This window comes from Chanodichthys erythropterus, chromosome 13 (assembly GCF_024489055.1).
Source record: "Chanodichthys erythropterus isolate Z2021 chromosome 13, ASM2448905v1, whole genome shotgun sequence".
Classification (NCBI taxonomy): domain Eukaryota; kingdom Metazoa; phylum Chordata; class Actinopteri; order Cypriniformes; family Xenocyprididae; genus Chanodichthys; species Chanodichthys erythropterus.
In genome coordinates, this window is record NC_090233.1 from 19,855,224 (window position 1) to 19,927,312 (window position 72,089).

The following is a 72,089-nucleotide window of genomic DNA, read 5'->3' on the forward strand; positions in this document are numbered from 1 at the left end:
TTTATTGTAGGAGCCATACAATTTACCGGTGACTTAATTTAAAAAAAAAAAAAAGTTCTATTGCGCTTCAGATTTGGCTGTGAAATTCGCCGATTTTGGGTGCGTAAGATGTGAAGGATTCTTTGGGCCAGTTAGTATTTTCACCCCATAATGGCAGCCGCGCTACCGGAGCGCCATCTAGTGGCTGTTAGCCAAAAAGTATCAAAGTGTCGCCTCTTGGGTTCTAAGGTCTTTGACTGAACGTGACAAACCGACCGTTGCAAAGCACTTGGACTAGGTTATGTCAAAAACAGAATGGGGAATCTGTTTACTGTCGGGAATGTGTTGTGTCGCATCCAGTGTATGGGTTCTATTATCTTTTGACGCTGCGCGTTAAGTCTGACGTCACGCGGCAGCTCTTCCGGGTCCTAACGCTCTATCTCATACCACAAGAAAACAACAAATGGTGCTAATATACATACACGATGTGGTGTAATACTACAAAAAATATATATAATTATAACCTTTATCTCCATACCAAAATTCCAGATGGCCAGACAATGATTCATCTTTTATAAATCGTTAAAATATTAATATGTGACGCTGTGACCACGGAGACTGTTGTGTAGACTGTAAGTATTTAAAATGTTTAACTTTTTTAAATGATTGATGTTTAATATGAATAAATAGCGCTCAATGGCATTCTCAAGTGAAACGAGTCGAGGCTTGGACCCGGAAATGGCGTTCTTTACATAACAAGCGGATAGGTCTATTCTTTGAAAACGGCAACAACTTCATTGCAGATATCACACCAGCTTTGCATTCACAAAACTAGGTAAGAACGCATCTTGATCCAATCTTCTTTGTATGCCCTATTTTCGCCTTCAACTCTCCTCTTTAGACTCTTTGATAGTACCATTTTAACATCAGTCTGCACATAACATAATAGCGTACCTCCAGCACACAAACAATTTAAATAAATGCAGTTTAGTACGTGAGGGTGCCAAGGAATAATTCTGAGTGTAAAAGTAGGCTACATCAAATAATTATTACAATAAGCTAAGCTCCATTATGTAACAAGCAAATTAAAATACACATTTATAATTCACAATATGGAAAGAGGAAATAAAACATAGTTCATTAAGAGCATGACTCAAACATGCCATTAATGGGCTTATTCAAGTCCTCTTTTATTTTTTGAGTTATTTTTATCCATTTCGCATCTCCCACGTGTGTGTTTTAGCAAGGCGGTCTGTTTTGCAAGTTCGCATGCGTTTGAATGGAAGTCAATGGAACGAAAAGTGCAGTGTGACCGCCCCTTAACAGCTCAACACCAGTTACAAAAGACACTGCAATAGTCTGTCACAGGCAATTCTAGTTGCATTTTTCATTAATTAATTCAAATTATCATTTGAATAAATTCTGGCCCGTTGGTGAAATTTGTTTTTGGCCCAATGCCAAACTTAATTGCCGACCCCTGACTTAAGACAGGAACACACCAAGCCGACAGTCAGCCGTCAGGCAGTTTTTGTTTCTCAGTGTGTTCCACACCGTCGGCTGAAGTTGGTCCTCATCTGCTTTTTTTCGGCCGATTCGACATGTTGAATCGCCATCAGAGCTTGTTGGTCTGTCGGGCCATCTGATCATTCTGATTGGCTGTTCAGCTACTACCACCTGCTGGTACGGAAAGGCATTTCATCTTATGCAGGCGCAGAACGGACGTGCTACTTGGCTGTCGGTTTGGTGTGTCAGGGCAACTTTGGACCCAGACACTGCCAGCATGAGCCAACCCCGCAGTCTGCCTTTCATCACCACTAGTTCGTCGGCGTCGGTTTGGTATGTTCCTGCCTTTAGACTTTCATGTCAGTATAAGTCAAGTATACTTAAGTGCAATTTTAAGTGTATTTCTGAGAAGTACATAAAAAGAAAAAAACAGAAAACTTTCTATGTGTTTTTCTGTCAGTTTGTAGAAGGAAGCCAAAATAAGCAAGTGTCGACACTGAGGATGAGACCATGAACAAAACAATCCAATGCGAAGGTAAATATTGCATTAATGCTGCAATAAATACAGGTTATGTTTGGCTGCTACTTGATGTCCAATGTAAAATCTCAAGTCCTGAAGCAAAACCAGTTGAGAACCCAGTTTAATAATCATATTTCTCCCAAGGCTGACACAAATGAAGATATGCGCCCTTCTATTACAGAAAAGCCACAGAAAGAAAACCCGAGCCCTGAGGTAATCAGCCAGCTCCTATTTGAAAGTTTATTGTAAAAAGTTTCATCATCTTGATTTATACAAGAGCAAAAACAAAAGCTTTTTTGGTAAACTGTCAATGTCATGATATGCATTTTATTTTTATTTTTTTTTTAAATGTAAGATGACATTAGATCAATTCACTGTGGTGTTGACATTGGCTTCTTCCACCTAACAATCCCAATTTCTTTGTAAGGACAGAGCAAGGTCAGACTGGATCAAACCAGAAAGATATCCATTAAGAGAATCCTCATCAATATGCTAGACACCAGTGAAAGAAAAAAAACATCACTGACCACTTCCTTCCAACTACAGCCCTTTAAAACCATTCATACATACTGTAATTAAAAGAGGAAGTGAACATTTTAGAGATTATCCAGTACCATGTTACAGTAAAGTCTTATTTGCTAACATTAGTTAATGCAAACATGATATTTTTCACAGCATTTATTAATGTTTGTTTACAACATTAGTAAAAATTGTAACGAATGTGTAGCGGTTATTAATCAATTTATGGATGAAATATGAATATAATAATTCATAAGGTTATGAATAAATTATGATTCATATATCGACCCAATGGGGAATTAAACATATATTGTGAATCAATTACAACGAATTATAATCAATTACATATATGATTAGTTCTGGTTTAATAATTATTTAGAGAAACTGTTCGTTTGTCCAGCAAACTAAGTCCCTCACAGAATATTATAAACGGAGTTATTCTCTGGCCATGAAAATAACTAAAGCATAAAGCGATCGAAAAAACGTTAAAGTGACTTGGTCTTCAGTTGGAAGAACAACAGAACAATCGAGCATGAATTAAGTGTTTTAATATATGCAGCTACGAATACAGAGGTTATACATCTAAATATATATACAAGAAAATACATATATATACACGAGAATGAAAATGAAGAAAAGACAGGGAAAGAAAGATGATCAAAGAATGGCAAATTACACAGTTAAACCCTTTTGAGAGAGCCAGCACAGAAATCAGTTTAGACAAATTTAAGGTAAATGATAATACTTGCTTATTGGTTCAAGTCCGTGAGTAGCAGTTTCAACGCGCTTGGCTTGGTCCTTTCCGAGAGGGTTTCTCCGGCGGGGTTTTCAAAAGAGGTTTAAACTTAAGTAACTTAACCGAAGAGAGAGAGAGAGAAAGGAAGTGGTCCTCCCGAGCTGCGCGCGTGGTTGGGAAGCGCGGTCACCTGAGGCGTCCGGGGAGACGTGCACGAGACGATCGGGAGGTCACCGGGAGAACACAGAAAAGGTGTGTGTTGTTGTTTTTATGGAAACCCAAACTAACACACCTCCTGAATTGTAGCGGCCAATAGATGCGCAGCACTATTTGGCGGGCAAAGTTCCTTGGTTTGGTCTCCTAGATGAATTTGCATACTTAGTGGCCATCAGACCGGATTTCGAGATCGAGTGCTTTCTTCACAGTATCATTAAACACATAGAAAAATGCATATGTCAGCCATGTGACCCACCTCAGTAAATAGCTCGAGTCCGGAGCTTTACGGAGAGACCAAACTCGCCAGATTAGAAAGGCATAGACAAGAAGTTATGGTTTACAGACAAAATTATATCGTTAAAATGCACACTAGCACAAATACACTAATTTAAACACTAGGAAACATGCATAGGCCCTAAAATATATGAAATATATATTTCAGCATAGTGGTAGGATATATATACAGTTAAAAATTTATGTTTGTGTGTTTCTGTATGTGTGTCTGTGTGTGTGTTTTTGTGTGTGCCAGTGTGTGTGGGTGCTGGAATGTGGATCTGGCCCATAGTCCACATGAGGGGCCCCTTTGATGTCCTAAGAGCAAGGAAATTGGGCCTGCTGTGTTACCTCGGAGGGCAACAAAGGTGTCAAGTGGGCTCATCTTTAGTAGACTGTTCGGAGCCGATTTAGTGATTAAGAAACAAAGTTCATCAGGTTAAAAGCATTCTGAAAACTCCAAAGTTTATTGACTCTGAACGGATCCATCCAGACGTTACAGATTCCCTTCGGCCAACGAAGTTCCTGCGCGGACTTCGTTGGACGGTAACCAAGTTCGATGGCACATGGATCCGGATGGTCATGCAGCAGGTGGTTCCTACTGGTCCTTGAGGGAGAGCAGATAAGCACCTGTCCATGGATTCTTGCATCCCTTTGATCCCTTGGGATAGGATGAAGGCCAGGCCCAGGGCGAGTGAGTACTTGATTGCCATGGAGAGGCAACGGGTTGTGTTGGCAGGAGTCCAAGCTTGGGCTTTAGGTGGGCTGGTCAGGACAGGCAGTCGTGAGAGTGCTTGGAGGGGTGCATCAATAGGAGTACTGTCACTTAGCTGGGACCCCCTTTGTCAATCCTCAGTTCCATTCCTGGATCTAAGGTGTGATGGTGATCCCTGGGGGAAGATGGGATTTCCAGTTCTGACTGGTCCTCTTTGCTTGAGAGACAGTGCACCGCCAGATGGCTGCGGTGAAGGATGGAACCCAGGGGTACCTGGATCCACTTACTTGGATTGGGCAGGCTGACACGAGTGGCGGTGTTGTGCTGATTGTAGATTAGGATGGCAGCATGAGTAGGGGTTTGGATGAAAGCAGTCGATCACCCACAGTCTCGGCTTGTGTTCCGATAACTGGGGTGCGAGGCTTGGCCGGGCAGCGTGTGTCGCTGGTCATGGGCTGCAACCGGCCCATTCCTTCAGTGTGGTTTCTGAGGAAGAGCTGGTTTGGGCAGAAGTACTGAAAGTCTTTGGTGAAACTACACCTGCGAAAGTGGGGAGCCGGGCACAGCCGTGGGTTGCTGTTGTGGTAGGCTACCGCAACTGAGGTGTGTTTCTTGGCATGGGTGTTACGTTGCCGCCACCTGACATTGACCATGTCTTTGGGTCTGCCAGTAGCAAAGTCCAGCACAGTTTGTGTAGGATACTGAGGACTCCTATTCATAGCCACTCTGTCCATAGAGAAGCTAATTTCTCGCAGCAGGTCTGTCAACAGAGCTATAACCAGCTGATTTTGGGCAAAGTCATTCTGGAGGACTGTAAACAGTTGCTTCCTTGAGTTCGCAGTTTGGATCAGCAGGAAACTGTGAGTGCGGAGAACCACCGCAATACCTTTCCAGGATTTGCAGGTGGTTTGCAGGGTTTGGCTCTGTGTTGCGAGTTGCTTTCTCAGTTGTAGGCGGAGCTTGTTGTGCTGCTGATGAGGGGAGCAGGCTGTGATGAGACTCAAGTCTCCTGGTTGGTACAGATGTAACGGCAGTGGCACCTGCCGTGCCATCAGTAGTTCTGTGGGGAACACCTGAGTTGACTCCTGTACGGTGTCTGTGATGGCCATGAGCATCAGAGGAGGTTTTACCGTCCAGTCTTTCTGGTCGACTGACCGTGGAAATGTGATTCCTCGGTTTTGCAGTGAAGCTCGGTGCTTTGCGTTTGCAGTCTGGACATGACGGTAAACTTGACATCCTCTGGCGTGCTCTGCCACATCTTGCTGCATGCTGGGCCAGTGCGCCACTTGTTTTAATGTCTCGTCCCTAGTTCTGGTGCCATGGTGTTTGGCACATGGTGTGTCGTGGTGTATATCAGTTCACCCCCTTTTGGCCCTGTGGCAGTACAGGCTTTGGCGCTGTGAGGACATCAGGGACATACTTTAGAAAGTTTATTCCCACACGCAGCATGTGGTCGGTCTCGTGCAGTCGTTTGTTGCTAGGGGCCGCCGTGGGACCAGATGCCGGGAACGGGAGGTTGGAGGGGTCTGAGTGGTGGTACAAAACATGTCGAATGGAAATGTTGGAAAGTTTGGTTGTCAGTGGCAGTGGCAGTAAGGTGGGAAATGTTGCAGGAACAGTCCGCTGGCTGCGGGTTGTTGTTGCCACACTAAGGGTGGGTGAATGGGGTGGGTGTGACCATAGCTTGTTATGCAGTGTGCCAGTCTTGGCAAGGGCATTAGTTTGGTCGTTCACACCTTTGTCACGCCCTGGTTGCTTCAAGCATCTTTTCACCTTTTCCCAGTAAATGATCATGTCGTGTGCTTGGGTGAGGTGATCACGTGTCTGGAACATGTGTTGATGTTTCACCTGCTTGTTGCATTCAGTCTTGAAACCAGTTTGTTTCCAGCCCAGAAGATGGCATGTGAAACAAGGTCTGGCAACGTGTGAGTCTGTGCACATGAGTTCCCTGATGTTATGAGCTGAGGAGACGTGAAGGGTTTTGAGGGTAGCTGCTGCTTCACCATATTGACATGACTGGGGACCCCACCTGCTGTTCTGTGGTTGGCAGGGTTGGTTTCTTAACCATCGTACCCCTGCATTTGCCTGTGGGATGCCCTCATGGTTGTAGGAACGTCCATCGACGTAGGCCGTGGGCATTCCTTGGCACGCATTCTCTTTGAGGTATCTGTGACAGGCTGGTCGCTGTTGTTGGGGTACCAGTATCTGAAGTGTCAACGCTGGTGTGCTGTTATAGCAGTTTTGACAGGCAGCTGAATCTCCGCTCCGTGCAGACTTGTGCTTTCTGGCACGTTGTGGCAGTGGCACCTGCTGGTTCAGCCTCCTGAAGTCGCTGGTGGGTCGCCATTTGCTGTCTGGTTTGACAATGGACCAGGTAGGGGCTGAATAGGTGCTGTTGCATGGGCAGATAACACCTTTTCCTTCTGTTGAATGAACAACCTCCTGTACTGGTTCATGTGGGGGCGATGTGACCTTCGTACTGCCTGATTAAGGTGGGAGGAGCATTTGGGTGTGTTGCACTATGCACTGTGTGAAGTTTAGTGAGACCACAGCATAAAAGGTCTTTGTCAAATGTCACTTTGAGTTTGTGCAAGACGTTTCTGAGTTTTTGACAGTCTGCATCATTCTTTAGCGCACTTGCATCTTTCTGGATCTGTTGGCCTTTAGGCTCAAACCTTGGGAAGGGCTCCTCTGTTGTGGTGTTAGCTGTCAGGTTGGCTGTCAGAGGTGCAGCGCTTTCCTGAGTTTCCCAGGCAGGCTGGTTAGCGACTGTGGGTACTGCAAGGTGTTTGTCCTCCATCAGCTCCGTTCTGTGCACCTGTTCTGTGGGTACCAGTTTGATGGAAGTGATGGAGATGCTCTTGAAGGATGCTGTGAAACTTGTGTTGCTTAAGCTTCCTTCTGGGACCATGGCAGCTGGTATTAAGTTAATGACTGTTAACTTGCGTTCAAAGTCATAGGGGCCGTGGTCCATTATCCATTCTAGATGGTGGGCTTTGGGAATGCTGATGTCTGTGACCATGCATTCGTTGAGCCAGCTGTGAACTACGTAGGGTGACACTTCAGTTAGCGGTGTGGCTTTTAGAGCAAGTCCAAGTTCCACGCCTTCAGGTGACAGTGTGAAGGAGCCCAGCATGTGGCTTAGGGTTTGACCACATTGCCTGTTGAGCCAACCAGCACCCCCTTTGGTGTAAGGTGGTACTACAATTTCCTGTATGTTGATCCAAACAGCACCCCCTTTGGTGTAAGGTGGTACTACAAGTTCCTGTATGTTGATCAGGATGCAGACCTGTTGGATAGTCTGGCCTGACAGGAAGTTGGCAGTGTTGACAGGAACAACAGGAAGCTGTACAGTCATTGGGGCCCACAACAACTCATTTGCACTGTCCGTATGAGCATTAGAGTGCATCAGGATGTCTGGAAGGACCAGGAAGTGATGGGTTAAATGCCGGTTGTTCCATTTGAAGTTCACAACGCAGATGTCCTTGACGGTCATCATGGTTGACAGACGAAAGTCCAATGGGAAGCGTATTTGCATGTTGACAAATGGGAGGTCCGGTGTTCCTTCAATGAGGGCACTTAACAGCGTGTGGCTGAAGGCTGAGTTGTCTGCCCACAGTGTGAGAATAATGTCTGTTGTAGTTACATCATTCAGCTGTGAGTCTGTCATGACCTTGGAGCAGAGGGAGCTACAGTCTATGGTGGGTTGAAGTGTGCCGGGTAGCGAACTTGAACTGTGCTCTAAGACCGGGTTCCCGCGGTTAGCTGGGAGATTTCCCGCGACCTCTGTGACCTGACCGTCTGGCTCAGGTGGCCTGGGTGACTGGGAAGGCAGAAGTTCACACACTTGAGCCCAGATTTTCAGTGGTCTGGCGTTCAATAAGGGCTCAAAACACTCTAGCAGGTCTTTGTGAGTGGAACACAGAAACGTGTCCATTTGCGCTACGCACACAGGAGGTACCAGGCTCACTCGACCAATGGTGTGGTGTGTGGGAGCTGTGTGTTCAAGGTGGACCTCATTTGGACTGTGCGACTGCACATTCAGCTCACATCTTTGTGACTTGAGAGTCTGAGTTTGTCTTTCAGCTTCATTTCTCAGTCTTTCAAAAAGGTAAGGACAGGTTTCTGGACAGTGATCGGAGTCTGGGTAACTGGTTGGAATTTCTACAGTCTTTTTAGACGCAGTTCTCTGCTTGGCTTGAGCTTCGTCGACCAAGTCTCGCGGCTGCTGAATAGACATGCTGCTTGAGCAGGCCAAGGCTGCCAGATGATCACTCACCGCAGGGTGCAGCTCTCGGAGAAGCAGAGGGTTGAAGATGAAATCTTCCTCCGTTGCTGGCTGGTTACGTGCTCCGTAGTACCCTCTTTGCATTCGGCTGTAGAAAGTGTATGGGTTATTCAGTCTGCCCCGTTTTAGGTCCATGGCAGCAGGGAGCCCTTGATCTGATGCAGGGTCAGAAAGCTTTGGATCAGAACCTGTCCGCAGGTGCTGGCAGTTGGATGTGACAGCTGCTGGCGAAGGTTCTTGGCCGTTGGACGTTTTGGGCAGTGGACTTTTAACCCCATTTGGAATTAGGGCTTCTTGACTGGTTAGGGGAAACTCGGTGATGTGTGTTTCCCCTCCCATGCCACTTTTCAGTACTCTGTAACCAGTGTCAAGTTCATTCACATAGTCTCTTTGTTGTTTCGGAGCCATAACTCCTTTCTGGGCCTGTTTGAGATGATTTTCACAGGTCAGGGCTTTAGTGTGTCTGTCTTTCAGTGTAGTCTCTGCTTTGGCTAGGGGAGCTTCGCTGTGTTGGAGTTTTCCAGTCAGTTTTCTACGCTCCACCTCCAGGTGGAGCTCTGCAAGGGCTTTTTGAAGTCTTTGCAGCTCCTCCTGCAGCTCGGGTTTGGATTCGTCCGCTGTCCAACGCTGGTCCTGGGTCTCGACGAGTCGCTGATCGTGGTGACGATGAATCTGGGCCTGATTCCTCCGGGCGTCCTCCTCCTGGAGCTTGAGGTTGTGGGCGATGGCTCGGATGACTCTCGCCCACTCTTTGTAGCTCGGCATTGGATCGTGGGCCATTAGTCGATTCAGGTTGTCGTCCAGCTGCTCGTTGCTTAGGTGCTGGGGATCCACAGCGTCGTTGGGCAGGATCGTGCTGGTCAGGGAGCCCAACCCGGTCTTGAGTCCGTCCCCATGGGTGCTGGGGCTGGCTGCTCTGAACACGTTAGCTTGCTGTTGGCGAGAGAAAGACAGCACAAACAGAACCAATGCAAGCACGCGCAGGGCTAACGACTTATAATAATGCATGATTATATAATTCTTTGGTTTGGTTCCAGTTAACTGGTGCAGACAGTTAGTGGAATGTAGGCTAGACACTTAATTGTCGATAGCCAAAAGGACCACGCGGGTCAATTTGTGTGGGTGAGTGCCGGATTTGAATAAAGATTTTGACAGGCGGTAGCCCTAAGAGTCCTTTGATGACTCTCGCTGCTCGGTCGTCTATCTATTACTCAGTTTTCCGTGATGGCTCTCACAGGCTCTGCTTTTACATGAACTGAAAGAAACAAACACAGTAGAGAAGCAAAACAGAACAGGGAGGATGCAATTAAATGAGAAATAGAGCAGTAAACAAATAGAAAGGAATAAAAATAGAATCGCAATAAACTAAAACAGAAGGGCTAGAGGGGAGAAGTGAAACTTAAACTTCCTATTCCAGCTGGGTTTATGACGGTGTCAGGCGAGTGCACGGTTGCGTCATAAAACCTAGAGGGATGGTATGGATCGAGAGCCTAAGGGTTGGCCCGCACCTGAGTAATTGAAGAATATGTAATATTCTGTGGCTTTCAATTAGGTGAAGTGACTGTATGTCGTAGGCCTGGGTGAATCGTGGGTGCTCAGATAAGAACTCAATGGCAGGCCACCTTTCCTCGACGATCAAACACTCTACTGCGGTGTCCGTGGCCACCTGTCCCCTTTGTACCACGGTGCAACCTCTCAAACAGGGAACACCAGCACAATTGCGCACTTTGGCAAGGTATTTGCGCCAACGGCCCGAGTGACCAGTCAAGATTGAGTTTTCCCTGAACTCAGAGTCTGTCCCCTTTACGGGCAGTTACTCCAAACGGGCGGTTCTGTCATGCAGAAGCCTGAGCAGGGAAATTAAACAAAATTGCCGCTTGTTGTCACCCCGGGTCTCGTTGCCTCCCTGTACCTGATACACAACTCGCTGATGTCCTTGCGTGTTGCTCCGTGATACGAGGTCAGAATGTCCACGATTCACACACGGTTAGTGTAAGAAGCGCCAGGCCAGGTAGCTCCACTCACTGGAACTCACTGGAGCAACCGTCACAGCTCACCCCAGGGCGCTAAAGGGCCTTATCTGCAAGTGCACAAACAGTCAGGTAAACACGACTTAATTGTAAAATTTAAACTCAATTTAAATCTTGTTTAAATAGAATTTAACTAAATTAAGTGTGTAGGATAAAAGAGTAGGGGTATAAAAGGAACTAGCTAGAAGCAGAACAAAAGTAAAAATAACATAAAACAAAAACAAATCAGATGCACTTGATTCAAATTTGAATTAAACTCTGTTCAATTAAATTTAAATGAGTGCATAGAATAACAGGATGGGAAAAAGCGAGAAGATGATAATTCAGAGGCACTTGATTCAAATTTGAATTAAACTTGTTCAATTAAATTTAAATGAGTGCATAGAATAACAGAATGGGAGAAAGAAAAGAGAAAGCCTTCCCTATTTGCAGATTTTTCCTAAAGAGAATTGCTTGTTGATAGCAAAATGCCAACTGATTGACACTACTTAATTTTAAAATTGAATTAAATGTTATTTAATTAAATTCAAAAATAAGTGTATGAAATAAGGGAGGCTTGGGTGTGCGTGAATATTATTGCCAGCCAATAACACACAGGACCCAGAACTAAGAGTGAATAAAATAAAACATTAAGTAATAAAGGGAATGAATTTCCAAAGTAAACTAAAGAAATAACTTGAGAGAGAGAAAAGACAAAAAGGGAATGGATGAAATAACACAAAGTGGAATAAAAATAAAATAAATAAACTGAAATAAAATAAAATAAAGTAGATCTGTGAATACAGGAAAAAGAATACAAGGGAAAAGAGAATTGACTTATCTGACAGTGTCCACCAGGGGGCGCACTCTCAGAAAGTGAATTCCCTTGTTGGAAGGGAAACAATTTAAATTAAAAATTTAAACGTGTTTAAATTAAATTTAAATCAGTAAACCACATTCCAACAATGATTGGAAAGCATAACCACTAAAAGCAAATTACTTTTACAACTCCCCGCAGTATAGAGAAGCAAAAGATAACTTGGAGATAATTTCAGTTCAAAGTATGGAGCGGCTTTAACTCAGAACGTCCACGCGGTGGCGTCACTGAGTCCACACAACCAATAAGTAGGGAGGGGTGGCACACCTGAGCAGACTGCCCTCTGGCGTCTGGTCAGAGTTACTGCATCCCCTTTCTTTAATTCGTGATACAAAAACGAGCGCGCTTGTGGGTTTCTGACCCTTACGCTGTTTTAACTGCACGGTCACGATTACAACTATAGAACCTCAGCGGATTCTTTCATAAATATATGTGTACCGTTTTACTCACGGGTACACAACTCTGGGAATCAGTCCCTTTGGTGCAAACTTTAATGCACGCGAATATGTAACTTTTGCGGGATTGCTTCGCCGCTGTTACTAATCAACATTGGATCAGAATGCTGATACGAGCTCCAAATTATTACACATCAATCGATAAACCAGACGGACTGCTTTTCCGATTAGATCTGTAACGGGGATCACGTGGTTTTGGGTAGCTAGTCCAAACGACGTAACCCAGGAGCAAACCGGCTGAATTTTTGGACGACACAAGAAATTCAGATTCAGTAGCGGGTAAATATAATGAGGCCTCGAAAGAGTGGTCGCAGGAATCTCGCCACGACCCTCTAAACTCGCTGAACACGATTCAATTCGTTTATTCAAGCGGAAATTAATATTCAAAACTGTAACTTACTGCAAAGATTGTCGTCCTTCACAGATACGAGCTTGAGATATCAATGGACTGCAGTGTATTTCACGGTCAACCAAGGCTATGCCTGCAGTGTTTCTAGACACAAACAGCAGCTTGTTAACGGTGCGTAGTGAGGACCCGTGCGTCTTCTCACTGAATAAAACGCGCATGTAAGTTAAATCATACAAAATTATTCTACATTGCTCTTTTACCGAAAACCAAGTTTAAAACGTTGCTCGCGAATCCTCCACCAAATAATATATGTAACGAATGTGTAGCGGTTATTAATCAATTTATGGATGAAATATGAATATAATAATTCATAAGGTTATGAATAAATTATGATTCATATATCGACCCAATGGGGAATTAAACATATATTGTGAATCAATTACAACGAATTATAATCAATTACATATATGATTAGTTCTGGTTTAATAATTATTTAGAGAAACTGTTCGTTTGTCCAGCAAACTAAGTCCCTCACAGAATATTATAAACGGAGTTATTCTCTGGCCATGAAAATAACTAAAGCATAAAGCGATCGAAAAAACGTTAAAGTGACTTGGTCTTCAGTTGGAAGAACAACAGAACAATCGAGCATGAATTAAGTGTTTTAATATATGCAGCTACGAATACAGAGGTTATACATGTAAATATATATACAAGAAAATACATATATATACACGAGAATGAAAATGAAGAAAAGACAGGGAAAGAAAGATGATCAAAGAATGGCAAATTACACAGTTAAACCCTTTTGAGAGAGCCAGCACAGAAATCAGTTTAGACAAATTTAAGGTAAATGATAATACTTGCTTATTGGTTCAAGTCCGTGAGTAGCAGTTTCAACGCGCTTGGCTTGGTCCTTTCCGAGAGGGTTTCTCCGGCGGGGTTTTCAAAAGAGGTTTAAACTTAAGTAACTTAACCGAAGAGAGAGAGAGAGAAAGGAAGTGGTCCTCCCGAGCTGCGCGCGTGGTTGGGAAGCGCGGTCACCTGAGGCGTCCGGGGAGACGTGCACGAGACGATCGGGAGGTCACCGGGAGAACACAGAAAAGGTGTGTGTTGTTGTTTTTATGGAAACCCAAACTAACACACCTCCTGAATTGTAGCGGCCAATAGATGCGCAGCACTATCTGGCGGGCAAAGTTCCTTGGTTTGGTCTCCTAGATGAATTTGCATACTTAGTGGCCATCAGACCGGATTTCGAGATCGAGTGCTTTCTTCACAGTATCATTAAACACATAGAAAAATGCATATGTCAGCCATGTGACCCACCTCAGTAAATAGCTCGAGTCCGGAGCTTTACGGAGAGACCAAACTCGCCAGATTAGAAAGGCATAGACAAGAAGTTATGGTTTACAGACAAAATTATATCGTTAAAATGCACACTAGCACAAATACACTAATTTAAACACTAGGAAACATGCATAGGCCCTAAAATATATGAAATATATATTTCAGCATAGTGGTAGGATATATATACAGTTAAAAATTTATGTTTGTGTGTTTCTGTATGTGTGTCTGTGTGTGTGTTTTTGTGTGTGCCAGTGTGTGTGGGTGCTGGAATGTGGATCTGGCCCATAGTCCACATGAGGGGCCCCTTTGATGTCCTAAGAGCAAGGAAATTGGGCCTGCTGTGTTACCTCGGAGGGCAACAAAGGTGTCAAGTGGGCTCATCTTTAGTAGACTGTTCGGAGCCGATTTAGTGATTAAGAAACAAAGTTCATCAGGTTAAAAGCATTCTGAAAACTCCAAAGTTTATTGACTCTGAACGGATCCATCCAGACGTTACAAAATCTAATAGTTAATTGATTGTTCTTGTTAGTTCACAGTGCATTAACAAATGTTAACAAATGCAACTGTATTAGTAAATGTTAAAAACTAACATTGACTAAGATTAATAAATGCTGTAGAATTGTTTCATTGTCAAAAGAAACCTTGTTGTAAAGTGTTACCAAATATCCTTTCAAACATTGATTCATGTAGGTGTTTTTCCAGTAATGAACCCTCCATAATTGTTTGCATTTGGTTTATCATTTTAGCAGAGAAACTTTTTTTTTTTCTCCAAACAGATTGTTAGCAGCCAGTCCTAAAAATGACATTTCAACTGAAATTATATACATATATAGCCACCTGGGTCTTGGTTCAGTAATTTTGGACATTCACAGTTTTGTACATTATTATTGCCCCTTGACCTTATGAACACTGATCTCATGTTTTAATGAGTGCTAATGTCCACTCCATTGTACGTGGTGTGAATGCGAGTCTCTGGTAGTGTTGTGATTCTACCCAAAGGTAGTCAATAACTTAAAATGAATAAATGGAAGACTTTGGCTTCTGCTTGCCACATTGGTCTTACACATCTTTGATTGTTGTTTGTTTTTCCAGCCTATTGGAAGACAGAGACTGTGCCTTGAGGAGAATCAAGATCTTCAACATCACCAATAGAGAGATGTTTCTCCTTCAAGCACTGGCACTCAATTCTCAGAAGAGAAAAGAAATCCCCAAAAGAAAAGGTAAAATCAAAATCTGCACGACAACAATGTACTAAACATGGAAAAGTTTTTCCTTTAAGTTTTTCAAATAGGGGCAACAACATTGTCAAAATGACCCCCTTTCATATACAAATCCACGAAATTGACAAAAAATGCTGTATTATTCATGCCAGGCCAGTAGTAGTTGGCAATGTCACTAAATATGCACCTATGGACTGAACATGTTATACACATGCACATGCGTCACAGTTTTCACAAATTCATGTTTTTGTACTTTACAAGGATAACAGTATCATTTTTAAAAACTTGCAATTTGAACATTTTCAAACGTGTCTGTTTTCATGCCCCCAAAGCATTGTTGTCATGTAAATGAACAGCCAAAATGCATAGAAAGTTTACTGGTTTTATTTGAAAAGGGTGTCATGTAAACACCCCCTTAATATGCCATTTTGCTTATATATTCTCATTTCTGTGTGTTTTGTTGTTGTTGTTTTGAGCCAGTCTTAACCCATCAGCCCTACTGGAAGATGTTGTAAATACAAAGTTCTGGCATGAAACTCTAATGGGCAGGCTAATAGGTCCTTTAACTCACCTGCTTGTAATCACATCATTATCTATAGGACACAGATGATTGGTTCCTGCTGTATTAGTAGCCAATGAGCTTGCGTGCTCAATTTTCAAATACATGAGTAGCATTTGCCTAGCAGTGCAGCACACTTCAGAATCCCTCCACCTCCCCCAGCTCCACCTGGTAGCAGCATGTCTTACTTGCTCACAGCAGCGTGTCGTGTACAGCAGCAATAATCAACAGCAGCAGCAGCGTAGCAGATCTATTCAGATCTAACATATCAACATTCTCATACCCCTTACCATGCCAAACACTCCAACAGTTGTCATGACAGAACTACCACAAAAATATGTATTTATTAAGTTAGGTATTTTTTAAATATTTATTAATATTAAATAATATTATATTTAATATTATTGTCACAGTCAGATAACAGGCATATGGCCTGGACTAGTAGCCCTATCTACTAACTGGGCCATGCTAACCAGCCAAATTTGACCCCTTTGTTGTACATATCAATTTAATGAATAGAAACAAGCTTAAACAATTGCATTGAGTATGATAAACAGTTATAGTAACTAATATTACTAATATTACAAATACAGTTTTTCCCCTCCATTATCTGTATGTCAAGGTTTATCAAGGTCCAATAGCAATAGGTCCAAGAACCAATAGCAATAAATATTTTTAATGTGTTGTGAAAGGACTTTGAGAACAAGATAAGATGAAAACTTTACTGATCCCACAAGGGAAATTGAGATTTTACTCAGACTACAGCCATAAAAGACAAACAGCATTTTCAGAAAGCATTTGGACACTTTAGCAGCTCTTAAAAACATGTGAATGTCACTGCGTTGGATAAAATATCAAAGCAAGTGGAATTTATTTTAAAGACAAGCACAATTTTGTTTGTTAGATTTCATATTATAAAACAACCACTATATGGTTCAAAACTAAGACAATCGTGGGATAATTTTATCTGCATAAATACTGTATATTTGCATAGGACGATAACTATACTATATAGCAAATCTCAACTATTTGATTGCTTGTATCATCGCAAAGTGTAAATTAGCCTGTATTATCTCCCAGCTCTAATCAGCTAAAAGTGACTATTAAGTATTAAGATATTACAACCATTAAAGTGACCATATGCTTTTTCAGATATTATGTTTCATGTAGTGTGTATAGCTATTTGTGAATGTAAAAGAACTGCAAAATTTTAAACTTTCCAACATCTACTTTGACCCAGCCTCAAACACTGTAGTTGTAGATGAGGCATGGAAAAGTTTGGTTCATGTTGTCGACATGTCGAGAAGACGCTGTTTTTGACCTTGGATGCATGTAAACCTCTTGTAGGAGTCTCCAAAGCTAGCATTATAGGGACATTTTGCTTTGAAGCAATGTGTATTTTGAAAAGCACTATATATACATTCGACTTGACCTGACATGTCCATATTTAATGTAGAATTACTGGATCAGTAGGATGCTTGTTGCCTGATTTTTTTTTTTCTTCAGGCAACAAGCAAGATAAAGGGACAAGCCTTCTGTTCCCAAAAACCCATTACTTGAGGCTTCAATTACATAAGCAAAGAAATGGAGGTGGAGGTCCTGGAAACAAACAGGCACTGAGGTCTCAATGGCATTTAAGTTATTTTTTGCATCTACAGAGATAATTTATTGAAATTACAGTGCGATGGCTAGAATGGAATACTCATCTGCTCGCAGCCACATCTCTCATTACAGAAAACAGATACAATCGAGAGTTTGCCATCCCTAAAACTGGCTATAGCAGATTTTTATTTGTGCCTCTCGGCATTGTAATTAATGGTTCAATTTCCCAGGCCTTTGTTAGAGAGTGTAATTACTTTAGGAAATGTCTCTATGGCAAAGGCAGTCCCTTATGATTGTCCGTCTCTCTGTCTGTCTCACAAGCGCTGAAACTTTTCAGGCACAAATTTTGCTGCACTAAACAATCAGATTAAAATACAGCAGTTTCCAAATAAAAGCTCTAAAAGGAAAAAGACAAATCCTTCTCGGGACGCTCACGCCACTGTTTTGCTGATCACTTGCACGGCACGTCTATTTGAAGCGTGAACGGCAGAGAAAACAGTATTTGCACGCCATTTCTAAGCTGTATTTGGCTTGCTGGCTGTTTGCATTCGAAGACACTTTCTCGTGCTGCCTGTGGTGCTATAGCGGGACCCCAGAGAATCTGACGGCGGTCACATGAGCAGCTTCTCTCCTCCCTGGAGGTCCAATTACTGTTGGCTTTAGAGCACTGGTCAGGCTGGAGAGAGTCTGAGTGCTCCGGGTCTTCTGCGCCTCTGATTAGTCAAACACTGCCTGAGAATTAGAACATGATCTAGAACACAGTGATCTTTCAGACCGTCTTTGGTGTCTTCAAGGATGAACATTTAAAAAGAAATAAGCAAACTTTGAATAGTAAATGGAGCAGTCTGACTTGTACATGTCTGTTTGAATTATTAAAGATATAATATATGTGAAAATATGATATTAACATCACCATTACTGTGAATTTTATATGATTTTGATAATTGAATGTGGCAAGTTCTTCAAACAGCTTGTCTTACCATAACGAATTATGGATTATGGATTCATTTATTTTTTTGCTGAAAAAAACAAACAAGCACTTATCACCAGTGGCCCCAAAAGTCACTTAAAAAGAAAATGTCCATTGATCTGTTACCTGAAACCAAAGATACACAAGCTCAATTTCTCAAATCTAATGTTACTTCTTTTCAGAGCCATTTTTGCAATTACTTTCAACCAGTTTTGTTTTAGTAATATTTAATTAAAAAATGTACATATATCTTCTGTTGAAGACTCAGGACAAAAAATGGGTGCACTGGGTGCGTGGAGGTATGGAAATATATAGCTTGACAGGCAGGTAGGACATCCTGTCATTGCATTCAGACAAACATTATTTGGTTCCGACACTTTCACATACTGTAAGATGTACATGTATATATATTTATTTATTTATTTTATATTTAGACCAATTATATTATTGATTGCTATTGCTAAGTGTTTATGAAAAACATTGCCTACTCTGCTTTTAAAGGGTTAGTTCACCCAAAAATGACAATTCTGTCATTAATTACTCACCCTCATGTCGTTCCACACCCGTAAGACCTTCATTCATCTTCAGAACACAAACTAAGATATTTTTGATAAAAAAGTTAATTAACACTTTCAGATGCCCAGAAAGCTACTAAACACATATTTAAAACAGTTCATGTGACTACAGTGGTTCAACCTTAATGTTATGAAGTGACAAGAATACTTTTTGTGTGCCAAAAAACAAACAAAATAAAGACTTTATTAAACAATATCTAGTTATGGTTCAAAACACTGCTTCATGAAGCGTCGAAGCTTTACAAATCTTTTGTTTTGAATGCCCCCAGTGGTGAACCACTGAAATTTCAAAACACTTATGATGTTACAAAGCCTTGTGACTTTGGCAGTTTGATACATGCTCCGAACCAATGATTCGAAACAAAAGATTCGTTAAAGCTTCGAAGCTTCATAAAGCAGTGTTTTGAAATCTCCCATTACTAGATATCGATGAATAAAGTGGTTTTTTTTGTTTGTTTTTGGCACACAAAAATTATTCTCATCGCTTCATAACATTAAGTTTGAACCACTGTAGTCACATGAACTGTTTTAAATATGTCTTTAGTACCTTTCTGGGCATCTGAAAGTGTCAATTATCTTGCTGGCAATGGAGGCCTCACTGAGCCATCGGATTTTATTAAAAATATATGTTTTCCGAAGATGAACAAAGGTCTTACAGGTGTGGAAGGACATGAGGGTGAGTAATTAATGACAGAAATTTTGAAAGTGTCACTTTTAATTGTTTGTATATGTTTTGTCTTGCTTTAAAGCATGATTATACTGGTTCACCATCTTGACCAGCACTTGAAGAAGTCCTATCCAACCAAGACAAATTCATTCTGTTCTATGCTGGTTCTGTTTTAATGTGTGAACTGATGTGAACTGATGCCTTCTTTCATGCTGCTCTATATCCGTACATTTGTCTAGTCTCTGAGAGACTCACATGTGTTCATATATTACATTGTGAACGTCAGGTGTAAAGGTCAGTACCTGAAAGCAGTGGATCTCTGAATGCGGTCCATCAGCTTTTCTGTCATTCTGGCATAGCTCATAACATCCATCAAAGCAGCTCCAAAGGCCACCGCACAAGATCTCACAGACTCCTAATGTCCTCAAAAAGGGCAGGACGAGGCTTTCTGCTCAGCATCACAGTGGAAAAGGCTGAATAGTCTCACGGATCCAGACATTTGACTATCATACAGTCTGGTTCACGTTACAGCTTATTTTGGCTCGGATAGACAAAGGTATCGCTTGGATGCCACTGACCCGAGTTCTTTTTTTATGTGATGTTAGGAGGAGTGAATCTGAAACTGATGATCCTACAATAATAGACCGCATACAGCAGAGTGCTAACTCGTTCAAATAATGACACAGCAGTCTCTGCAAACAGTTACACAGACAATACGGGAGACAATGATTAAGTCAGTATTAAATCCAAAACTAGCAATCTTTGTAGAATTCAGTGGTTTTGTAAATATCACACTTTGTCATAAAATCTCTGAATATCACTTAAAGGATTAGTTCACTTTTAAATAAACTTTTGCTTATAATTTACTCACCCCCATGTCATCCAAGATGTCCATGTCTTTCTTTCTTCAGTCGAAAATAAATTAAGGTTTTTGATGAAAACATTCCAGGATTTTTCTCCATACAATGGGCTTGAATGGGCACCAGACGGTTCAAGGTCCTAAAGACAGTTTCAGTGCCGCTTCAAAGGGCTTAACTATATCAGACGATACCAGACGATGAATAAGGTTCTTATCTAGCGAAACGATCAGTCATTTTTTAAAAATAAAAAAAAAATTAAGTTTTATAAGCACAAATGTTCTCCTTGCTCTGTTCTCGGATGCGCGTTCGTGACGTCACGTAATACGCAGTTACGTTGAAAAGGTAGGCGGATGTACAGATTCGGTGTTTACAACTTCAACGTGCAAATACTAAGTCAAACGCCGTTTACAAAAAAAAGGTAACGTTAAAACAACAATGTCGGAAGAGGAGAAGATGAGTTTTTCGCCTGCCCTCCCTTTTGAACCGGAATACACAGAGGAAGAAATTAGGCAGATGGAAGAGACTGCTGCAGCGACACACACCTCTCAAGCATCGGGCAGACGAAGATCTAACGAGACGTGGTGGTGCACATGTGGCAAATGCCAAACATAGTCAACAGAGGAAGAATCTAGATGCTGCACGATTGGACCATTTCAATCCCGCCATTAGAATCAGTCGGTGAGTCCCTGTTTCCATCTCGCTGCATTACTGGACAAAATTTCCGCCGTTACTGAGCAACAGCATTTTAAGGGGGTCGCACAACGGACGCGAAGCATAGCGCGGAGCCACGTCTTTAAAATTCGAACGCATTGTTTCCTATGAGTGTACACACTGGCGGCGACATTCGGTGTCTGTCCGCGGCGCCCAGGAAGTTGTTCAAAATCCTGCTGCACCACAGAGCGCCATGTACATTGTTTACATTAAATGTATATTATATTTCTCTCAAATCGTCGTTAATGTACATACTGACTTCACCCTGTGCTGCAAGATACATCAGTTTTACATTCTTAGTTTAACAGCTTGAATAAAGTCTAAAAATGTATAATAAACTTAGCCTTTTCTTTCTTTTTGCTTTGTTGTGCCATTTTTCCATGTACACTAACCTCAGTGCGAAATATTAAAGCATATGTAACGTTTCCCTGTTGATGTTAAACACTCCCATTGTGCAGCTCTTCTATCAGGAGTCGAGTCAAAATTGAGCTCGCGCGTATATAATGTGCGCGTCCGGTGTGCGACCCCATTTAGAGGTGTTTTTGTTCTGATGGAGAAGGTTATGACAGTCTGATGGTACTGACAACACAAGATGGAAGAACCATTAGTTGTTTTACCTTGTTTTTGTAAACGGCGTGTGTCTCAATCAGCTCCCTAGTTCAGTAGTCAGGGCACTGATCAGGGAATCAGCCACATTCACTTTCATACTGATTCACGACCTAGGGAACTAGGGAAAACTGATCGAGACGCAGGGTTAGTATTTGCACGTTCAAGTTGTAAACACTGAATCTGTACTTCCGCCTACCTTCAACGTAATTGCGTGTTATGTGACGTCACGGACGCTCATCCGAGAACAGAGCAAGGAGAACATTTGTGCTTATAAAACTTAAACTTTTTTTATTTTTTTTTTAAAATGACTAATTGTTTCGCTACATAAGACCCTTATTCACCGTCTGATATAGTTTAAAGCCCTTTGAAGCTGCACTGAAACTGTCTGGTGCCCATTTAAGCCCATTGTATGGAGAAAAATCCTGAAATGTTTTCATCAAAAACCTTAATTTCTTTTCGACTGAAGAAAGAAGGACATGGACATCTTGGATGACATGGGGGTGAGTAAATTATAAGCAAAAGTTTATTTAAAAGTGAACTTATCCTTTAAGTGATTATTGGAGTTGGACATACAAAAATAAATAACTGAAAATCCAACAGTTAATTTTGTCTAAAATGTACATCTATTATTTATGTTTTATTCATAAAAAGAAATTAGTAGTTGACTAACAAATTAAATAAATATACTTATTATTTATGTTAAATTTCCAGATATTTGAGAAATAATACTAACCACAGTTATTACTTATTTCAAATCAATATTATTCATCTGTAACAAATACGTAGGAAAATGAGTATGTTGGACACAATTAAAGGGATAGTTCACCCAAAAATGAAAATTATCCCATGATTTACTCACCCTCAAGCCATTGTAGGTGTATATGACTTTCTTGAGTAATCTTCTGATGCAATGTATGACAGAGGATGTAGGAGTATTGTGAGCTTAAACACCTCTCGCGGTTCAAACAAGGGCTGTGCAACAAATTTAAGCTCCTCTTATCTTATATCGAAATCCTCTGAAATGTCACTTTAAAAGTGATCGTTTTAGACTTATAATCCATGACCGGTGATTTGTTTTGCTCTATCCTCCGTGCCTCTGCGTTCGTCATTACGTTGTGCTTCAGGTCAAAGGATACTTTTCTGCTGCAAATCGACTTGCGCATTCTGCGTACGGTCGTCTGCCGGAAGCTAGTTATTTGAATTTATAAAGTTTTAGATATAGATATTTTTCTAACAAAAAAACATATTCATCGCTTCTCTTCAGAAGGCCTTTATTAACCCACTGGAGTCATATGGATTACTTTTTTTTATGGATGGATGCATTATTTTTTACTTCAACACAGTCCAAAAAAAAAAAAAGAAGAAAAAAGAAAAGAAAAAAAGATCTGAGTAGCACTATGCATTTTGCCACATTCTCCTGTGTCGTCATTACCATGCAACAGGGGTAAACAGCTGCTGCTTTGATGACACAAGTGTACTGCGGTTCAGATATAAATAATATAATGTGAAAACAAACACTCCAGTGGGGGCAGGAGGATGAGGAAAAATTTGAGTTAATACAATGGAGATTAGTTTAATCAACATAAACTCAAAATATTATATTATCTGAACCACATTAATTATAGTTAATTTGACAAGAAAAAAAGTTGTGATAACAAATCATGAAAATAATTTTTAGTGGATTTGAATTAAAAAATATATATATAATTTATTATAGACATTTCTCTTGCTTTCATTAAAATCTCTTGTATATTATTATTTATTATTATTATTATTATTATTATTTATTTATTTATTTATTTTATTTTTTTTTAGAGCTTTTTGCAGTGCATCCTTATCTATGAAAAATATATGCAAGGTATACTATTGCATAACATATTGGAACATTTCTTAGGAAGGAAAAGCTTATCAAAACCTACCGTTCGATCTAAGAATAACCAAAGCAAGAATTGCCCTGTAATTTCAAATGAATAGCTTATTGGATATTAGTTTCCAGGTCACATCTCACTTTTCTTTCGTACTCTTCAGTCTGCAGGTCTTCACTCAGGTTTGTTGTTGTTTTTCTATGTTATTTTTGCTTTCAATCTGAAGAAGTGGGATGACATTAACAGCAAGGCTTTTGAATTATTTAGAGTGAAATGGTTTTTATGCTCAAAGGTACGTTTTATTTTTCCCTAGAGTCATCCATCTTGCTTCCAAATGGCTTTTGCCCGAACCACAGAGGGTAGCCAGCCATACATCCAGCAGGAACCATCTTCTCAAGGGAAGCTCACAGTCACTTAGTCCTTTCACGTGTGCATGCTTGTAAATAACATTATACAAGCCTGGTATCCAACAAACACAACAACACATGCATGACCTATCATGCAGGCACTTAAAAACAGTATAAAATATTAATGTATTAAAATGATTACTACTGCTTTTCAAATTCAAATTTGCAATGAAAGATGGCAGTTGACTCTGTAGTTCTTTAGACATCTGATAGGGGAATTCACTAAGAATGAAATGCACCCACTGTTATTTAGTACCTGATTCACTAAAGAAATTATGTAAAAACACTGCATCAAAATCTGAGCTGAACTGGTTTGGATGGCACAATTCCTCATGTTACAGGTTGATGTTGCTTGGTTGAGTACCTTCTTTGCACTGTCATGAAGAGCGCAATACTGTTTGCATCATGCAGATACACCTTTATTAAAAATAAAGGTTCCAAAAGTGTGTTTTAGAAGAACCTTTTGTTTCCCAAAAGAACTTTTAAGTGAACAGTTCTTGAAAGAACCTTTTTTTTTTTTTGCTTAGTAAAGAAAATTTTAATATTCTGAGGAACCTTACTGAGCCCTTAAAGGGACATGGTGTTGAAAGAAAAAAGGAAAAAATGGGAGGAAACATTATGATCTACTGCTGACGTGCAAATTAAAGAACTCAGACGCAGTCAAATCATTTACATAATGACCAACGCAATCTACCAAGAGCAGCGCAAATTAGTGTTGGGTCGCAAATAAGCATTAAGTGCAGGTCGACACAGACACAACTTGTTACATGTAATCTGACAAACATGTACACATATGACGATATGTTCCGATAACGTCTTCATCTGGCATTCCAAAGAAATTAATACGAGTGGAAAATATTTTCTCCCTTCTACCATGCGCTCTCTGTTTTCTGCAGTGTCTCATCCTAGCAGCAACAATTGCAGCCATGTTGCAAAATGGGTTAAGACATGCTTTTTTGGGCGTTAAATAATGGCACAAATACCAGTAAATTGACTAGCGCAAACATTAGTAAATCACGTTACGTGATTCATTTAAATACATTTCTCCCATACATTTTGCGTCTGAAAGGGAAACTCCTACAAATGCATATTCAATAAGGTCTGCCGCAAAACAACTCAGTCCACACCTTTTCAATGCAAATTTTGCACTGTGTGTCTTTAGTAAATCCAGACATGCCAAAAGAGGGTTTGCGCTGGTGTAAACTGTAAATGGCTTTACATGTTAATGCTTTTGCGTTCTCTCGAAAACATTTTGCGTTCCCCTGAGAAACCATTCAAAAAGCCATTTTCTTGCATATGCGTGCATATGCATATTGCATAGTTGCACATGAACCACTACAGTGGACTCTACTGCATCAGCTGCTATCAAGTGGCAAGCCATTGTATATGTGGATTTTTTATTTTTTTTGGCTGACAGCCAAGTTGCCCCAGAATATCCATTCCTTCTGTCCTAGGAGACTCTTGCAGGTAAAAAGAAAAATGTTGTAACATCAAATAACATCTAAGGAGTCATATCATTGTTAAATTTTCCAAGTATTGATTTGAAATATGTCCACTAAATTGGACATCAAACATCAGTAGCTATATTTCAGCTACAATATTACTCTAACTGTTGTTCTTGAAAATACTTCAGCTGCAGTAACTTTTTTTTTGGCTGTAAATGAATGTATTTGTGAATGTAATTTGCAGTTACGTCAAAAAGTAATCTGATTACATAATGTTTGTTACTTGCAATGCGTTACTTTACTCATTACATCAAAAAACTGATAACAATGCATGTTACTAGTAAGAGCCTGGTCTCATTAGCAAAACGTGCCTGTGGGAACGTTTTCGCGAGTCACAAAATGCGTACCAATACATACATATTACTGCAGTTCCAATGTGAAATGTCCACTGAGTGGCGTTAAAAGCGTGTTCTTTTTTTTCCCTTTTTTGCCGGAACAGATGAACGTGAATATGGTACATTTTTATCACATTGATTTTTTATACGAATCACCCCAGTTCTGATTTGAAATTTGTCCAGTGAGTGGTGCTGAAAGTGTAATGCTCTATTACATTTTAAAATAATGTACCACCAACACTACACCTAAATCTACCCTATAGTATTAACAAAAGCAAATGTGACATAAAAAGCATCCGTAATCATACCGTTTTAGCTTGTTTTGATCTCTCATCTTTGAGCTCTTTTACCGTGACTCGTTTTTCCCTGGATTCGTACCCAAGGCTTCCTCATCCTAAGTCCAACTCCGTATCAGCTGAGCTACCAAGCAGACTTGTTATATCAGAAAAGCAAAACATATAGAGTTTAAGCAATGCAAAGTCCAAAATATATTTGTTTACAAATCGTGCACTTTGGTAAAAAGCATTTTGAAGTCATAACATAATATTGTGCAAGAAGACGTGAAGACAAGTCTTTGTTAATCAATAATCTGACCCTGTAATCATAACTGTGTATGAAAACGATTAAAAGCGCTTGCTGTTTTACTGCCTCTAATGTTCATTTCTGTTGGAAACTGCAGTGAAATGTACATATTGGTACGTATTTTTGCTACTTATTTTTGCGAAAACATTCCCACAAGTATGTCTTTCCATGAGACCAGGTTGACTATTAATGTGTTACCCCCAACACTGCTCATTTCAGATGAGATTGAAAACAACTGATTGCTACGTATCAACATACTCTGGTACATTCTCTGTCCACTCAGTTGGACATCTGAAAATCTCTTTGAAAAATATGTGTGAAAAACAAAAACAAATCTTGTTCAAATCGTGTTTTCCAAGGCCTAAGAGCAATAAAAACACATAGTATAAAAACCTGATAAAAACCTTGTCATAATTCATGCATGAAAGTTGTGTTTTTTAGTGAATTTCCCCTTTTTTAATGTGCTTAAAAGTTTGTTTAAAAATACAAAAACCTAGATATAAAACTTGTATGGGTCTATACACAGCAAGATCCTGAATATATTATACAATATTGATTTAGTTTCGATTGAATATAAGAAGGAAATTTAGACAAAAGAAGAGCTCTCTCTCCATCTCTCTCACATAACCAACATAACCAAATTTAGCTGGTTTGATACAATAACGTCATCTCGTCAGGCAGTTCTCCTCCTTCCAATGGCAGCACGTAAATGCTCTGACATAAAATATCTGTCTGCTGCAATTTCATCCTGCCATTTGCAGCAATTAAGAAGGAATATCACAATGCCAGTAGACAATCAATTGAACAGATTCACTCCCCTCCACTTTTCCTTTCTGATACAATGAGCAATTTCATTCCTTTTCTTTTCAACAGGTGTGTGTTGTTTCCATCTGTAGCCAGTTGGATGTTTACTGTTAGTCATTAGGGAATCACATTATAATTGGTTCTTGTTGAAGTCAACATGAAACAACATTTGCAGCAGAAGTGGGAAACAATTAGAATTTAAGAGCTGGCTCACTTTCAGATCATGAGTTGGGATGACAAGAAAAGCAGTTTACTGAATTATATTAAAATAAATTCAACACAGTCTCAAAGCAGAGGAGTAAATCAGTCCAAAAGAACAAAACTACTGTTTAAAGATTTAGGGTTGGTAAGATTGTTTAAAGAGTTTGAAAGATGCTCACCAAGGCTACATTTATTTGATTAAAAATACACTAAAACAGTAATATTGTGAAATATTTATACAGTTTAAAATAACTGTTTTTTTATTTGAATATATTTTAAAATGTAATTTATTTCTGTGATGCAAAGCTAAATTTTCTGCAACATTACTCCAGTCTTCAGTGTCACATGATCCTTCAGAAATCATTCTAATATGCTGATAAACATTTCTTATTATCAGTGTTGAAAACAGTTGTATTGCTTAATATTGTTGTGGAAACTGATCAATTTTTTAGGGTCCTCTGATGAAGAGAGAGTTCAAAAGAACAGCATTTATCAGCCAAAACGTTAATACATTTTGATGAAAGATTACGAAGACAAACTTTTCTTTAGAATAACATGTACTGATGAAGTGTGCACAAAAAGACCAGGAATGTGTGTTAATGTAAAAGCAATTTCAATTTCATGTTGATTTTAAAATTATATTTTTAACTTCTCCAGCATGAGGTAAGTGCATTTCCATCTCTCTCTATCTCTCTCCTTTTTACTTTTTCTCTTTGTAACGATCCTAAAATAATTTTAACACCCTTTATCTCTGGTGTCCCCAGAATGTGTCAGTGAAGTTTCAGCTCATAATACCCCACACATAATTTATTATAGCTTGTCAAATTTGCCCCTATTTGGGTGTGAGCAAAAACTCAACATTTTTGTGTGTGTCCCTTTAAATGCAAATGAGCTGCTGCTCCCGGCCGCTTTCCAGAAGAGGGCGGAGCTTTAAGAGCTCATGCTTTACTTACTCAACAACAAAGCTGGAGAATCTCACGCAGCCAAAATGAGGATTGTCAGTAACAGTGTTCAGCTTACATTGTTCAAACCGGAGTCAGACACTGATGGAGAGACTCAGGAAGAAGTTTTAGAATGAAATTGGACAGTTCTGAATGGTTAGTGGGTTATGTAGTTGCTGTGGGGTTGATTCAACTCATCAACTAGCATGTGCCGTCATGTTAATCTTTTGTGCAAAACCCATATTGGCGTCCACTATACATAGCGTACCTGTTTGCCAAACAGAGACAGACACACCAGGCTAACGTTTATGATTGATATCAAATTCTGTGAATTACCACTTGGACACATGCTCATTTTTTAGCAATTAAGCTTGCCAGTGTCAACTTGCAGGCTATCGAAGCTAACGAGACTGTAAATAGTGTTCTGTTCTCATCTGTGAAACCAATGACAAAACAGTTAGCATGCTTTGCTCAAACCTTTGTCATGGCCTTAGAACTGGTACACCGTAATGACGGCGCTGTGGGTGGAAACGTGCAGATTAAGGGTTGGTAATATTATAATAAGATCCCCTTCCTATGTCTCAAGTGGAGCGAAATCTGAGTGGCTCATTTCTTTTACATGCTTGCAGAGCAAGGCTTACCAAAACAAAATTACTGGGTTGTCCTTTTTCATGTTTTCTGGGTTGGTAGATATGCGCTGGGGACTCGATTATAGCACTTTAACATGGAAAAAGTCAGATGTTCATGATCTGTCCCCTTTAACAGAAACATTACACATATTTTACACATTAGGGTTTAACAGGTGTAACATTTGCAATGTTTGATCCTGTATCATTATGGCATCATTAATATACTCTAATGCCACCCTTGGCATCACATTATAAATTTGTTCTCTCTTTGCGGCCTATGGTGGACTGTCACCATCTAAAAAAAATCATCTGCACCACCCAAATAGATAAAACCTCTCCTCAATCATCTGAGACCTGTCAGAGACTAAAACGGCTCATTAATAGCTAAATGAATCACATAATAAAGCCCCTGGCATACTGCCTCATGCACCGCTATGCGTTCACGTCATCTTTATTGATCCAGCTCCTGAGGGTTGATATACAGCACCGATCTAATTGTGTTCAGTGAAAAGTTTATGGTGTTTGCAAGGAGAAGCATCTATTAAAGGCTGCTTGGCTAGAAAACCACACGACGACCTGTCAGCAAAGCCCTGAGATGAAATTGTGCCTCTGTCATTAAAAATAATAGCAACAGAAAAAAAAAAAACAGCCTTTTATATTCTATGAAAATCTAGCTTGTAAGTAAAGAGACAGAGCCTATACGGTGATAGACAGAAGGGGGGCAGGGATAAGAAAAAAATATAACACCAGAAAACACAGCCACAAAGTGCTAATTAGAGAAGTTGAACCCTTTTTCAGAAGCCATATTTAAGCATGAGACTATTAAATGGGATCCTTCATTCCCACTTTCTCACTCCCAGAATGCATTGCTGATACGAATGCATGGCAATGCATTTTTGACAGAAGGTATTTACCAACTTTATGAACAATATCAGTATTGCAAGGTGGTGAAGGAGCCACACTTCAGCTCACATTGCTGATATTCCTGTTCAAGTTTCACTGTAATTTCATTAATGATTCTTTTATTGTACTTTTGTGGAAAAACATTTAGAAATAATGAATATAATTCTTATGCCAAATGATGAGATCAATTTGACAATACAGTAAATCATTCTAGTAAATTCTACATTCAATCCATTCTAGTAAAAATTTAGTTTTTACAGTAGTAGATTTTTTTTTTAAAGTAAAATACTCTCAGAAAAAAAAAAAGTATAAAAGCTGTCACAAGGATGGCTATCTTTTAGGTAGTAATATGTACACTTTTGGTACCAATATGTACCTTTTAAGGTACTATTATGCACTCTTTGGGCCATATTCGTGGTCTGAGGTGCATGACACAGGTGCACTTAGAGCATGGCCGAATCCACTTTTGCTGTTTTAATGATGGAAAAAATGGTCCAAAAGGGTTATACCTAGTCTCTTAATGAACCAATCAAAGTGTCATCTCCCATTCCCTTTAAAAGCCAGTTGCACTTATACCATGGCGAATTCGCTATTTACATGGCAGAATTTGCAATCGGAAAGACTTAACGCTTCTCCAGAGTGGAATCCTTTTATTTTTATATAGTGTACATGCATTGTGCACTGGCATATAGGTGCATATTACTAACACACCCTTTAAATAACAAAAAATAAATAAAAAATAGGTGCATTGTTGGCATGTTGCTATTTTGAGGCAACTGAAAATAACTGCACCAGTGACCAACAAAAACCTGGTCTAAAGTCAATGACACATTCATTTTCAGTTGCCTCAAAATAGCAACACGCCAACAATGCACCTAAACACACTTTGTTTTCAGAACAGCACGCCCATAGGTGAACAGATGGTTGCCTATTTAAACAATGTGGGCGCTGGACGTGAAAAACTAAAACGGTCAAAAAACACTTGCGTTGTGCGTATGATAGGGCCCCAGGGCTATTTAGTCCCCACAATACCAAAACAAAATCAGGAAATGTATATTACACACCTAAGTGTTTTGTATGAATTAAAAGATCCCTATGGATTTTCACAAACCACTGAGCTTGAATCACCAGGAGAAAGAATGAAAGATAATAAAAGATAATAATATATAAGTGTCTCATTACAGCAAATGCGAACTTTGCTAATGCTGGGTACACACTAAAAGATTTTTGAAAACTTTTAAGATTGAAAATTGTGAGAAACCACAAACATGAGGACAAACAAATTCTAGATTTAACAATTTTGCTCCTATGGTGTGCTATGATGTGACAAAGAAAGCACACCTCCCTCAAACTGATTTTCAACCAGAGTCCCGGACTGTGAACACAGGAAAATCTCGCAAAACCTCTCGAGACTTCAGAATAAACATGACGGACGATAGGTAGGAAGAAATTGTCTTGATAGCATTTGGAATGATTTTGGTATGTTTTACAGGACACGTTGTATAAACACTGGCGCTGTTGCCACAAATCCACAAGCTGATCCTCCATCTCTGCTGTCCAAATCCATTTAACTTTGTGCTGCACCATGATTGTGTTGGTAATGCTTCTATCTGCTGTCAGCTTGCTTTCTGATTGGATATTGTTTTGTTTCATGTGATAATCTCCAGAGGTGATGCCCTCGGGGTTCCCCCCACACATCAGGATTTCTGATCGTAAATATTAAACATGTTGATGTTCAGCATGTTAATGATTCGCGATCGCGATTCTTCCGAGCAGATTCAGTCACTCTTAACACACCTCACAACACAGGAAAATCTGATAAGATAATCTGTAGATCCATCAAGATAATCGGCACATTACCTAGGATTGTCAGAAGGGGAGAAATCAGCCCAAAATCACACAGATTTTCTTGTAGTGTGTACCCAGCATAAAACCGGAAGGGTATGAACAGAAGTAAACATGCACACGCTCGCATCGCCGAAGTTCACAGGCACCATCTTGCGCACCTAGCCCATACACAACCTGGATGCTGCCATATTTGCATTATGAGCCAATCACCTGACTTTAGCACAAATGCCATGTGAACTCTTTGGAGCAGACAGGGAAAATGAATCCTTAGGCCCCTGGATATCAGTAGAAAGAAGACAAGTCAATGTAAACCTCACACATGTCCACATGAGCTTCATGGCAAAGTAAACAAAAAGTCCCTGAAAATATAAACAATGGTACATTACAATGGAACCGGGGTTTAAAAAAAAAAATCTTGAAAGCTCATAATTGCAAGTAGTTCTTTTCATGAATTATTCATGAATTAATTACATTTGAACTTTGTCAGTGTAGCAATTAATGTAAACTACTGGCCTAATACATAAATATTTCGAGTATACATATTATAAAAGCTCTGCATATACTGTGTAGGCCTATTTATGCATGATTATTAAAAGTGTCTCTGTGGAGGTCATCAGAGAGGCAATTAGAAGTTTCCCTGAGGGAAGTCAGCAGGAGGGACAGAGACATACGGAGAAAGTTAGAAAGATCCAGCCGCTTTTGTGCTTTATTCACCATGGTGACCTGGAAGAGAAATTGTTTACTTAGTTAAACTTGTTAAAACCTTCCCCTGCCTGCCAGTATTCATGTCATAATGCCACTGAAATGATGTCAAGTGTAAGGGAGGTTTGGATGACCTTGAATTTTCCTGGAAATATACTGACTGGTAAGGTAATGGAGCATCTTATTTAATTGGAGTAGAATCAGAACCGACATTGTAGACTTGCACTGAAAAGAAAATCTAACTAAATCTGCCACAGCAAAATTTCCCCTAAAGCACGTCAGCACATCTATGGCGACATTAACCATGAAATTCAAGTCAATTTGGTCAACGCCAGCAGATGGGTGGCTGAAGGTGGTAATTATCTTTCATGACAAGTTTGCATATTTCCCGGCAAGCTCTAACAAGATGCTAAAGCTCTTTTGCTCAGGGACCCACTGATGCGAGTTCACACTAACGTCACATTAATTGGACATTACATTGGCTCATCATCACTGACCACTCAGGGTGTGTGCTTTATTTCACACATCCATTGTGCTGATGAAACTTGCAGTAGCCAGGCAAACCCTGGAGTATATTGCCAATATGGTGTTATTGAGGCTTTACAATGTATTGCGATTACATAGATGCTGAACTAGAGAGGTATGATGGTTAATGTGTTCAAATATAAAATTTTTGTTGTCATCATTTACTCACTCTGTGTTTTGTATGATTTACATTGAACACAAAATTAGTTATTTTGCATAAACAGAGTGCTGTATCAAAAATAACATAAAAGCAACATAAATGTACCATAAAAGTATATAGTACATATGACTTGAGCACTATATTCCAAGTTAAGTCATTAATCACTATCAATCTTTATCTCTGCCAAGATGCATTGCACCAGGTCTGACTTCAATGCATCTTGATTTGCCATATTTTGTTAAAATAAGCTTAAAGGGATTTGTTAGGGTGTACCGGTGGTGAAGGTGTAAAATCAATGACGATGAAAGATAATATATATTCCGCACACAAAATGCTCAACACTCCAAACACGTTTTTCCTAAAATGGCTACCAGGGCCTTTTTTATAGAGTTAGGCTCCTCCCACTCTGGAACATACCATGTGGAGATTAATTATAATTATAAAGCATCATAAAACTATACAAATACACAGATACAAATACACAGCATCACACTATTGATTAAAAAAGTGAATCACAAACACTGCAAACAGGAAACAATAGAAATTCTAGTTTCCCTGATTTCTCCCTGTGATGCCACTAAAAATGGAAGTTTCCTTCCTACTGGACAAATGGAGATTGAGACTGGACACAGATATAAACTGAATACACAAACTGTATCTGTAAAACTTTTAACAACCTTGTTTTTAAAGGGTGAAATTAAAAAAATATATATTACTGAGTTAGAACTCTATTCTTATTTAAATTAAAAGTACTTAAAAGTAATTAGATCACCGCAGGTAAAAACCACACATAGCACCTCACTATAAGATAAAAAGTAAAAATATTGTTTGGCTTTATGGTATTTAGTGTATAAACACATTTAATATAAATACGAATGCACAAAACTGCAAGTTCATGACAAAAATAGTCTGTAATTTGGCCTTTATTAGTCATTTAATACATGTCTACATTAAAAATGAAATAAAATTAAATATTAACCTACATTTCTGACAAAATACCATGGTTACAGTTAGTGTTACCACAGTAAATCCATGATAAATGTTGTTGAATTGTTGGTTGAAAAGTATTCTAACTGGATCGCTCAATGTTTCTCCTGATTTGCACGTTAGTGTTGTTGATGAAGTCGGCGCTGTTTCAACTGGCTTTAAACTGAATTAAATCACAGAGATTTGCAGGTTGTACCTGAGACCTCTACACCGAACTCGAACACTTCTCACTGGCTGTTTAATGGTCGTATGATCGAGACACTCAGCAAATAAACACATTTGTGAGCTCGTGAGTCACGAGCTGCTCAGGGCATACAAGTAGTGCTGTTTCGTTCTGCTTTTGGCATGATAATGTTTCCCTGGCCTAAAATCTAGTACTGCTACCTTGTGTTGAGTACCTTGTGACACACCTGTGTTAAAGGGACCAACTTTCGTTCATCTTCAGAACACAAATGAAGATCTTTTTGTTGAAATCTGAGAGCTTTCTGTCCTTCTGGGGACAGCTACAACTTTGATGCTTCAAAAGCTCATAAAGAGATCATAAAAGTAATCCATTGAGTGGTTTAGTCCAAATTTTCTGAAGAGACTCGATCACTTTATATGATGAACAGATTTAATTTAGGCTTTTATTCACATATAACAATCATCAACGCACACATCAGTTGTGGTAAACGGAAGCTCAAGCATGTTTGCTTGATGTGCGAGAACCAATGTGTGTGTTACGCAGTATGTTTGAGCTTCAGCAAGAACCAGTGAGGTTTGTTCTTGCTCGCCAAGCATGTACGGTTGAGCTTCTGTTTATGTTCGCTGATCAATGTTTACTGTATGTGAATAAAAGCCTAAATCTGTTCATTATATAAAGTGATCGAGTCTTCAGAAAATTTGGACTAAACTGTTCAATTCATATGGATTAATTTTACGATCTGTTTATGAACTTTTTGAAGTGTCAAAGTTGTAGTTGTGTAGCTGTCTATGGAGGGATGGAAAGTGTTCATTTGTGTTCAGAAGATGAAGGACAGTCTTTGCAACAACATGAGGGTGAGTAATTAATTACAGAATTTTTGGGTGAACTGTCACTTTAAGATTTTGGATTGGGTTCCACACACAAAACAAAGTTATATGGGTTTGGTAAAATGAGTAAATGATGACAAAATGTTCTTTTTTTTTTTTTTTTTTTTTCTGTTGCATGGCAGTTTTTTAAGACAGATGTTTTTTGTTCACTGTTCGCAAATGCTTTCTGGTTGGATGTAATTTACTGTGACATGGATGGCTTGGTGCAAATAACATCCAAGTGTCTAACAGAAATTGAACTAAGTGCAAGTGTCAGTTTTAGCCTTCATCAAGTTAAAAGACCATTAGGATGATATATGCACAAAATATTACACACTTTTAAAAATAATGAGATCATCTTCATTACTCAAAACAATGAAGAAATACATGTCAGTGATGCCTGTTCAGTTCAAAAATGTGTTCCTCCCAGTCACAGTGAAGTACTGAGGATGAAGCAGGATAGATATTCCTATACTAGGAAAAACTGTCAAATGAAAAAGTAAAATCTGACAAACCTTGTGATGTTCCTTCCTGGCTGTGTTGCACCTGCTGCTCTGCATATCCTTCTTAATGTTAGAAATGAGGATGTTTATTTTTAACAATGTCTGTGATCATTTCAGTTTGATCTTAACAGTTTGAGCAACACATTTAATCACAGATTGTTTTGTGATCCTGTTAAATTGTAATGCAGCTTTGCAAAGTTGCTGTTATTGAACAATAGAGTGGCGCAAAATTATATTACACTAACAGCAAACCTGCCGCAGTGAGTGAGTGAAGTTTCTTATTCATGTGCAGAGGTTGTTGTAAAAGCGCAGTAGCAAAAAAATGGTGAGGGTGACAAAATGGTCATTAAATTATAAATGTTTTGGTGAAAAAACAAAACAGAAAAAAAAAAAAAAAAACTTGGCATGTAAGTAGGGCTCAGGGGGAAAAAATAATAATAAAGGCTTTATATGACCCCTTTTAATAAAGAAATAGCTGTGGTTTTTTTCATGCTTTCATCTGCTTTGTATTGACAGGTAGAACTCTTTTATGTCATCTGAAATAGAATACAACAGTGTAGAAAAGTTGGGAGGAAAAAGAAAGGAGGCAAACCTGTGCTAGCAGCACCATACCAAGTTGGGGGGAAAAATGAATTATCCCTTTCAAATGAGTTTGTCGTATCTTATGTGTCAGCAGCACATTATGTTGGAGAGAGCAGCTGTCAGAATAAGGCTCTATTGGGAAGAAAGTGGCAAGATTGAATTACTTTCCTCTCTGAAGGCTGACTAAGAACATATCAACAGAAAAAAAGTAGTTTTGACATGACAGTGTGAGATAACTGTGAAGCAGCGTTTCTGTTACAGATATCTCACATCTCACTGAGAAACTTTCTGGATATTGACAAAAAGAATTTCTAAGTAGACCAAAATTCTTTTCTTTTTTTTTTCCTTTTTATAGTGCTTAGTTGAATATGAATATATCAAGAAAACAAAGCACTGAAATGGATAAAAAGATGCTGTACCTACTTTTATCTCCGTCTTTTCGTCTCCGTTCCCTCCTTCAGGGAGCAAGGGTTAGATGCGTAACCAAGACGTTCCCTTTCAGTCGGTCACGTTCGACGTACATCAGAAGTTGGTTGTGTTAGTATTGCTAACACATTGGTTGTGTTAGTATTGCTGTTGCCACTGTGTAGGATGAAAGTATCTAAAAATGCTTAACACATTTAAAATAATTGATTCAATTTGAATTATTTGGGAACACATAAATAGCTGTGTTTATATGGTTTGTAAATATGCCTTGAAATTTAATTTAATAGACATGATTAACCGGTAGAAATTTGTCAACTGGTTTTGACAACCAATGTTGGACTATCGTCTCTGTCACATTTACGCTTTTTGCCACGAAAGCTTATCTTTTGCATGCATTTTTAAGCATGGCAGTTTAAAAACAAATGCTTTTAAACTGTTGAAGTGCAGTAAGCAGCGAAAGAGAACGTCTCGGTTACATAGGTAACCCTCGTTCCCTGAAGGAGGGAACGGAGACGTACGTCGGACAGACCGACGAATAGGAATCTCGCTAGAGAGGCCAATCTACTTCGAGTGTAACTAAACGAGCCAATGCACATTGGCATGCAATCATATGCATCAGCTGCTCGCCTCGCAGCGCGGGTATATAATGAGCAGCAGGTGCGTTGCATCTTCAGGTTTTCGCTGAGGAGCCGAACCCAGCAGGCGGCAGCATCAGCAGGACAACGCCTGTGGCGACGGGACGTACGTCTCCGTTCCCTCCTTCAGGGAACGAGGGTTACCTATGTAACCGAGACGTTCCCATTCAGTCGGTCACGTTCGACGTACGTCGGACAGACCGACGAATAGAATCCCTACCAAAGCGCCACAGGGGCTGCCCTCTTCCAGCGCTCTGTCGTGAGCCACCTGAACCCCCTTGCCTAAGGACGGTGGGACCAGGCTCACGCAGAGAGGGTCGATCACTGTTGTTCCCAAAACCCACTCAGTGCGACAATTGGATAACGCTGGGAAGCGTAGCCTTACATGCGATAAGGAACGCTGCGGAAGCCATATCCTTCCCCGAAGGAGTTATATGGATAAGTACATATGGACTAACCTTGTAGGTTGTACAACATATGGAAGAACTGGGGTGACTCCACTCGGTGAGAGATGGGTTCTCCCAGAGGGAAAGACACGGGCTTCGTTTAGGAGCAGCCGTGGAAAAAGCCATATGGGATCCCCGTAGGGTCACACATATGGAACCCAGCCTAAATCCGGTTCTCAAGGATACAACGGAGTATAGGCCTGGCGCCAGACGCTCCGCCACGTCGGCTGCCGAAGGGTAACCGGAGGACTCAACAGGGTCTGCCCGTAGGGACTCTCTGGAGAATAGAATGCGCATGTAGCGCAGCAAGCCGACACTAAGCCGGGGCCTCTCCGTGCCTCTGACCTGAGGCGAGAACACGGGAGGAGACCGGCTCGACACGAAAGGCTATAGTATCTAGCGAACGTGTTAGGTGTCGCCCAGCCCGCAGCTCTACAAATGTCTGTTAGCGAGGCGCCACGAGCCAGCGCCCAGGAGGATGCCACACCTCTCGTGGAGTGGGCATGCAACCTGAGCGGGCAGGGCACGCCCTGAGCTTGGTAAGCCAGGGCGATGGCATCCACTATCCAGTGGGCCATCCTCTGCTTGGAGACAGCCTTTCCCTTCTGCTGGCCTCCGTAACAGACGAAGAGCTGGTCTGAGGTCCTAAAGCTTCGAGTTCTGTCTATGTACAGTCGCAAGGCGCGAACTGGACAGAGCAAAGCCAGGGCTGGGTCTGCCTCCTCCGAGGGCAGCGCTTGCAGGCTCACCACCTGATCCCTGAAGGGAGTGGTAGGAACCTTGGGCACATAGCCAGGCCGGGGTCTCAGTACCACGTGGCTGTCACCCGGCCCGAACTCTAGGCACGATTCGTCGACCGAAAATGACTGCAGGTCCCCTACCCTCTTGATGGAGGCCAATGCCACCAGCAGCAAAGTTTTCATAGAGAGAATCTTTAAGTCTGCTGACAGCAAAGGCTCAAAGGGAGCAATCTGGAGTGCTCTGAGCACCAGAGTAAGGTCCCAAGAGGGTATGGAGGGGGGACGAGGAGGATTTAACCGTCTCGCCCCCTAAGGAACCCTGACGACCAGGTCGTGCTGACCAACAGATTTGCCATCTATGTGGTCGTGGTAAGCGGAGATAGCAGCAGAATGGACTTTGAGGGTGGAGGGGGACAGCCTACGCTCCAACCCTTGCTGCAAGAAGGAAAGCACGACACCGATCGAGCATCTTCGGGGGTCTTCTCGGCGAGAAGAGCACCACTCGACGAACAGGTTCCACTTCGAGGCGTAAGCACGTCTCGTAGACAGTGCACGTGCCGAAGTGATGGTGTTAAGTACCTCGGGGGTAAGTCACCTAGAACCTCCGCGTCCCGTCCAGGGACCAGACATGGAGTTTCCAGAGGTCTGGACGCGGGTGCCAAAGAGTGCCCCGTCTCTGAGAGAGGAGGTCCTTCCTCAGAGGGATGGGCCAGGGAGGGGCTGTCGCGAGGAGTGAGAGTTCTGGGAACCAGGTCCGGTTGGGCCAGTAAGGCGCAACTAACAAGACCTGCTCCTCGTCCTCCCTGACTTTGCACAGGGTCTGTGCAAGTAGGCTCACTGGGGGAAACGCATATTTGCGCAGGCCCCGGGGCCAGCTGTGAGCCAGTGCGTCTGTCCCGAGTGTTCCCTCGGTCAGAGAGTAAAACAACTGGCAGTGGGAGGTTTCTGGTGAGGCAAACAGGTCTACCTGAGCCTCTCCGAACTCTCTCCAGATCAGCTGAACCACCTGGGGGTGGAGTCGCCACTCTCCGGGCAGCGCAGCTCGTGATAGCTCGTCGGCCACACGGTTGAGCACACCGGGGACATGAATGGCGCGAAGCGACCTCAGATGCTTCCGACTCCACAGGAGGAGATGGCGGGCGAGTTGCGACATGCGACGGGAGCGTAGACCACCTTGGCGGTTGATGTACGCAACGGTCGCAGTGTTGTCCGTACGGACCAGTACATGCTTGTCGCGAAGCAGGCCTTTGAGGCGGCTCAGCGCAAGGCGTACTGCCAGCAACTCGAGGCAATTGATGTGCCAATGCAGATGGGGTCCCGTCCAAACCCCTGAGACTGCATGCCCGTTGTACGTGGCACCCCAGCCGGTGGCAGAAGCATCTGTGAAAACCACAGCATGCCGGGACACCTGTTCTAGGGGCACTCCTGCCCGGAGAAACAAAGGGTCCGACCACGGACTGAAGGTTCGGCGGCACTCCTGAGTGATTGGCACCCGGAACGTGCCGCGTTGCCACGCCCATCTCGGGACTCGGCCGTGAAGCCAGTGCTGAAGCGGTCTCATATGAAGCAGCCCGAGCGGTGTTACAGCCGCTGCAGCCGCCATATGCCCCAGGAGCCTCTGAAAAAACTTCAGTGGGACCGCTGTCCTGCCATTGAACGTATTCAGGCAGTTCAACACCGACCGAGCACGTTCCTCTGTGAGGCGTGCTACCCGTTCGACCGAATCCAACTCCATACCGAGAAAAGAGATCCTCTGCACTGGGGCGAGTTTGCTCTTCTCCCAGTTGACCTGAAGCCCCAACTGGCTGAGGTGCCTGAGCACTAAGTCCCTGTGTTCGCACAACTGATCCCGAGACTGTGCTAGAATGAGCCAGTCGTCCAGGTAGTTGAGAATGCGAACACCCTGTTCTCTCATGGGAACAAGGGCTCCCTCCACGACTTTCGTGAAGACGCGGGAGACAGGGCCAGCCCGAAGGGTAAGACTCTGTACTGATATGCTCGACCTTCGAACGCGAATCTCAGGAATGGCCTGTGTCGCGGAAGAATCGAAACATGAAAGTACGCGTCCTTCAGGTCGATCGCTGCAAACCAATCTCGGGGACGGATGCACTCCGAAAATGCGTTTCTGCGTAAGCATTTTGAACGGTAGCTTGTGAAGGCTCCGATTCAAAACTCGCAGGTCCAAGATCGGTCGTAACCCGCCGCTTTTCTTGGGTACAATGAAGTAGGGGCTGTAGAACCCTGACCTCAAATCGGCTGGAGGGACCGGCTCTATCGCGTCCTTCGCCAGTAGGACTGCAATCTCCGCACGCAGAACAGGGGCATCGACATCTTTCACTGAAGTGAAGAGGACGCCCCTGAACTTGGGGGGACGCCGGGCGAACTGAATCGCATAGCCGAGCCTGATGGTCCGGAGGAGCCAGCGAGACGGACTGGGGAGCGCTAGCCAGGCTCCCAGAGACCGCACCAGCGGCACCAAGGGGACCACCGGCGTACCCGCCGCGGGGCAGCGAGGTGGAACGCAGGGACGCGGCCCGGGAGGCTCTCTGTGTGAGGCGGCCCCGAAGCGGGGTCACAGTGTGCTGTGCAACACTTACCTGCCTCCACGGGTGGACAGAGGGAGCAGTCGAGGATTTGCTTACCTGCTGCTCGCTGCTGTCCGCTGGCGACAGAAGAGGTGGATGAGAGTGGTGAGGTTCTAGCCCTCCCACTGCTCTCCGAGCCCTCTTCGGACCCGGAGATAAAGGAAACTGCTCTTTTCTTGAAAATTTGGGTACCGCTGGCCGTTGAGCCAGCGGCGGAACAAAAGGAAACAACAAAAGATTCTCCACCCGGCCCTCCCCGGGGGAAGGAGTGGTGCATTCACCACCTCCTGAAGAGCAGTCCCCTCCATCTCCGGGTCGCCCGTCCTAGGGCCGCTTGGACTTGGCCTTGCCACCCTTCTTCTTGGGGGTGGCTGGACGGGCTGGGCGCCCCGCCCGCGACCGGCTCCACGGCGCCGCTTGGATGGAGGCTGCTGCTGCTGGGGCGCGGGAGCGGGGGCGGCTGCAGGGGGCGCCCTCGGCGACGGGTAGTCTGAGGTGCCGCCGGCGGTGGAGGTGCAGCAGCTGACCGCCTCGGCAGGATGTGACTGATGGCCTCAGACTGCCTTTGTACAGCCGAGAACTGTTGGGCAAAGTTCTCGACCGCGTCGTCGAAAAGGCCGGTCTGGGACACGGGGGAATTAAGAAACCTGACCTTGTCGGTATCCCTCATGTCCGCAAGACACAGCCAGAGATGGCGTTCCTGGACCACCATAGTGGACATCGCACGACCCACTGACCGCGCCGTAACCTTCGTTGCTCGAAGCGCGAGGTCCGTCGCGGCACGAAGTTCCTGGAGAACTTGTGGATCATGACCACCCTCGTGCAGGTCCCTCAGTGCCTTGGCCTGATGGACCTGCAACAACGCCATAGCGTGTAAGGCAGAGGCAGCTTCCCCACAGGCCTGATAAGCCTTGCCGGTAAGATCCGACGAGTACTTACAGGCCCGGGAAGGGAGAGACAGCTCCCCCCGCCAGGTGGAGTTAGGGCACAGTTGCATAGCAACGGCCCGTTCCACAGGGGGTATGCGCGTGTAACCCTTCGCTGCCCCGCCATCAAGGGTGGTGAGGGAGGAGGACCCACCGACACGGTTTCGGGCAGTAAAAGGTGCCGTCCACGTGCCCGTGAGCTCTTCATGCACCTCCGGGAAGAAGGGCACTGGGGTGGGGGGCTGAGAACCAGCCCTGGCCACCCCGAGATACCAGTCATCCAACCTCGAGGGTTCGGGACACGGTGGAGGATTCCACACGAGCCCGACCCTGTTGGCGGCCCGGGAAAGCATAGCCATCATTTCCGGGTCCGTGTCGGGCACAGTTGTCACCCCCGAAGGAGGCAACTGCGCCGACTCATCCTCCCCAGAAGTATCAGGCTCACCCTCCGATGCAGCGATCGACATCCGGTCGTCTGGGGGAGCTCCGAAGGAAACGGATGGTACACACCTCTCTGGGGTGGTCCACCACGTTCCGAGGGGCAGCTCTACTGGCTGCGGAGCGCACGAGGGGGGAGGGTTCCTAGGGGTTGGTTCCCCGAAGGAAGCGCGCTCACCGTTATCCTCAAGTCACCAGCCCCGCCGCTCGCAGCAACCCTCTGAGGAGGATTGGAGCGAGCGTCGGGACCGGGACTCCACCCCTTTGCAGAAAGTGGAGTCTCGACCGCAACTCCGCGATGGTCATCTTCCCACAATGGGTACATGACTCATCCACAAACGCTGCCTCAGCGTGCCTTAAGCCCAAGCACGCGATACAGCGCTGGTGACCATCCCGAGGCGCCAGGTAACGACCGCATCCAGAAACACACACAAGTAGAACGACATCTTTAAAAAGACGCGAACTACTCGTGTTAGCTCTTTCAAGGACTGACTCTTTTAGGTGCTGAAGCACGCAGGGGAATAGCCGCTGCAGCACAGACAGGGAATGTGCAGCCTGTCGTGTGCACTCTCCTTGAAGGCGCTCCTCTTACCAGCTGTAACAACAGCTTTTTAGCGCTCTAGGCGCACCGTTTCACCAGCCGTGAGAACGGCCTTCACGCTGATTACAGCTTTGCTCAATCAAATTAAAGGCAAAAACAAAAACAAAAGGAGAATCGGCCCCGCTGCTGCGCTGTCCGCCTGCACCTCGCAACAAAGAGACGTCTTGAAGAGAGACTCGTTCACCACACTCGCTTTCAGTAGCTGTCTTCATAGAAGGTTTGGCTCCGAAGCGAAAAGCTGAAGATGCAACGCACCTGCTGCTCATTATATACCCGCGCTGCGAGGCGAGCAGCTGATGCATATGATTGCATGCCAATGTGCATTGGCTCGTTTAGTTACACTCGAAGTAGATTGGCCTCTCTAGCGAGATTCCTATTCGTCGGTCTGTCCGACGTACGTCGAACGTGACCGACTGAATGGGAACTACAAGTTACACAATCAAAAGTCAATTTAAGACGTGTCTGACAGTCACTCCATCTCGAAATGAGCCAATATCCCGGAGTATGTGATCCTTTATGATGCTGGTTTTTGCCTACTCATTCAGCGTTCCATTTAGTCCAACAGTACACTGAACTGAGAACTAAGTAACTTTTTTTACCTTCATAAATAGTTTTCTAAGTCCTTACGATGGTTAATTGACTTGTAGTGGTGTGTTTGAGGTGAGCACTAACCCCCTCTGGCACGTCTACGCCAGAAAACAGCACTTGCAAGTTGAGCTGCATCGACCCGACACAATCTCGCCTCATGTTCACGCTCACGCAAGAGTGACAAAATGCTTTACGGTAATTCAAAAACAATGTATATATTATGACTTTATAAGACAATTTCGAAAATTACCCACCTCCATCGAGATTTCTTGTACTGTATTTGCAAAACTACTGCGCTGGTGAGCGTTGTAGTCGTTGTAGTCCAGAGCTGCGCTTGGAGTATTTACGACAGTGTGATTCACTGAAGGAAACTGTAGAGGGAGCTTTGCAAATCTTACTGAGTTCCGCTTTAATCTGGGAACTTTTTGAAATATTCTAAATTGGAAACTGTTAGATTATGGCTCCTAAGGCATGCCTCAACCCAGTCCTCTTAACCCTTAAATGCATACCTCGGGTCATTTACTACCCTCCTCCTCGTTCATTTTTTAAAGTTAGACATCAACCTTCTTGGTATTCCTCAATCAATTTATTATAAAGAATATAAAAAGAAAAAAAAAAATAGAAAAGAATGCCTATTTTTGTATTCATCTTTTGTAAAAATTGTATAGGGTCGCAAACGACCCGAGGTGTGTATGAGTGTACTTTTGTTTTTTCTGCACAACAATAATTGAATCTTAATGACAGAATAAGTGCAATTCATCTTTATTCCACAAGGTGGCAATGTATGATACACAATGCTGAAGTGACGACTCATTTAGACAGAAAACGAAATAATAAGAGAAACATGAAATGGCTCAGCGATTTACTGCAGAGCAAGTACTGAACGCAATCAAATATGACTTTAACTGTCACTGGATGGATCTGGTGAAGCCGTTAGCGATCGAAATATAGATTTTGAAGATGTTGAAAATTATATAGTTCTGAGAATATGTTTGAGATCGCCAATGGGCTCATATTCGTGACCTCATAAAACTCGCCAATTATTTGCTGAATTTACTGGGAAATGAGCTCTGACGAGGACAGTGATGATGGCATCAAACATCTGCTCAGAATGAGCCCTTTCAAGCTCCAAAAGGTAACAAAATATGATTTATTTAATTCTTCTGTAATTGTTACTCTAATATCAGATGAGTTTTATATTATCATGACAGGTAGAGATCCTTGCGTGTTAGATATTGATCCGGGTCGATAAAGACCCGAATATGTAAGAATGATTGGCGAAACAGTCATGCATTTAAGGGTTAATTGGCAATTGAATGAACAATTACTCAGCACTGAGGCAGAATATAGTCTCAGTTTATTTAGCAGAAGAGAGAATATATAGAAAGAGTTGATTGGTTGCCTTGTGTGGTCGTCAGTGGAGGTAAAATCACTGAACCTTTATTCAAAGCAATTCTGACTCTTTCTCCTGCAATTCTGACTTCTTTTCTCAGAATTGCGTGATATAAAGTCAGAATTTTTGAGATATAAACTCCCAATTCTGAGAAAAAAGTTTTTCCCCTCAGAATAGGTCCTTATAACTTGCAATTGACTTTATATCTCACAATTCTGAGAAAAGAAGTCAGAATTGCAGGAGAAAGAGTCAGAATTGCTTTGAATAAAGGTTCAGTGATTTTACCTTCACTGACGACCACACAAGGCAACCAATCAAGTCAGTGCCTTGCTTTCATTAAGTTAATGAATATTAATAAAACAAATTAAAGTAACAGTCTGTCACATCTTATAAACACATGTAGAATAATGTAACATAGATTAGGCACCCAATTACCTGTGGAATTCTGGGGCAGCCTCTCGGCCCCTTTATTAATGCTGTTTGCATCTATGACAACCTCATCATATTAATGTTTGTACATATAATAAACATCTGTGGCAAAAGCAAGCCTCTTTTGTTTGTTCATGCAGACCTCAACCTGTAAAGCATAGGTCTAGATCTCAAATTTCTTGGGGCCACTAGCCAGGTGTTGTTCTCATTTGGGGACCAGTTGAACAGTGTTCTTACAACTGTGAATTGAATCTACAGTAAATGCAGTTATTGGCACAGTATACATTTAGGACTATTGATGCATGAACAGACATTTTCGGAGTTGAGCGATGCATTCTGTTCTGCACATCTAGTGGAGTAATGATGCTTGTCATTTGTGTTTCTTGAGAACTGTGATTTTTCTCCTTGCAGATCAGGCAGGTAGCAGACTAGCCGATTAGTAATGTTATAGAAATATAAATATACTATAAATATAAATTTATAAATACTCTAAATATACATAGCAGTCAATTCACACACATTAAATTTGTAAATAAAATAATTTTACTTTGGTTGTACAGGCTAAGTAAAATAGCTGGTGTAGTTGTGTCGGAAATAGAAACAAGTTAGTGTGTCAATTGAACACAATAAGATTGGCAATGTAGAAAACCGCATTGATTATATTAGAAGACATCGCTTCTTGGTAGGGCTGGGCGATATATCGCATGCGATTGTCACGCGCATTTCGTCAGTAAAGCTGGTTCCCTGATTACCGCTAAATCGCCATCACCTGCTTTCAAATGGAGCGACATTTAATAGACAGAGCCGTAGATCTGACAAGCTACGCAATATTGCGTTCATTATCGCAGATTAATCGCCTTCGATAATGAACGCGATATTGCGTGGCTTGTCAGTGATCTACGGCTCTGTCTATTAAATGCCGCTCCATTTGAAAGCAGGTGATGGCGATTTAGCGGTAATCAGGGAACCGGCTTTACTGACGAAATGCACGTGACAATCGCATGCGATATATCGCCCAGCCCTACTTCTTGGTTCCTATGTAGTGCACTTTGCATATTCACTATATATTAAATGGCATGAAAAGTGAGCACACAAGCATTACCAAATGGTTTTTGATGTTTACATCACACAATTCTGACTTTATAACTCGCAATTCTGACTTTATATCATACAATAGTCAGAATTGCATGACAAAGTCAGAATTGCAAGTTTATATCTTGCAATTCTGTCAGAATTGTGAGATAAAAAGTTGCAATTACCTTTTTTTCTTTTTATTTCATGGCAGAAACAAGCTTCCATAGCTAAACTTGAAATACCTCAGCGATATACTGCAGAGCAAGTACTGAACGCAATCAAATATTAGTGTCACTGTCACTTGATGGTAGATCTGGCGAAGAAGCTGTCAGGGATCCAAATATTGATTTTGAAGATGTTGAAAATGATAGTTTTGAGAATATGTTTGAGATCGTAAAATGTCAAATGCTGAATGTACTGGCTCAAACTGAACCCTTCCAAGCTCCAAAAGGTAACAAAATATGCTTTATTTTATTCTTTTGTAATTGTTACTTTAATATCAGGAGAGTTTTACATTATCGTGACAGGTAGAGATACACCTGTGTTAGATATAGATCCGGGTCGCTAAAGAACTGAATATGTAATAATGATTTGCAAAACATTCATGAATTTAAGGGTTAACTGAACTGAATCAATAGTTTACACTATAGGCCTAGTCTTTTTTTGTTTGTTTGTTTGTTTTTTTGTTTTGAGTTGCAGAATTGAATTCTGTTTGCATCACTGATCCTTATTTTCCTGTTTATCACTGTAAAGTTGCTTTGAAGCAAGCTGTATTGTATAAAGCGTTGTATAAATAAAAACAACTAGGCTAGAATTGTGTATTTTACATCTGTAAGCCAAATTCAGGTGTGTGTATTGAACGTTTTTTTCGTCTATTGAAAAGCTTGTGTTTCAGATATGGATGTAATTGATTGGTTTCACTCTCTTTATGTGATTCTAGTCATTCTTAATCAAACTGGAGAATGAGGCACTGATGGTCAATTTCAATTTTAATTGACTATGATATAAATACATGCTTATCTCATGCTTGTGCCTGTTTATGTGCTAAACTCAAATTGATGTGAACATCTTTGTGCTGAGGTTTAAATGTTAGCCCCCAACTGTAATTAACGTTAGTGCTAGAGTGCTGCTCTAATGCATAATTGACATAAACATTGCAGGTATTACATGTCAGCTTAACAATTCTGCACATCAATTTTTTTGTTTGTTTATTTACAGTGCTTGTAAGGCAGTGCTGTCTGTATTTATATTGCTCAAAAATTCTTTTTAAAGTTTAAAAAATGTCACATTGACTTAATGTCATAGCCATATTTGCATACTGATTTTCAAATGGATTTCTTTATTTTAGCTGTTTGAATACTGAAATCTGATTGCTCTAGATTATAATAGATTCAAATAAACTTAATTTATTAATTTAACTTAACTTAATTTCACTTTTGCTTTACAAGCATTGGTATTTCCTTTAAAAATCAAAAATCTTTTTTTATTAATAATTTATTTGCTACTCCTTAGTAGTTGTGTATTCAATATGCAGTGGTGCATATCCATATTTAGACGCAAAAATAAATTTACAAAGACACATGGTATTTTAACATTCATTTCCTTCAGAAAATACAAATATCGAATAATAAAATATGTATTTTTGATATTACTTTGAACTCATGGATGCATTTTTTTTTGTCTCCTTAGAAGTTCCTTGGTATATTTAGTATGTAGTGGTGTATATCTGTATTTAGATGCATCTTCTAATTTATGCTAATTTCTGCATCATTAGCTCTATCTCTAAAGCTACTTATACAAATTTTTATGCATAATTTTTTATACAAAAGCATGGGTGAATATGGGCTGGTCCTCTAGGAGATTCTGCTGTCATTTGATAATATAATCTTGTACTACGAATAACAGCTGGAGGCAGGAATAAAGAAGGTTAAAGCCCCTATATAATCTGACATCTACAACAATTTGCAGAGAATTGTAAGAAGCCTTGGAGGTTAGTACAGTTTTTACCTGAGCAGCTTCAGTAAGCTGTGATAAGAAGTCTTCTCTCCACCCTGAAGTCTTACTGTCATTATTACTTTAAAAAATTATCTTATATTTGTTTTTTAATGTATAATGAATGTGTTAATGTAATTTAAAATCAAACAAATTTCTCTCTGGTTATTATTGTAATTGCCTGTGAAGCTAATTACCTTTACCTGTGAAACACTGCTTCACAGGTAAAAGTATTTCTTACATTTTACTCTGAGACAATTTTTTTTTATTTTATTATTACACTCTAAAAAATGGTGGGTTAAAAACAACCCAAGTTGGGTTGAAAATGGACAAACCCAGCAATTGGGTTGTTTTAACCCAGCAGTTGGGTTAAATGTTTGCCCAACCTGCTGGGTAGTTTTATTTAAACCAACTATTATTTAAAAATTGTTATAATGGCTAGCTTAAAATGAATCCAAAATAGTTAGGAAATTAAAAACCAGATGCAATTAGAGACAACAATAATAGACAAAAGGTGAATGTTTATTAATAAGCTTTAATATTTTTTTAATATAAATCTAATAGTTTAATAGTTTATTAATATAAATGTATTAATAAGCAATTTAATAAATGTTTATTGTTTGATAATTATTCATTGAACATTAATAAATGTTAATTTCCAACATACTTTAGGTTAATTTTAATTAAGCAATACAGTAATTTTTAAACAATAATTGAGTTAAATAAAACTACCCAGCAGGTTGGGCAAACATTTAACCCTATCGCTGGGTTAAAACAACCCAATTGCTGGGTTTGTCCATTTTCAACCCAACTTGGGTTGTTTTTAAAAGCATTTTTTAGCATTTTTTAGAGTGTATTATTATTATTTTTTTTTTTTTTTTTGAGAAAGGTTTAGAGGCATCTTCATAGCTAAAGTTTAAAAGGGTTAGTTCACCAAAAAATGAAAATTTTGTTTTATTAATTACTCACCCTCATAAGATCTTCGTTCATCTTCAGAACACAAATTAAGATATATTTGATAAAATCCGATGGCTCGGTGAGGCCTCCATTGACAGCAAGATAATTAACACTTTCAGATGCCCAGAAAGCTACTAAATATATATTTAAAACAGATCATATGACTACAGTAGTTCAACCTTAATGTTGCACTTTTTGTGCTGCAAAAAATAAAATAAAAAATATGACTTTATTCAACAATATCTAGTGATGGGAGATATCAAAACACTGCTTCATGAAGCTTTGAAGCTTTACTAATCTTTTCGCCAGAAAAAAAAAGTCATGTGAACCATTGAAATTTTTAAACGTTTTGAAACACTTATGATGTAACGAAGCCTCGTTTACTGAAACCACGTGACTTTGGCAGTATAATTAATTTCAAACCACTGATTCGAGAAAGAAAAAAAAAAAAAAAAAAAAAGATTTGTAAAGCTTCAAAGCTTGATGAAGCAGTGTTTTGAAGTAGCCCATCACTAGATATTGTTGAATAAAGTCATATTTTTTTTTTTTTTTGGCACACAAAAAGTATTCTCGTCGCTTCATAACATTAAGGTTGAACCACTGTAGTCACATGAACTGTTTTAAATATGTATTTAGTAGCTTTCTGGGCATTTGAAAGTGTTAATAATCTTTCTGTCAATGCAGGCCTCATTGAGCCATCGGATTTTCTCAAAAATATCTAAATTTTTGCTCCGAAGATGAACGAAGGTCTTACGGGTATGGGACGACATGAGGGTGAGTAATAAATTACAGAATTGTCATTTTTGGGTGAAATAATCCTTTAAAGATAAAACTGATGTTTTTTCATTAGCTATATGGTGATTGTCTATTTATTTTTGTTCTCATCATCCGTCAAGTAAAAATTGTATGTCTGATTGCTTAGAAAAGTATTAGTGCATCTCTCCTCAGCATGCTTTGGGATGTCGTTTAAGTCTCTAGCGTAAATGTTGTGGGGATGAGTTATATGCCAAAGTTTCAATACATAGTGTTGGATATTTGTTCAAATCTCCAAACTTATAAGTATGAGCAATATATGTAATTCTTGTCTTAGCACACACCTGTAATGTGCTAGACATGCACGAAACCCCCCATCCCCACCCTCGGAAGGTGCGTCCTCGCACCATTAACAAGCACACAAAAGTCCATCTGAGGAGGGAGGGTGAGGGCTCTGGAGGAGGACGAGGGGATTGGTGAAGGACAGGGAACAGGAAATACCGGCCAGAGAAACCAGGATGGAAAAGACAGAGGAAGGAGCCAGGTGGGGTCCCAACCCACAGCCAGGATGAAGGCCCACTGTAGAGTCGAAGGAGGGAGGCCATGGTGGCGACTTGACCGGTGGTCCCATGGGAAGACAGATGGAGACGGAGCTGATGGAGGTGGAGATGAAGAGCCAAAGAGACCATGTGACACTGATGGATCTGAAGCCAAGGCGGAGCAGCAGCAACGAGCGTCTGAGGTGGAGCCAGGGTGCCAGAAGACTAAAGGCTGATTTATACTTCTGCGTTGAGTGTACGGCGTAGGTTGTTTGTACTATGCGTAGCTTACGACGTAGCTTGACATGCACAAATACTATAGAGATACAAATTAAATAAACTTGTTTTTCAGATACAGTAGGTTTATATACCATGTATACATTTATTTAACATCTTTTGTTGTTGTTATTAACATTAAAGGTGCTAAAGAGGATCTTTTCGTCGACTGAGAAACCAAAGACTGTTAGTGAGTTTTTGAAATGAGCGCATGCGTAAGAACAACCCCCCTCCTTCATAGCTCATTTCGAGGGAACGCCTCCCAAAACTCGTGCACGAGTATTGGAACATGAGTGTTTACCACCAACATTCGCTGTGTCGTGTTAGTGGATTTATTATGTCGGACTCACCGCAGGTAACTCATAATCTGTAGTTGTTACTCCTGTCTCCGGACAAAAACATTGCATGCAGTGCCTGTGGAGTGTGGAAAGTTACTGGAGCGCACACGTCTCTCACAAGGAACGTCACGGCAGTGATTGACAAGCCACAGGGCCAATCGTTTATGCGATGATCGCGTTAACGATTGGCTGATGTTTTTAAGACCCTACCTCGTGCACAGATGATGTATATTAATATTATTCCTTTCAGTGCACCTAATAAATAGTATTTTATCAGTTAGTAAAGACAGTTTCAAGTAATATTGCAAAAATGTATAAAACAAAACGTCCTCTTTAGCACATTTAATGGCAAATATTTAATTAGGCTACGACCCCTTTAAGACCGAATCCATGGATACTGACACATATGCTGTTTTCACCCAAATATTTACGTCCACTTAAGCCATAATAACCGACTGTATTTACGTGAGATACTCCACACGATGGACATTTTGACAACTATGTCTGCATTTGACCATTCAGGCACACGGAGAACTGATTGCGCACTGTCTGAGAGAACTGGGGTCGCGCGCAAGAAAGTGAGCGAGCGCTTCTGGTCTGTGTCATTCAGCGCAATTCCGCCTATCCCATCTTCACTAATCGATAAAGAATTGTGATTGAAAGCATGCAGTTCGCAATGTGGTGGTTGTCATCATTAATTCAGAAGTATTTCCACACCCCTGAGGCTGACGTTGTTTCCGTTTCTGCTGTCGGTGTCTCTGTGCACGGAAAAGTATGTCAGTTGCGTCACGTGAGGTAGTCGGTCTTTGGTTATAAAGATCAAAGTGCATGACAAATAAAGTTATTGTCTCCTAAAAGAAATAATCAATTCTGATCTGCTGAAATAAGTCATCAGTAATTCCAGTCTCACTTCCTGTTATGACCCTGTGTAGGTTTGTAACAAATTTGCACAATGCCAACCTATGGTCTTCATTGGCTGCCCTCAACACTGTAGTTGTAGCTGAGGCATGGAAGTGTTTGGTTTGTGTTGTCGACATGCAGAAAAGATGCTGTTTTTTGCACTACTTTAGGAGATGTCCAAAACAAAATTAGGAACTTTTAAAATAGCATAATTGGGGCACTTCATTTATTTTATCTTGAATGTGACTTTTTGTGTGAGAATATAATGGCTCTATTTTGAAACTCTGAACATTTTCATAAAAAAAAAAGCATCATTTTCATTCAGTAAAGACATTATATCACAGTACATAGAGTCTTGCCTTCAATGGCACTCTCCCTGATATATTTGAAAATCACCAAGCAATTTTGTTCCCTAGCTTCAATTGAGCATTGAGTGTGTGATTATACTTCAGGCTGAACTCTAGTAGTCAGGACATCATCTTCATGGTTTGAAGTATAGTGTAGTGCCTCTGTGTTTCTCTATACAACTGTCAAAAGGGGTCCAATGTTGTTCCTCAATGTTCTTCAAAATATCTTCCTTGTTCTGCAGTCATATAGGGAAGTCATACAAAAGTATCTGTTTTTTTATTATTACCATTATTACCACCTTATTTTTTTTGTTAATTAACATTTTAGCATGTATTTAGCATGTACTTGATACATTTTTTGCAAAGATTTGAATACAAACAGTACAGTGTTGTAGAAGAACAGATATGTATGATACCCAAATCTTTTGTTGTATTAGAATAGGTCTTTCTGTACTGACCTAAATAACTTTGACATTTTATATTCAGGGTTGGTTAAACAATAAACAGGAAGTACAGTATAAACTGTATGCAAAACAATCTATGGCCTGAATTGTAAGTAATATAGTGAAGTGTGTGAGCGCTTGTGTGTGGCTGTTGTTGTTTTACCTCTGTGTGGACTTTACAGAGGACATTAATTCTATTATAGCTGTGTCCTTAGGCTTAACACTATAATTTTATTGTAGAGGAGAACAACTTCATCATTTACTTCAATTATTGCAGAAAAATTGTCAGTATGCTGCGAAATGAGACAACGTGCAGTCATAAATCAAAAGAGCATAACAGATTCCCCACTGAGACTCATTCTCCTTATGTTGCAAACATCCCGTAAAACACACACGGGCACACACAACTATAAGCTAACGCACACACGTAATTTTTTTTCTGTTTAAATGTGTCAAAAATACACATAATAAGATAAAAGATATCCAACATTTTTTATACTGTAGAGTTGTATGAATACAAATTTGTCTTAGAACTGAGACAGTCCTCATGTCAAATGTCATATTTCAGTTTTGCTGCCAAAAGAAATTAGTTTGTTAGAAATTAGTTTTTTATAGTATTTTATATATATGCCATTTTGAAGTCAAGGAATAAGCATTACTTTTAAGAAAGATGAAGAAAGCTCAATGCATCTTTTGTCTTTCATTTTAAACTTTTAATTACAAAAGTATTTCAATATTTAATGTGTGAGACAGATGCTTTGTTGTACGCTTTTCCACTCTCATTTAAGGAGTAATAAATGTAGGACCTTGCTGAGAAGTTTGCCTGTTTGTCATGTGGAGTATGATTGGGTGCTACAGATGACCGTCTGCCAGTCAGAATCCAAGTAAAGGGTTCTGCTGTTATGCCTGTGAGCAAACACTTACACTCTTCTCAGAAAAAAAAAAAAAAACCCAATAGGTGTTCCGGAACACAACCACTTCAATCTTTCTCCACTATCTAGACCCTCTGGCTCGCCTTGAAAATCAGAAATAGTTTTCAATCAGTCTGCCAAAAAGAAGGTTATGGGAAGATGAAAGTTGTCAGGTTCATCTTATCTTGATAAAATGATGTCCTTTGGTAAGAAAGTCAAATTTCTGGCCTCCCATCTCTATAAGAATTATTAGAAACAGGACTGAAATCAAGTCTGTAATGGAAAATTATACACTGAAATGTACATTTCAAGTAAGCATGGTCTGTGAATAGACCAACTTGAAACAATTTGATAACATACAACTTGCTAAGACATACTGTATGCATAGTGTTTATTTGGGATTTAAAAAGTAATAGTTCACCCAAAAATCATCCTCATGCCATCCCCAATGTATATGACTTTCTTCAGATGAACACACAGATTTTTTTCGGAAACTAATCCATCTCTGTGAGTCCATATAATGCCATTGAAAACAACTGTAACACAGTTTGTAAAAATGGGAAGAAGGAGGCGGGAACCGGCGAACATTCAACAAAAGTTTAATCCCAAAATAAACAAACAAAACGAAAGTAATGCCGGCAGACCCTCGCGGACGTCTGCCGGCCACACAAACATAACAAAACCATAACATAAAGTCCAGGCCTGGTCCTCTCTCGTCCTTCATTGTAGTCGCTCCTCCTTTTATGCCTCCGGAGCTCCTCCGTGAGAGACTCGAGGCCGGCACGCCTCGCAGGTGACGCTCATTATCACTCGCGTCACCGGCCTCCCGCCGTTCCCTCACGGCTCTCGCCCGCTCTGCTCGTCACATACCCCCAACGCCCCTCGCAGGCCATAAAGCATATGTTGACTACAATGTAATCAGTTAATAATTTGTTAATTTCCCTTTGTTTTTGATTACAACAGCCATTCTCCTGGGCATTGACTCACTTAGCTCTGCGTATGTGTCATCTTTGACTTTTTTCCAGTCCTCCTTTAAGTACACATGAAATCAAAATTGACCTTATTTATTTTGTTAGCTCAAATTGCTAGTTTTGTGGTGAACAATTCATCAGTGCAAGTCAATCCACACACACACACACAAAAAAAAAATGTTTAGCTTCGTAATATTTAATCAAAATCTGAAAATGCTCCTCCCCTCTGCAACGGTGCACCTTCTCTGATGACATCAGTTTGACGGCTTGGGTTGAAATCACTTAAACCACTCCCCTGCAACCGTTTGTCTGCTGTGAGCGAGAGATGGAGAGGAGGAGCGCTAAAGTAAAACTCTGCCCTCTATTCAATATTCTGTTTCACTTGGAATTGCGTCACAGCACTGGAGAAAAGTTGGTTGCAACTTCCGGTTCACGCGGACTTTAAAGGGCACCTATTATGCAAAATTCACTTTTACATGGTGTTTGACCATAAATGTGTGTTGGCAGTGTATGAGCAAAACCACCCTAGAATGAGAAAAATCCACCCAGTGGTTTTTTTACAATCTCAATAATTCATAAGCACGGTCTCAGAACGCCCTGTTCTAAGATTGCTCTCACTGTGACGTAGAATTGCGCTAAGCCCCACCCACGTGGTTTGATTGACAATGTGGTTTTAGCATAGACCCCGCCCTCTGTGATCTGTCAACCATCCTCCATTGTTTCAACGACAGCCGGTAATGTCTCCTAAGAAACATAAGTGTTCTGTTGTGGGATGTAATAATGAACATACTAGTTTTCACTTACTTCCGACATCAGAGCCACTGAAAACGCAGTGGATGGATTTTATTTACGAAGGAAAGGCACCACTCAAAATTCCAAAATACGTTTATGTTTGCGTGAATGATTTTTTGACTGACTGTTTTGAGAACGAGGGTCAATTCAAAGCAGGTCTTACTTCAAAGTTAATCCTCAAGTGTGGATCGTTGCCTACTGTTCACGATCCAACGTCACCTCCAGAAGAAGTAAGTGTATTTAATGTTTTTTGAGCAAATAGTCATTTCAGTCGATGTCAGCCAATTCAATAACAAATGCATCTGAAGTTGTTGTCGTCGTCGTAGAATGTCTATTGTCTAGTTTAAAAAATTTGCACGAACCGACGTTATCACAGTGTGTGTGTGTGTGTGTAGGTGTGTGTGTGTGTGTGTGTGTGTTGCACATCCATAATTGCAAAGGGGACGCGATTAAAACTCTATAAGTACATAAATGTATCAAATAACCATTCAGAGACGTCCTGCTCCATTCTCAATTGTGTTTCTTCTGCCGGAGTCTCTTCATCATCTGGGTCTGATTCCGGTTCAAACATGTACAGCTGAATGCCATACAAAACAGCGGGGCTGCGTTCAGCCCCGACAAAACGTTGCAAAACGTTTTTTAAACGGAAACGGTGGTGCGTTGAACACCCTGTTCTGATGATGCAGGAGTTGGCAACTATGGCAGCTGAGAAGGCCATTCTGTGTTCTTTTAAAAGAATTTTCGGAGCCTGATGAAGTCGGTATAAATGTTTAATACTGCAAAATACACTCGATGTTACAGTCATTGCCCTTGCCATCCAGAATAAAAGAGAACATCCCAATGGAGTGAAGGGATTTGTGGAAACTTTTAATTATTGTGAACCAACATTTGAGGTGAAGGATAATCCACTTCTTGCGCCCGAGACTAAATGATCTAACGTTATATGACTATTTTTATTGTGAGTATTAGGCTTATCATTATTTCTGATCACTGTTGTTGTGCTATGATATTGTAATATGTACCATTATATAATCAGAGGAGAATAGAAAAGTTTATGAAAGAGTAACTCCAAAATACAATAGCAAAATATATAAATATGTATAGTACTTTTATGTTACATTCATACCCCTTGTGCAGGATGTCTCTTTAATACAGCATGGTTTATATGCATGTTGATTCTGATTGGGCTGAGATTTTTGACACACCCACAAAACAAATTTCAAACCTGTTGCACACCGTTTCCAGGAAACATGTGGTTCAACCCGGAAACCGTAGCAAAACGTTGCGCACCGGTTTGAGCTTGAACGTGCCCCGGGTCTCTCACTCTCAGCCATTCTGCTTCTACCGGCTGTTTATTGCCATAGGTATGCAAGTTACGCCCTCATCCAAAGGCAGGGCGGGGATATGCAGCTCATTTATATTTAAGGTGGTACACACCAAAACAGCTCTTTTTAAAACAGGCCCCAAAAATGACATTTTCAAATGGTTATAATAAATTAACTGTTGGGTATTTTGTGCTGAAACTTCACAAATACATTCTGGGGACACCCAAGACCAATATTACATCTTGTAAAAAGGGGCATAATAGGTGCCCTTTAAGATCTACCCAAAGTTGAACATCATTGAAAGACCTGCATGGCTTATCACAATTCAGGTTTATAATTTTCCAAAAGGTTTTCAATGGCTTTAAGGTCAGGGGACTGAGGAGACCACTTAAAGACAGACTGAGCATAAACAATTTAATTGAATGCATGTTGTAAAATGCACAGTTGATCTCCAAACAGATCCTCTATACTTGTTGTGGTTAGACTGGCGTGAGCATGGTCAGAGTACCACCACTTTTAGTCTGTTTGGTGAACGTGTTTTGTATAATATTTTTTGTTTTTTATTTTTTGGTTTGTAACACTGTTTATTTTCTGCATCGTGGGATTGTTTTTGTAAAATTAAATCCTGCATCAAACACACTTCTTGTTGTCCTGGTTACCTTGTCACCTCTAACTGCAAGGTTCATCCACAACAGTTACGTTACATTATTACTTCACATAAATACAATAAATAGGTGTAATAAATACTGCAATTTAAAATGATCCATATCTGTACATTTATCATTGTTTGTTGTTTGGTGTGTTTAAAGTGCCATGATCATTCTTAGCATGAGTGTGTTTGTCTAACAAAATGTTCTGACATCCTTCTCATTACACTTCCTCTTTCCAAAGGATTTCCCAGTTCAAACGGCCATGATCCAAGTTTGCTGTAAACCCCTGCTGTCCCAAATCAATACTGCTCTTATTTAATGAGTTAAATCCCTGTTAGAGGATTTAGACACGTAATGGCAGCGGTTGCTCTTTGACAGCTCAGTGTCTTTGTTTTCAGTCTCATAATGAATTGGGGGAATTCAACAGAAGGGCAGCCTATTTACTATGGCTGTTGATAACAGGCACTGTCCATCCACTGGTCAGCCTCACTTCCTCTAATGAGATGACAGGTGCAATGTTTACGTTCGATTGCTGCTCTAGTTTGAGGGGTCAAGTGTGTTTACTTCACAGACCTACGACCTTATTGACCAAGGCTAAATAGTTGACCCTTCATTTCATGCTGCATATATTGAAAAGGTCACTGGTCGCTTAGTGTAGATCTCTGTTTGTGTGTGTTGTGGGCAGCTTTGGTCCTGGAGGGCCACTGTCCTACAGAGTTTAGCTCCAACCCTGATAAAACTCACATGAAGCTAATGTATCTAGGATTACTGGAGAGCTACAGGCAGGTGAGTTTTATCAGGGTTGGAAGTAAACTCTGCCGGACAGTGGCTCTGCAGGACCAAAGTTGCCCATCCCTGCCTTAAATGGTAGTTCAATCCTGCCAAGATTGCCTTTTAATAAATGTATATGCAGTAAAAAAATCATTTAAAAAATGGTGCTACATGTCTAGAGATAAAGTACTGCAGTGTTGGGGAAATTCAACAGCCAACTTGGGCTTGACTGTCAGTGGGTGGGGATACAAAAATGCTGAAGTACGATCTGTAGTTTTAACAAAAGCCCTAGAGCTGTTTTGTTGACCAATAATCAGGAAGATTGAGATGCAGATAACATAGAGAAAGAGTACCCATTGTCCATTTATAAATTACTGACATTGTAGTAATAAAAAGCTGGTTGAAAATTAGCAAACTCAATAACATGCACTTACTGGTAACTGAAGTTTTTTATCATTATTATTATTTATTTATATGTGAACATTTATTCCAAAAAAATGCCTTATTTCCACCACAACATGCAATATACTATTACAGTCCTTCAGTCTAACAATGGATCTTACACGCATCCCAGTCTACTTCATCTCTATTCATTCTGCTCCATCATTCATTTCAGCATTCAAATTATATGTCTTGGAGTGATACTGATGTCCGTGACATTTTCTGTCTCATGCAATTTGAGGGCAAAACCTCATCTGAAGTTCAGAAGCATGGAATGCATTTGAGCAGCCAGACTTGTGGGGGAACTTTTCAATTCCTGCTTTCTGCTTAGCTAACAGTACTTTATCCAGATTGGCAACAAAACTGCTCCTCACCTCGTTGTCTGTGGACATGAAGTGAGCTCAACTCTACAGTAAGGCTCTGACCTATCCGGAAATTATCCCAGCGCCCCTCCAACACCCCTGATTACCTCAGCTCTTGTTCAGACCCTGCTTTGACCTCCTTCTTTACAGAGCTGGAAGGGTTTAAGGATTGGATCTAGATCTAGAGTTTACTAAGAGGGTGATAGAGGACTTTCCTGACTGTTTGTTGTTTCAATGACACTCATGCTATAAATACAGTCAAACCAAAATTTATTCAGACAACCTTGAATATTTCATTCATTAATACAGTTTATTCACTATAGTAAAAAAAAAAAAAAAAAAAAAAAAATGGCAATAAAAATGACAAGATCTCAAGAGATCTTTTCTGCTGTGTCAGAAAAAAAAAAAAAAAAAAAATACATATGTCAGATAACACTTAAGCAAAACATGGTCAGGTCAAAGTGTTTGATAAAAATTTGGAACCAAAATTTTTAAAATTGTACTGGTAGTCCACTGTATGAAGAATTTTTGGGTATAATATGCCACAGTTTACTTTATATTATATTTAATTGATCTCTCTTTATGATCTCTATTCAAAACACAAAACTTGAATTGCTTTTTTTTTATTTATATATTAATACATTTTATTAATAATAATTTTATTAAATGAATTAATTTATTTATTACAAAATATTTATTTATTGACTCGTTACTGGACAGTGAAGGAAAAGCTATAAATAAATCAATTAATAAAAAAATTAATAATAAAGAAAGAAATTATTCATAGAGAATAAGTATGTGTTCAAACTTTTTACTTGTAATGAAAATTATACTATATTAAATTATTACTACATAAAAAATACTTGTATCTTTTGTTCCCTTTCAGTCGGTCACGTACGTCGAACGTGGAATTGGCGTGCGATATTTGCGTAATGCGCACCGCCCCCGTCAGGTGTATATAAATAGGAAGCAGATGCAATCGCACTCTGTCTTTCGCTTCGGAGCCATTCACTGGTGTCCTGTTTAGAAGACTCCTTTCTTCGTGTGTTTTTTGTTCTAAAACACTGCCTCAGAAGAGGATCTGCAGCGAGCTTCGGTGCTGGTGAAGAGGGCACGTTCAGCGAGTGTCCGAGGAGCTGAGCTATAAGCTCTAAACTGCTGTTTTCACAGCAACACAAAGAGTGTGTGCGTAGCGATTTGGGCCGGTTCCTCGGTGTGTCAGGGAGTGGTGTACCTGACACATCGCGTCGCTCCCTGGGTGCTTCAGCACGAGTGAGTTGACTTCCCCTTCTAAAAGAGCTTTACAGACGAACCCTGACAGTATGTCATTTCGTCTATGCGTTACTGGGTGCGGTCGTTCCCTGGTCCCTGCTGATGGGCACAATCGCTGCATCTCGTGTTTGGGCGTTCAGCACACTGAAGCAGCTTTTGTGGATGGTTCATGTTCCCATTGCGGGAACATGACCATCGCGGTGCTGAGGTCGAGGCTCTCCTTCCTGAAGTCTCAGGAAGCGGGAGTCCCCTCTCCTATGCCGCGTTCGACCGTTTTTTCCGGCCCCGGGAACCGGAATGACGGTACGGCGCTGTATAGGAAGGGCGACCTGAGGATAACGGTCAGGGCTTCCCCGCCGAGCGGAAACGCTCCTCGGGCCCCTGCCGCCTCAGCAGCACCGCAACCCATCCTGCCGCCGTTGGTTTCCGCTGGGCCCTCTTCGGACTGTCCAGCCGTTACCTTTGGTGCGCCGGCAGCGGATCGGATGTCGATCACAGCATCGGAAGGTGAGCCAGAGTCCTCGGGGGAAGACCCGGACGCGCTGCCGCCCTCCGGGACGGTAGCGTGGTCCGAGTCGGATCCCGAGTTGACGGCTGTGCTTTCCCGGGCCGCCTTGTGTGTCGGGCTCGAGTGGAACCCTCCACCCTGTCCCGGCCCATCTCGGTTGGATGATTGGTACTTGGGGGGGGGGTCTGTCAGTCGAGCGGTCTGTTGCAATGCAACTGTGTCCAACGGCCGCTGGCTGGCGTGGTGAGCCGCGTCTCCCGTCCCGGGCCTGTAAATTCTCAGCCGGTCTGACTGAGAAAGCTTACAGTTCCTGTGGGCAGGCTGCCTCTGCCCTGCATGCGATGGCGCTTTTGCAGGTCTACCAGGCAAAAGCGCTGTTCGAAATGCCCCAGGAAGGTCCTGACCAACAGCTGCTGGGGGAGCTGCGCGCTGCCACCGACCTCGCCCTCCGGGCGACGAAGGTGACAGCACGCGCTGTTGGTCATGCGATGTCTACCTTGGTAGTCCAGCAACGCCATCTCTGGCTGACCTTGGCGCAAATGCGGGATGCCGATAAGCAAAGGTTCCTAAATTCCCCCGTGTCCCCGGTCGGCCTATTCGGCGACGCGGTGGAGAGCTTCACCCATCAGTTCTCCGCTGCACAGAAGCAGGCTGAGGCTATCAGTCACGTCATGCCACGGCGGTCCGCTGCTGCCTCCACCCAGCCGCCCGTGGCTCAGCCTCAGCCCGCTCGTCGCCGAGGGCGCCCGCCTGCATCGTCCTCTGCCCATGCTAAGACGGCAAAGCAGCAGCCTACACCAGCCAGACAGCAGGGTGCCGGTCGCGGGCGTGGTGCCCAGCCCGTCTCCGCTAAGCCCGGTGGTAAACGCAAGAGCAAAACACTGCACTGAGACGGGCAACCTGGAGGGGAAGGATCTTGCTCTTCGGGAGAGTTTTCCACCATCTCTCCCACCCCCGGAGGAGGGCCGGGGGGAATTTGTGTTTGTCTGTCCACCGCCGCTGGCTCTCCGGAGTCCAGCGGTACCCACTTTTTCACAAAAAGAGCAGTTTCCTCAAACTCCAGGTCACAACAAGGGGTGTCTGCCAGTGTGCCAGGCTCCGCCTCGCCGCTGACAGCTCCCTCCCCATTCGCCAGCAGGTGGCAGTGTGTTGGTGCAGACCGCACCCCGTGCGCTGTCTCCCATGCACACTGCTGCCTCGCAGAGTCCGACCCCACTCCGGGCCGCCGTCCGGGTCGGGTCCCTCTCTGCCTTGCTGCCCCACCCCCGGTGCGTCTGTGGTGCCTTTGGTCCTGCTGGCTCAGTGTCTGGAAGCGTGGATCACGCTCCCCAGCCTGTCCAGTTGGCTCATTCGTACTATCAGACTCGGCTATGCGATTCAGTTCGCCTGGCGTCCCCCGGTCTTCAGGGCTGTCCACTTCACTCCGGTGTCGTTGGACAGTGCACCTGTTCTCCGGGTGGAGATTGCTGTCCTCCTGGCGAAGGATACAATCAAGCTGGTCCCTCCAGCCGATATGAAGTTGGGGTTCTACAGCCCCTACTTCATTGTACCGAAAAAGGGCGGTGGGCTACGGCCAATCCTGGACCGTCCCCAGGATTGGTTTGCAGCAATAGACCTGAAGGACGCGTACCATGTCTCGATTCTGCCTCGACACAGACCCTTCCTAGGTCGGTCTGCGTTCGAGGGTCGGGCATGTCAGTACAAAGTCCTACCCGACATGGTTGTAGCTCCCAGCCGGTTGGGTCTTCAGGTCAACTGAGACAAGAGCAAACTCGTCCCCGGGCAGAGGATCTCTTGTCTCGGTCTCGAGCTAGACTCGGTCGCACGGACTGCGCGTCTCACCGAGGCGCGCGTCCTGTCGGTGTTGAACTGCCTGAGCTCGCTCAAGCGCAGGACAGCGGCTCCACTGAAAGATTTTCAGAGGCTCCTGGGGCATATGGCATCTGCAGCCGCGGTAACGCCGCTCGGATTGCTTCATATGAGACCGCTTCAACACTGGCTCCGCGGCCGGGTCCCGAGATGGGCGTGGCAGTGCGGCAGGCTCCGTGTCCCTGTGACACCGAGCTGCCGTCGCACCCTTGTCCGGTGGTTGGACCCTTCGTTCCTGTGGGCCGGAGTACCCCTCTGCCAGTGGTTTTATTCCCTGACCGGCGGCACGCTCGGCACGGATGCCCTGGCACACAGCTGGCCCCCGGGTCTGCGCAAACATGCGTTTCCCCCAGTGAGCCTTCTCGCACAACTCATGTGCAAGGTCAGGGAGGACGGGGAGCAGGTTCTGTTAGTGGCTCCGTACTGGCCCACTCGGACCTGGTTCTCAGACCTCATTCTCCTCGTGACAGCACCTCCCTGGCCGATTCCTCTGAGGAAGGACCCCCTGACTCAGAGACGGGGCACCCTGTGGCACCCGCGTCCCGATCTGTGGAACCTCCACGTGTGGTCCCTGGACGGGATGCGGAGGTTCTGAGTGATCTCCCGCAAGCGGTCGTAGACACCATCACTTCCGCTAGAGCTCCTTCCACTAGGAATCTCTATGCGTTGAAGTGGAACCTGTTCGTCGAATGGTGCGCCTCTCGCCGAGAGGACCCCCGATCATGTTCGGTCGGATCCGTGCTTTCCTTTCTGCAAGATGGGTTGGAACGAAGGCTGTCTCCCTCCACCCTCAAGGTGTATGTTGCCGCTATTGCCGCACATCACCATGCAGTTGAGGGTAAGTCCCTGGGGAAACACGATCTGATCATCAGATTCCTGAGGGGGGCCAGGAGACTGAATCCTCCTCGCCCTTCCTCCGTACCCTCTTGGGATTTGACCCTGGTTCTCATAGCTCTCCGGGGTCATCCCTTTGAACCTTTGCAATCAGTCGACCTGAAACTAATGTCTCTTAAGACGGTTCTTCTGGTTGCATTGGCTTCCCTGAAGAGGGTAGGGGATCTGCATGCATTTTCGGCCGACGAAACGTGCCTAGAATTCGGGCCCGGTGATTCTCACGTCATCCTGAGACCCCGGCCTGGATACGTGCCCAAGGTTCCTACCACTCCCTTCAGAGATCAGGTAGTGAACCTGCAAGCGCTGCCCTCGGAGGAGGCAGACCCAGCCCTAGCTTTGCTCTGTCCCGTCCGCGCTCTGCGCGTTTACGTGGACAGAACACGAAGCTTCAGGACCTCAGATCAGCTCTTCATCTGTTACGGAGGCCAGCAGAAGGGAAAGGCTGTCTCCAAGCAGAGGATGGCCCACTGGATAGTGGATGCCATCGCCTTGGCGTACGAATCCCAGGGCGTGCCTTGCCCGCTCGGGTTGAGAGCCCACTCCACCAGAGGGGTGGCCTCTTCCTGGGCGCTGGCTCATGGCGCCTCGCTGACAGATATCTGTAGAGCTGCGGGCTGGGCGACACCAAACACGTTCGCTAGGTTTTATAGCCTACGTGTAGAGCCGGTATCCTCACGTGTACTCGCATCCACTAGTCGGTAGACGTGTTGTATCCACTCTAAGTGTCGGCTTGCAATGCCATTCCCGCCACTGGCCGGATACGTGCATACTTTCACTCCAGTCGCGTTCCCCGCTTGGCGAACCCTGTCGAGTTCCTCCGCCTCCCCCTTCGGCTCGGACATTGCGGAGTGTCTGATGCCAGGCCTACATCCGTCGCTGACGCTGTCTGTTGGCTGGGGCCCATATGTCGTGACTCCTCTACGTGAGCGGTCCCATATGTGTATTTTCCACGGTTTAAAACTCCCTACGGGCCGAGTCCGTGTCTTTCCCTTAGCAGAGCCAGTTCTGCTGTCACCTGTCAGATGAGTCTCCCCCTACCAGGTGGAGCCATCCCAGGGACTACATATGCGTACTGCCCCCCGGGCCAGTCCATTTGTGTATTCCCACGTAAACTCCTCCCCCATTGGGTAGGTAGTGGTCTCCGCAGCGTCCCTCTCGGGTTCGCTTCCCCAGTGTGTCTAGTTTACTTAGTGGGTATTGGTTAGACAGCAGTAGACTCTCTCGGTGTAAGCTCGCCCCCTTCACCGCCAGCCGGTGCTATGGGCGGCTGAGCTTGCGCTGGGCACTGGAAGGGGTTTCGTAACTGTGGCGCTTTAGTTGGGATCCCAATTCGTCGGTCACTACTGACGTACGTCGAACGTGACCGACTGAAAGGGAACGTCTCGGTTACGTATGTAACCCTCGTTCCCTGAAGGAGGGAACGGAGACGTACGTCCCGTCGCCACAGTTTCTGTACCCTCGCTGTAGCGCGGACACCAGTTGTCTCCTCAGCGAAAAACAGAGTGCGATTGCATCTGCTTCCTATTTATATACACCTGACGGGGGCGGTGCGCATTATGCAAATATCGCACGCCAATTCCATTGGCTTGTTTTAGTTTACACGAAGATGATAGGGCTCTCTAAGCGATATCCCAATTCGTCGGTCACTACTGACGTACGTCTCCGTTCCCTCCTTCAGGGAACGAGGGTTACATACGTAACCGAGACGTTCTTATATGCACATTTTGTTCAGAATTATTTTATTTTATTATTTTATTTTATTTTATTGATGCCCAGGTAATCTGTTCAGAAAATAGAAATTATTTAAATCTGTTTTATTGTATGTATTTATTTATTTTTTTTTTTTACTCTGATGCCAAGGCTATTTTTTAAGAAATTTTATTATTTTATTTATGTTACTAATATTACCAATACAAATTTCAAATACAAATGCAATTTTCAAAACCTAATTTGCTTTATTTAACAATACATTTGTATTGGTTGAAGTACATTGGATTGAACTGAATTGGATTAAAAATATACAGTTGAAGGATGTCAAGAGATGTTAATGTATCCTGTGTGTATGGATCAAATTCGGCTATCTTTCAGTATGAAAAATATGAATAACAGTGAATAGCAGTCTTTCCCAAAACTCAGGACAAACCCATTCATGTTCCTGACCTACATTAATCTGATGAATAAGACCAAGATTCAATTTAGGAAGAAAATTAAAAAGACGATGAATTATTGAAGCCTGTCAATTGTAATGCACATATAGGCATGTTACAAAAAAACATACCAGTCTTAAATTAAACTTTGAGAAAGTGATGTAAATGATAAACAAAATAACATGGCAACTAAGCTACTCACAGAATGATTTTTATCTTTACTGACAGCATCTCACAAACCTGTCTGAGGTTTCTCAAAACTCTCTCTGTAGTCTGTGAAGGCAGGTCATCAGATTAGTGACAAAGCCGAGCAGTGGATGATGTGTTCATTAAAAACATATTCCCTTTTCTGCTTCGAGAATCGAGTTTTTTGTTGTTGTTGTTGTTGTTTTTTTCTAATGCAGTGCAATTCGTTTGAAGTAATTATGCACAAAAGCATTTCAAAGGCAACATCAAGTTCAACACAATGCTTTACCTGTATATTTATAAGCGGACAATCAGAAGAACTGAAAACTTTTCTGATACTAAACATAGATTTCAGTTATATCACATCATATCAGTGTTGATATCATGCGATCTCATCTATACTGACATGAGTAGAGGCTTGTGATCATGCTCCATCTATCATTCAGGGAGATGTAATGGAGAATTATGAATCTGCTTGGACCATACGTAGAGGATCAACCATATTATTCGGGATAAGCCTCAGCTTTAAAGCTGCTTTGATGCTTTCCACTGAGCTCAAAGCACAAGCCATATGGTTTTAAATGATTTGTGGTCATTTTGGGGTAGTGTAAAGCTCAGGCCTTAATCTTTACTATTTTCATAACATTTAAAAAAATCTCTGCTTTCACTATAATGTAAGGAATTACTGGTGTTCAGTTTATTTTCATGTTTTATCCATATACAGTAACAGAGATGAAACTGACCTAATAAATATCCTATTCACAGACCTTATCCTATAGGGTACTACTGCATTTGTTGTATGTGAAATCAATGCACTTTCCTTAATAGGATTTACTGTAGATAGAACTGTATTTTACACTCCTGTTCCACATGTACATACTATGAACTTATTATAGTGATTATAATAGCTGTGTAATAATTAAGTACTAACCCTGAACCTAACCTTAACCCATGTAGTTGCCTTGTATTACCAGTACTTTCTTAGGTTAGAACAACTGTCATTTATTACAGTGGTGCTCAAAGAGGACCACATTATACCCTTTTACAGAGTCTTGATTTTGTTTTTGGGGTCTACTTTTGGGGTTTTCATGCTTGAATGTTAAAAAACAACAACATTATTATTTTACATTGTTGCAGCACCTCTATCCATAGTCTTTCAGTAACATTTTGTTTAGTTCCTGTCTCTATGAAGCCCATCCATCCGTAAAGCACAGTGCGCTCTCATTGGTCGGCTGGATCAGTGTGTTGTGATTGGTCAACTGCTTTGAGTGTGTTTTGGAATTGCCATGCCCCTTACCACAACCGTGAGTTTCAACACACTACTAACGCAACTCAACCAGGCCATGTGACATGTATGTTCCCGGATGTTACGTCCAAGGATGTATGTTTTGTTTTTGTCTTTCCCTTTCTCCCTGTTTTTCCTCTCTCTCTACTTCCATAAGCAGGAGGTAATGGCTGCCACCTGATTCCAATGATTGGTGATCTGATGTGATTGGAGGAGGAGAGGAAGCTGTGGGGATTTAAGCAGCACCATTGCACAGAGTTTGTGTGTGTAATTTGTGTGTGTGTGTGTGTGTGTGTGTGGAGGCTGCATTGTGAGGCTTCTTTTCCCAAACCAGAAAGCCTTATTTGTTGTTTTGACTTATACCTTGTTGATTAATCCTTTCTTTTTGTGTCATTGTGCTGACATTTTTTGTTGTACTTGGTGCTACCTGAAAACCCTTTAGTTTTGTAAGTTATTTCCTTTTGTATATACACACAGACATCAAGAATCAGCCTGTGAATCTCAACAACGGTGACAAGCAACATATTCTGATAAACAGATCAACTCTGAACATTAAAAAACAAGCTACTAAAAAGTCGCATAAACAGAACAAAATAAAATATGAGAATAAAAGAAATTACTAAGACAATTCAGCTCATAATTTATTCATGCAGCAATACATGATGGGAGCCATGGATGAATTTTGATTGGTGGCTCCCAGAATGCACTGCAACATGCTTTATTTTTCTCACCACTGTTGAGATTCACAGGCTGATTCTTGATGTCTGTGTGTGCCTAAAATAACTTTTTTTTTTTTATAATCACAACAACTTTTGAGAAATTCTTCAGATTATTTTGATAAAGCTGATCTTGTGCTGTAGATTCACAGTGCTGCTGTAATCAATAATGTAAATCTAACTCAGAGATTGGGCTCTAAATGAGTTCAGTCATTCAGGTCAAATAATGATTATGTGAAACCATAACCAACACCACCTGATTATCTTTTCCATTTGTTTGTCTGGATGATATAACTCAGTTAAAACAGCCCAAACAAAATTTTATTTTAAAAAGTCAAGGGTCAAGAGCCCAACTAAAGCAAACGCCGATCTCCATGATGGTGGCTTACAAATTGTGATTTTCTCCTTTGGTGATTCTGCTTGTTATCATCAGGTATCTTTAATAATGGTGAATCATCACTGTTAATCACTTAATTAACTAATTACCTTTAACACCACTTCAGTGTTCATTTAACACTCTTATTTTAACACTTTAAAGCAGGGGTACTCAAGTTCAGAGGCCAAGAGGGCCGCATTTTAACCAAATGAAACGCGAAGGGCCACAAATTATAACTTGGATCGTAAGACTTTTATTTAGGCCTACTTAAGCCAATATTTGTAGTTTTACTGTTTATTTACTAAAAGTGCAGTTTTTAAGGTCTGGCTGTTGTTCACTGGCTGATGAGAGTTTGTCCATAAGACGAAAACATTGCACTTTTTTATAGTCTTTTTATACTCCATTGCACCCTTTTAACACTTTTTATAGCACCTATTTATACTCAGAGAATAAATGTTTTATTATTTGTATTATTATTACCTACCTTTTAATTTGGTCAGAATCCAAAAATATGTTTTCTTTTTTTTAAAGTTCAATCACAATTTTATGAATTATCTAACTATAACCAACATTGTAAACATGATAAATCAGATATTCTCCGTGAGCTCAATGATGTGATGACAGATCTGTAATGGGAGTGCTTCTTGCTTTCTGTTTATAACACATTGACATTAAGAATAAAAGGTGTGTTTTTCATGCTGCTCGGCAACTTACACACTGCAAAGTTTGAGGAATGTCAACTGCATTTCATCATGGAAAAATAAGGTTACTTTGTTTTTTACTTGCACGCACAGTCTCGAGCCTTTGGTGGCGTTCACGAACACAAGTGCTCGACACATGAGCACTAGAGAGATTAATGCTTGTCTAGTCTTTTTCGCTCAAATAGTTACAATAAAATCTCTTTATACTTGTTTAAAATTAGAGTTGCTGGTATCTTTTAATCCCCTCAAACGAGCGCTCTTCAACACGGTAGGTGTTTGCTGTTACTCTTGTTCTGTCTTCGTTTCTTTTCACACTGAAACAACAGCCTGTTTCAGTGCTGACACCTTGTGGACAAACTAAATTAGTGCAAAAACTATTATTCAATGCGTGCGTGCAAAGTGCCTTCAGTTTATATTGTTCTTTGCGGTTAGAAAAACTCTGCTGCGCGCGTACACTATACGCGATCTCTGCTGATGATTACAGTGTCACGTGCACTGTACGCCTACCCTTGTGTACATGTAAAAAAAACGAAGTAATATTCACGCTAATTTTGAACGCAAATTATAATAAAAAAATAATTTTATATGTAGCATGATGCAGGCCACAAATGTAATGCTGACGGGCCGGATGCGGCCCGCGGGCCGCCTGTTGAGTACCCCTGCTTTAAAGGGATAGTTCACCCAAAAATGAAAATTATGTCAGTAATTACTCACCCTCATGTTGATACAACCATGTAAGTCTTTCTTTTCATCTTCGGATCACAAATTAATATTTTTGTGATTAAATATGAGGGGTGGAATACTCCTCCTTTGACTTTAAGGGGGCCCAAACTTGTCCGTCCAGAAAGTCAGTGAAGAAAATGTTTAAATAGTCCATGCCACTACAGTGGCTCAACCGTACGTTTTTCAAGCGACGATAATACTTTTCGTGCGAAAAAAACAAACAAAAGAACGACTTTATTCAACTATTAATTTTCTCTCTTGTAGGCCTCTGAAGTTGGTTCATGAGAGCTCCATGACGCATGCGCGAGAACTAAACTGATGACGGTCTTCTTCTACTACTACTTGTTACTGGCTGCTCACTCCTTAGGAGTATTACCGCCACCTAGTGTTCAAGATGAAGTGCTGGCATAGCCGGAAGCGCTAAACTTTGTTTACAAGCAGGTGAACGTGCGCGCTGTATGTAAGCTATTGAATTCGATATTGATCGTGCTTTTGGTCTCGCTCTAAGTAATTGTTTACAATGGTTAGAAAGTGTGCATTTCCTGGATGTCCGAATCGTGAAAAACTAAGACTTAACATTGCCACAAAATGAATGGCTTCTCTTTTTTTTAACCAAATAAATACTATACTCATATGATCTGACGCATACATGCAGCATGAATGAAGAACACTTTCTAAAGATCCATTTTGAGGGTTATATTAGCTGTGTGAACTTTTGTTTATGCTGGTTAAGGCAGTCCAGAGCTTGGGGGTGGTGGAGTTGTGCTTTATATAGTTGTGATTTAAAGGGGCAGCGCACTGAATCGGTGCATATATAATTATGGCTCAAAATAGGCAGTTAAAAATATATATTTTTAAAAAAATCTATATTTTTAAAAATCTATTTCATCTTGTTAAAACTGGTTCTAGGGCACCTTTAAGCTAGTTAGGGAGTTTATTATTGTATTTTTGTTTTCTTTTCTTTTGTAGATTAGTTAGTTTCTTCCTAATAGTTAGATGGTTTATGTTTGTTATTTTGGCCTTGCCCCCTCTTGAAATCCTCCCACATTTGTACAATAAAAGAACTTGTTTTTGATATTGAGTTGCCTTTGGTCTTTGTTAAAGCCCTGGGGTTAGGAATTGCACCTTGCTGCCTCTACACATCACACCCTTTTTTTTATTCTGTTACCTGCTCCTCAAACCCTAGACTAGCTGGGGATGTAACACCGGAAGAAAACTCAAGACTACAGTCAAGGTGTTTTAGGGAGGTCTGAAACAGTGCACACTGATATAAAGAATATTGAAGTAGACTTTGTGCTTTGTAAATTTGCAGACATTTGTTAATGATCAAACACATTACACATGTAAGAAGCTTAGCAGGTCCCCTTTATGGGGTTAGTTCACCCAAAAATAAAAATTCTGTCGTTAATCACTCACCCTCATGTTGTTCCACTCCCATAAGAACTTCGTTCATCTTCGGAACACAAATTAAGGTAGTTTTGATGAAATCTGAGAGGTTTATGACTCGTCCATAGACAGCAATATAAACACGACTTTGAAGGTCCAGAAAGGTACTGAAGACATTGTTAAAACCGTCGACGTGACTACAGTGGTTCAACCTTAATGTTATGAAGTGGTGAGAATATTTTTTGTGCACAAAAACAAAACAAAAATAAAGACTTTATTCAACAATCTCCTCTCCCTGTCATTATCCTTACGTAGGTGTAAGCACAGTGAAGGCCTCCGTGTTTACCTCCGAATGCCAGCTCTGTATTGGCCAAAGCTGATCATGTGATTAGTACAAAACGTGTGTGATGCTAAGACTGTTTTAATTATGTCTTTAGTACCTTTCTGGACCTTGAAAGTGTTGGTTAAATTGCTGTCTATGGACAAGATATATGCCTCTCGTATTTCATCAAAAATATCTTCATTTGGGTTCTGAAGATGAACGAAGGTCTTACGGGTGTGGAATGACATGATGGCGAGTAATTAATGACAGAAGTTGAATTTTTAGGTGAACTATGCCTTTAAGGCAAGCATCATAAATTCTATTGATCATGATCACATATTATTTTGTTGTGTGAACAAAATAATTTTTTTTGTTAAAAATCTACTTGATCTCTAATAGCAGAGAACCCTTTTTCTTTTTTTTCTTCTTTTTTCTTGCAGTCGTTTTGATACAAAATGGCTACCATTATTATGATTCAAGATTGCATTGGCACCACAGGGTGGACTGAATATATAGATGTTTTTCAACAACATGTAGCAACATGTCATTATTTATAAAATGTGAGCT